Source organism: Punica granatum, chromosome 1 (assembly GCF_007655135.1).
Source record: "Punica granatum isolate Tunisia-2019 chromosome 1, ASM765513v2, whole genome shotgun sequence".
NCBI classification, from domain to species: domain Eukaryota; kingdom Viridiplantae; phylum Streptophyta; class Magnoliopsida; order Myrtales; family Lythraceae; genus Punica; species Punica granatum.
In genome coordinates, this window is record NC_045127.1 from 11,235,431 (window position 1) to 11,305,689 (window position 70,259).

The 70,259-nt window shown below is 38.6% G+C and overlaps 7 protein-coding genes across 12 annotated transcripts; 3 read left to right on the forward strand and 4 right to left on the reverse strand.

Moving 5' to 3' along the window:
* The first annotated feature begins 5,062 nt into the window (after window positions 1-5,062).
* LOC116215733 lies at window positions 5,063-7,740 on the forward strand. Of its 3 annotated transcripts, XR_004158549.1 has the most exons (3): window positions 5,063-6,407; window positions 7,027-7,297; window positions 7,592-7,740. XR_004158549.1 is itself a non-coding variant. In XM_031551581.1 (2 exons), exon 1 carries the CDS (start codon window positions 5,189-5,191, stop codon window positions 6,305-6,307), a length of 1,119 nt encoding a protein of 372 aa, XP_031407441.1. In that variant the 5' UTR covers window positions 5,063-5,188; the 3' UTR covers window positions 6,308-6,312; window positions 7,027-7,477. The 3 variants fall into 3 exon arrangements, 1 of the variants encoding a protein (XP_031407441.1); XR_004158548.1 differs by lacking the exon at window positions 7,592-7,740 and having other exon boundaries at window positions 7,027-7,477; XM_031551581.1 differs by lacking the exon at window positions 7,592-7,740 and having other exon boundaries at window positions 5,063-6,312; window positions 7,027-7,477.
* A 124-nt stretch (window positions 7,741-7,864) lies between these two features.
* On the forward strand, window positions 7,865-9,631 carry LOC116215749 (60S ribosomal protein L22-2-like). The gene is made up of 3 exons (XM_031551589.1): window positions 7,865-8,004; window positions 8,098-8,353; window positions 9,278-9,631. Exons 2-3 carry the CDS (start codon window positions 8,121-8,123, stop codon window positions 9,420-9,422), a joined length of 378 nt encoding a protein of 125 aa, XP_031407449.1. The 5' UTR covers window positions 7,865-8,004; window positions 8,098-8,120; the 3' UTR covers window positions 9,423-9,631.
* Window positions 9,632-14,689: 5,058 nt separating this feature from the next.
* On the reverse strand, window positions 14,690-18,492 carry LOC116195366. The gene is made up of 3 exons (XM_031524510.1): window positions 18,357-18,492; window positions 17,326-17,402; window positions 14,690-16,443 (listed from the first exon to the last, which is right to left on the reverse strand). Exon 3 carries the CDS (start codon window positions 16,427-16,429, stop codon window positions 15,278-15,280), a length of 1,152 nt encoding a protein of 383 aa, XP_031380370.1. The 5' UTR covers window positions 16,430-16,443; window positions 17,326-17,402; window positions 18,357-18,492; the 3' UTR covers window positions 14,690-15,277.
* Window positions 18,493-31,957: 13,465 nt separating this feature from the next.
* LOC116195387 (late embryogenesis abundant protein Lea5-like) lies at window positions 31,958-33,227 on the forward strand. Its single transcript, XM_031524552.1, has 2 exons — window positions 31,958-32,307; window positions 32,687-33,227. Exons 1-2 carry the CDS (start codon window positions 32,234-32,236, stop codon window positions 32,925-32,927), a joined length of 315 nt encoding a protein of 104 aa, XP_031380412.1. The 5' UTR covers window positions 31,958-32,233; the 3' UTR covers window positions 32,928-33,227.
* Window positions 33,228-33,504: 277 nt separating this feature from the next.
* On the reverse strand, window positions 33,505-35,906 carry LOC116195372 (uncharacterized protein DDB_G0271670-like). 3 transcript variants are annotated; one of them, XM_031524541.1, is made up of 3 exons: window positions 35,183-35,906; window positions 34,027-34,707; window positions 33,505-33,923 (listed from the first exon to the last, which is right to left on the reverse strand). In XM_031524541.1, exons 1-3 carry the CDS (start codon window positions 35,678-35,680, stop codon window positions 33,915-33,917), a joined length of 1,188 nt encoding a protein of 395 aa, XP_031380401.1. In that variant the 5' UTR covers window positions 35,681-35,906; the 3' UTR covers window positions 33,505-33,914. The 3 variants fall into 3 exon arrangements, with proteins under 3 accessions (XP_031380401.1, XP_031380383.1, XP_031380390.1); XM_031524523.1 differs by having other exon boundaries at window positions 33,505-34,707; window positions 35,183-35,904; XM_031524530.1 differs by having other exon boundaries at window positions 33,505-34,707; window positions 35,186-35,889.
* Window positions 35,907-52,486: 16,580 nt separating this feature from the next.
* LOC116210867 (bidirectional sugar transporter SWEET16-like) lies at window positions 52,487-57,635 on the reverse strand. The gene is made up of 6 exons (XM_031545015.1): window positions 57,484-57,635; window positions 57,324-57,360; window positions 54,841-55,051; window positions 54,107-54,268; window positions 53,284-53,403; window positions 52,487-52,926 (listed from the first exon to the last, which is right to left on the reverse strand). The coding sequence occupies exons 1-6, from the start codon at window positions 57,515-57,517 to the stop codon at window positions 52,738-52,740; spliced, it is 753 nt and encodes a 250-aa protein (XP_031400875.1). The 5' UTR covers window positions 57,518-57,635; the 3' UTR covers window positions 52,487-52,737.
* A 4,013-nt stretch (window positions 57,636-61,648) lies between these two features.
* Window positions 61,649-69,197, reverse strand: LOC116199962 (peroxisomal fatty acid beta-oxidation multifunctional protein MFP2-like). Of its 2 annotated transcripts, none has more exons than XM_031530570.1 (18): window positions 68,901-69,197; window positions 67,914-67,985; window positions 67,762-67,818; window positions 67,611-67,667; window positions 67,447-67,514; window positions 67,259-67,340; window positions 66,958-67,013; window positions 66,544-66,846; window positions 66,207-66,293; window positions 65,957-66,131; window positions 65,704-65,825; window positions 65,453-65,616; window positions 64,906-65,160; window positions 64,516-64,637; window positions 64,279-64,400; window positions 64,021-64,169; window positions 63,793-63,931; window positions 61,649-61,986 (listed from the first exon to the last, which is right to left on the reverse strand). In XM_031530570.1, the coding sequence occupies exons 1-18, from the start codon at window positions 69,001-69,003 to the stop codon at window positions 61,915-61,917; spliced, it is 2,205 nt and encodes a 734-aa protein (XP_031386430.1). In that variant the 5' UTR covers window positions 69,004-69,197; the 3' UTR covers window positions 61,649-61,914. The 2 variants fall into 2 exon arrangements, with proteins under 2 accessions (XP_031386430.1, XP_031386440.1); XM_031530580.1 differs by lacking the exon at window positions 61,649-61,986 and adding an exon at window positions 62,634-63,007 and having other exon boundaries at window positions 68,901-69,196.
* Between the last annotated feature and the right edge of the window lie 1,062 nt (window positions 69,198-70,259).

Here is a 70,259-nt window from a genome sequence, read left to right on the forward strand (position 1 = left end):
CCTTCGATTTATTTTCCATCTTTTGGAAAACCGGAGCGGACAGGGCATCGGTTTTTTGCCATACAGGCATGCTAGTCCAGGTTTAAAGCCATGCGATTGAGCTGGCATGACTCTTGTGTTGGGAAAAATCCATGGACTTACTTGAGACTTGGGCCCATCCGCAACCCAAAAACTTAAGCCAATGGGTTGCTAGACCATTATCTCTTATAAACCTATGGATTTCCTCTCAATTTTTCCATGTGGGATTACTTCCATCACCCGCCCTCATCATTCTCCATATAGGAGAGAAACCGGCCCAACAATTCCCCCCCATTCTCGACTATATGGAGGACTTCGAGCCGGCCTTTTTACTTCCGGACTCGGATACCAATTGTTAGGTCACGGCCCAACAATTCCCCCCCATTCTGGACTATATGGAGGACTTCGAGCCGGGCTTTTTACTTCCGAACTCGGATACCAATTGTTAGGCCATTCACTAGCCACGAGTTCCACACTCGGGCCTTGGCGCGGTGTGGGTTTCCACGCATAGCGTGTGCATTTCTCCATGATCGTTACCTTGGGCTTTGATACCACTGTTGGGAAAAATCCATGGGCTTACTTGAGACTTGGGCCCATCCGCAACCCAAAAGCTTAAGCCAATGGGTTGCTAGACCATTATCTCTTATAAACCTATGGATTTCCTCTCAATTTTTCCATGTGGGATTACTTCCATCACCCGCCCTCATCATTCCCATATAGGAGAGAAACCGGCCCAACATCTTGTTACTGCCAAGTGATGATTTTTCAATGATATCATTGACTGCAAATTGCAAGTTTGTCATGCCAACGTGACTCCGTCAAAGATGGCAGAGTGAGGCTTATAGTGTCGGCCTTTGGTTTAATCTTTGCTAGTAAATCTTTATCCTCCTCACACATGCCAAATCGACAAATCCAATCTTATTGTTAAGCAATTTTTCACTCGCCAACGTGATTAAGTAATTATCTTAAGAAAATGAATCCAATTAATTACCTGCTTAAATAAAAGTTGGGGATATTTTTGTCCACCAACTGATAATGATGGTAGAACTTGGACGATAATTTGTGTGAGTTTGTTCCTCTCATAGATTATTGTACGAGAGGTCTTCATTGTTTCTCCTCCACCCGGCCAAATCAAATGGTTTGCGGTGTATTTCTAAATGGGCAATGGTCTTGTCCGAGAAGTCGAGATCCTCATGCCTAGACTATTCAAGATGTTGCTTCTGTTATGAATTCTGCAGGTCAGTAGTAGCTGTTATGGAACCTAAAACCTGTCTTCACTATTTCAACTACTTGGAAAATCATCAGATCAGCGGGGCAGAGAGTTCAATGGCAAAAATTACTTTGGTTTTCAGGGTATATCCCGAGGGTATCCTTCATTTGTTGGTTGGAAATTCTCGATAGATTATCCACAAAAGTTAGAATTAAAGGCTTAGGGCTATTCGATTCAAGACAGTAACTGTGTTTTCTGTAGCATGAAGTGTTGAAGAAGAGGGTTGGAGAGTAGATCGGAAAAGTGCGGTCAAAGGCGTAAAGATCACTTTCCTTAAGGTGATTATCGCCTCCACTATGAAGAGTTTGTCGCCGGAACCTTAATTGCAATATCACTTATAGGATACAACATGACCGCTGAGATCTTCGTGTGACAAGAACGGAGATCTCTCATTGAGACTTCTCTTAAGAGTACCGAGGGAAAGAAGAGCAGAGAGAATGAGGGGAGAAAATGTGTTTGATGTGGCGTTATTATGTTTGTTCATTCCTTAGAAGTTTATTTATAATAGGAGTAGCATTGTTCTTTTGAACGGTTATGTCCTTGCAGTCAACATTCACAATTTTTAAATGGTAACTGTCGTTGTGCTGCAGCATCGGTTTCGATGCTGAAGCGTTGACTGAACTGAAACATGATAACCGCCACCGTGCTGCAGTATGGGTTTCGATGCTGTGGTATCGGGTGATCTGGAAATCAATAGCAATTTCGGTGCTGCAACATTGGAACTATAGTGTTGCGGCACCAAGTCATATATTAGCTGCGCAATAAATTTTGACCGATTATTATTCTTTCATACGAATTTCAATTCGTATCCCGTTTGAAGCATTGGACTCCTGATTCAAAGCACTTTTCATTGAGAATTAATTTCACATTTTTTTTGAGTCACTCCATGCATGTTTCCTTTCACAAGTCACAGTCTATCTTTATAAATTTACAGGAGGAATCCCGTGATCACCTATTTTTCTCTTGCCAATTCACAAAACAAATTTGGGCCAAGATGCTGGAACTTGATCTCCGAATTGATAGGGACAGTGGAGACTGGGAGGTCAAGTTCTCAGCTGGAACTCCATGAATTATATTGGATTAGATAATTTTAACTTTGATGACATTTTATTTAATTTTGAGGACATTTTATTTAATTTTTTTCAAGAGAAATAATTGTTGAGTTATGAATAAATAATTATTAAAATGAATGGAATAATGGGAAAAAAAAAATATGGTGGCGGGGGTAGCTATTGTAGAAGAGGGAAATAGAGGGTGGGGATGGTTATATTGGCAGAAGAAGGAAACTAGGAGGAGTTTTGGAAGTATTTTTAGGGTATTTAATAAGAGAGAGTGGTGAGAAAATTTGAATGGACAATTTTGTCCTTCTATTTTTTTTCTTTTTTTTAATTGGCTAAAGAAATTTTAATAGGGACAAAATTGAAAACATAAAGACGGAAACTTTCATCTCTTGCTTTATTTTAGTATAGATAAGCAAATAAAACATCATTCACAATTCTTTAGACATTTATAGTTATCAGAGAATCCAATTACAAAGAGTAGGCTGAGTAGCATGTGATGATCAATATAAATTTCATTTTTAAAAGATCATGATATTTGGCATAATTTTATGCTTATATACTTTACGTTCATATCAATTAGTGTGTATATATATATATATATTTTTTTTATTTATTTAACTATTTTAGAGTGAAGTAACAAGCTTAACTTAATAAAAATAATTGTCTTAGAGTGAATTGATTTCTACAAAGATTCAAAACGATTTAGCAAATTTAAGAAAATTTTAATTTTCATATTAAAAATAAGTACTCTTAGAAATTATTTTTTACACTTAAAAATTATTAAAAATAATTTTCTGTTGATATGGGTTAATAAAAATTATTACTGAAAGAAAATTATTTTTAAAATAATTTTATAGTTATATATTTAAATATTTATATAAGATATATAAATTGTTTTGGCTTAATTAGAATCTTGAATAAACTAACGGACGTCGATAAAAATTTAAAAAGAACTATTTTTGAACAAAACACGTAATTTTATAATATATATATATATATATGTATGTATATGTGGGCTTAAACCTAAATTAGTTTGGACATATCCGGCTTCCAAATACTAGGTGGCCCACATTAAAAAAAATGTGACAATTTATTTAAGTCTGAATAATCTTGAATTTGATTATGCAAGTACATTTTGTCAAAGAATATATTTCATAGGTCATAAACTACATGTAAAATCTAATTTGCAAAATAGAGTAAAATTTTCAAATAAATAATATAATATCCATAACTCGTATGTTGTTTGCACTAAGAATATGGCAAAAGAATTGGTAAATAAAAAAATATTGCAAATTAATTTACAAATAAAAATATGGATACAAGTTTCAAAACAAAATGCATGAATAAAAATGTTAAGTAAATCGCTTAATTCATGCGATAAATCTATATTACTCATGAGCTTGACATTAAATAAAACTCAAGGTAATATATGTAGGCATGATTATTGTCGAGGACTGGCGGAGGATTCAACTAAGGGGAGGCAAGATCCTTTAAAGGTGAATAAAATGATAAATTCTTAAATTAGTGAGGGCGGATATAAGAAATTTTATCAAAATTTGAGATAGACATCCCCGAGCTCCCCCAATCCATCCCTTATTGTTGTTAATTCCATTATCTATGTCTTTGAGTCTTTTGACTCATTAACAAAAGGTCCATCCTGATTCATTAAAAAGAATTGAAGAATGTAACCAGACAATGAGAGGGAGAAGGGAGGGGGGCACCACTACCCCCTATTGGAGTCACTACTAGTGAGGCCACCGGCCAGAGCTCTAATGTCCCATTTAGTACGGCGGAGTTGAATAAAAATGAACGTTATGGAAATCCAATCTTCTACTCCATTTCCTTATATGGAGATATTAGTATGAATTGAAAAAATCATTTCATTTGGAGGAAAATTTCTTTGTAACATGATGGAATGGTCATTGCTTCAAAAAACTTAAAGAATACTCATTCCATCGATTCTACTAGATTTTACATACATCTTATATTGTCTTTTAGTTTTATATATCTACATATATAAAATAGAGAATGACTTCACCAAAAATAAGTTTATCTAATAAAATTGAATCATTCATATTCTCTAGTTCAATATAAAAATCATCAATTTTCTTTTAATGAATTACATTCACTGTACAAAAATCCATTTCATTCCATTCAATTTCGGCATACCAAATGGGACCTAAAATCCAAACTAAAAAGTAAAAAGAAAAGGAAATTGCGAGAGGAGGGCCGATCGTGACCCCCTAGCGGCCAAAATGGCCCAGACAAGGTCACTGTTGACCTCACGGTCCCTCCTCTCGCTGTTCTAGTCCGTGCTTCCTTCATTCTCTCCGATTCTTTTTTTTTTTAATTTTAAAATTTTTGGCATAGAATTATTATTAAAAATTGTTTTTGAACAGATAAAGTTACTATTATTATTTTTTAAGGGAAGAAACAAATGTTTAGGATGAAAATTTCAAAAACGTTAATGGTGCGTTTAGTTTCAGAGTTAAAATAACTTTGATTTTGATTGTGAAAAAATAAAGACAAATGATTATATAGTGTGTTGAGTTAAAGTTAAAGTTAAAATTTTTTACTTGAAAAATATGTATTTTTGTTGTGTAGTGTATTGAGTTAAAGTTAAAGTTAAAATTTTTGTAATTTTAATTACGAAATCAAATGCATCATAAATGTTGGGTACCAAAACCTTTTTATTTAAAAAAAATGAGAAAGAAAAAGAGAGAGAGTGAGTTCGGTCGTCTCGTCTTCTCTTCTTCGTCTCCATCCATTCCACCGTCTGCTGAGTCAGTGTGCCCGCCAGCTCTAATTTCTTGATTGACGCGCGCCATAGAGCAGAGCAATGATCGTCAGTTCACTGAGGAGATGCTCACTTTGCCTGAGTTCTCATTCAACGATCCCCATACACTCTCCCCTCCCATATCCGCCATTGCTGCTACTGATTCCGCTGAGATTCTTGTCGGTTAATCCAAATGAAGAAGACTCTCCCACATTGTCACTCCTCGTCGAAACTCTCGGATTTACGCCGGAGGCTGCCCTGTCAGTTTGCGGGAAGCTCCGGACAAACAACTCTGAGAATGTGGGTTCCGTGATTAGCTTCTTCAAGGGCCGCGGTTTCACGGCGGATCAAATCCGCTCGATGGTTAGGAGGTTTCCCGAGATACTACGGCAGCATCCTGAGAGGAACCTTCTGCCCAAACTCGAGTTCTTGGGATCCAAAGGGTTGCTGGGACCTGATCTCGGGGAGTTCATATCTTCACATCCAGTCATCTTGAAGAGGAGCTTAGAGAGGTTCATAATCCCTAATTTCAACTTCTACCGGACCATACTTGAGTCTGACAAGAGGGCTGCATCCCCTAACATTGCAATCGCTCCTAATATGAGGTATCTTTTAGACAACGGAGTGTCCAAATCGAATATTGCCGCTCTATTACACCGCGACGACACTGTGCTCCATTCTAGTCGGGCTAGGTTGAGGGAGGCGATGCGGGTTCTGAAAGAAATGGGCCTTGATCCCAAAAAGTCGACGTTTCAGCATGCTTTAATGGCGGTACTCAGGATGTCCAAATCCAGTTGGGAGAGTAAGGCGAGACTTTATCGGAATTGGGGTTGGAGCGAGGCAGAGCTTCTTTCTGCTTTTCGGAAATACCCGCTCTGTATGGCCGTGTCTGAGGATAAAATCAATCGGGTTATGAGCTTTTTCGTGGACAGGATGGGATGGAGGCCTTCCCTGATTGCTGAGCATCCCATCCTTTTGACGCAGAGCTTGGAGAAGAAAACCATCCCGAGGGCTTTGGTTCTCCAGTTCCTGCATTCTAAAGATATGTTCGAGAAACATTATAGCTTGGCCCACTTTTTCAAGATGTCTGAGAAGGCCTTCTTGGAGAGGATTGCTAGATACCAAGAGGCAGCTCCTCATATCTTGGCGATCTATAAAGATGAGATGAACAAACCGAGATGAGAAGGGTATGATTGCATGATGAAAATATTCGAGGAGCTTGTTCTGTTTTGTGATAGGAAGTTGTTGCTCCATCAAAGTTGTTGCATAAAGCAAAATGGAGGTATTCCCTCATGTCTCCTGGCTTGTTATGAGGACGATGATATCTCGGTGCTTGGTGTAAATTGTATGTCGTACCTTTTGAACTAACAAAAGAGAAGGAATTAGTAATTCTTATTAAGCATTGACTAGGTAATGCATTACCGGGAATAGTCTAGTTGTAGCAGATTGCAATTTCTATGCTTCTCAATCTCTGTTTGTGTGGTTCATTTTTGTACAGTAATTCCCCGTGATACTCTTTCGCCTGCGTGGTACTCTTTTCGCTTTAGTCTTTCTTCTCTGTTAAATAGCAACTCTATCTGTGTTACTTTCCCCTTATGATTAGTGAGGACAGTCTTAGGCAGTTAGATGCATGTGCACTCGCATGCTTACTGTAGGCAGTAACTTGCTGGTTCCCTTTTGGTTATTCTCTCCTTGACACTTTACTGTCCCTACTATGTGGATTGTTCAATGACATTTGATTCGTTCTTTGTGCGTATAATGAAGTTGTTCATACCTACTGACAGATGTGCTGCTCTTGGTTTAGTTCGTGTTAAATCTCAGGATATGTCAGCTCCATTAATTTCTATACCGAGTGAATGCTGTAGTTATAATCATCTAGGTTGGATGATATTCGGTTGCAGGCTGCAGGATATTCTTTTTGTGTAATCTTCATTGGTGTAGGCGAGGTTTTCAATGAAGAGTTGGCGCACAATTGGATAATCTGACCAAGATAATCAGAAATTAGAGATATAGTCGAGGAACCTTGTGTAGCTCAGTGGAGCTGAAGATAGGCCCTCAGAGAGAGCTCGGGGAAATTGCCAAGAGGGAAGGCTGTTCTGCCGTTGAAGCCTTTGTCAAGAGAAATCGGATCGGTTACAAGATCTGCTGTTAAAATTCACAATGATGCATAAGGTAAGATAATGAAGATTAGATTTTGGAATTTTTCCGAATGCTTCATTGTTTGCTTTACATATTTGAACGAAAATGTATCAATTACAAAAGGGATATTTGGGAAGTTATTGACTGAAGATCTCAGCATAATGGAATGGTTCCACCCTCGTGCTGATATAATCCCTAAAGTTTCAGCTTTCATCACTTTTCCTGAATGCCAAAGTCGGGTTCTGCGATTTACTGTTGATTGGGTTGCTCGGGGTGCTTGTACGATCTCGGAATCAATCTAACATCTTGTAAAATGCAACCTCTTAGCAAATGGCCATCGGGAATAAAGAACTTGCAGTTCTTTTCATATCAACTCGATACCAAGAGTCATCTCATTTCGGATCCGAGAGGCAGTCCTCTGTCCATGGACAAGTGATCAATATGGAGCCCACCATCGAATGTTCATTCCATGGTCCTCAAGAAGCTCGTGAATGGTTCGGATGCTGAACCAGCGCTCTTGCCCAGTCTATACATACATGTCGCTAAATCTCATTGATAAATTGAAAGGATTAGAAAGGAACTCAATTGGGCCTGAGCCCAAATTGAGGCCCACTAACAAAATGATCCAGCTCGGCCCATCACAAATTATGCCTGCTTAAATGCGCGCACAAACCCTAGCCTTACCCGCTTTATCCCTCCCACTGCCGCGCGCCCCAAAACCCTAACTCCCACTCGCACAGGTACCTCTCCTTCTCTCCATCTTTCTGCCGGAGTGTCGGTGGCATATCTCTCTGTGCGGCTTACATTGGCGTTCTTGGACTTGTCCGTTGCAGGAGCAAAGAATCGGCGGAAGGAGATGTCAAGGATGAGGAAGGCCGGGAGCGTGGCGGGGAAGAAGAAGGGGGTGGCCTTCGTGATCGACTGCGCGAAGCCGGTGGAGGACAAGATCATGGACGTCGCCTCCCTGGAGAAGTTCCTCCAGGAACGCATCAAGGTCGAAGGCAAGGCCGGCGCTCTCGGCGACGTCGTGGCCGTCACCCGTGACAAGTCTAAGATCACCGTCACCTCCGACTCCAACTTCTCCAAGCGGTAATCATCAGCAACCCCATCAACCTTTCGTTACCTTACTGTTTGCCAACGGAACAATAACTTAAAGCCAATCAAATGGGAATGAATTTGATCGCAGCATAGCTCTTATTTGCGTCGATATCACCGATACATGATTAACAGTGATAGCTCTTATCGTTTGCCGTTGCAATTCTCTGCCACTAATGATAGCAAAGGTCGCTAAAATCGTGCAATGCTTGGTTCATTTGGTAGTACAGAATCTGCGAATCGACTGGGAATGAAATCATTTGGCGCCAAAAGATGCTTTGTGTGTGTAATAGGTTCATTCGTGCCGTATTGATGATCTTATGATAAGCTGCGGTCGGTGTTTGTGCATAAGTTGCTTACAAGTTCATTTCTTTTCTTATCCTTGTTGCTTTCTGGACGTTGGTTTTAAATCGGAATACCTCCCTTTAATTTGCCGTGTGACGAGTAGAATCTTAGACTATAAATAATTGTCACATATAGAGCCATTACACTGTTTCATCCGTTGAACGTGGTAGCAGTCTCGTGAATGAAGTGGAACATTTCAAATTTTCATTCGTATTGTTTTTTGGATTCCGTCATTTTACATTTTAGTCAGGAGTCTGGTCTGGCTGAAAAATATGCTCTTGTTCGTCCTATGTTCTATTGGATAAATGTCGGGTGTATTCCATTGTTCCTATGTTTGGTTCCTTCATATTATGAGGTGAACAGCTACTGAATCTGTTATGAGCTTCTTTGTTCCTCCTCTTGACGTGCACAGGCGGAGGAATTACTGCTGCTCCTTTAGACCATGCCTTCCGATGAACTCTTTCTTCTCATTTTACTTTCAGTTTACTGCTTCGATAGTTCAATTTCATGAGTGCGGTTTCTCATGGTCTTTTTGTTAATGTTGCCTTATCTCTTTGTGGATGAACAACACAGGTACCTGAAGTACCTGACGAAGAAGTACCTGAAGAAGCATAATGTCCGCGATTGGCTCCGGGTGATTGCTTCCAACAAGGACCGCAGTGTCTATGAACTTAGGTACTTCAACATTGCCGAGAACGAGGGAGAGGAAGAAGATTAAGAAACTGAGTCAGTATATCCGCCCAATTTTTCTTTCCTGTTATGTGCGGTGAAAACATTTTTGGTATATGTTCCAGCTCTAGTAGTGTACGTCTCCAGGATCTGCTTATAAGAGAAATTTGCAGTTTTTTTTATCCGTGCCACTCTTGTTCTGTATTTTCAACTTTCAGGTTCTCGCCCTAGTTATATAGAAATGCCTCTTTTCTTCGATCGAATTGCGATTGAATGTAGTCTGGACTGCATTGTTCTAACCAGAGTGTGCAACTCGAAAGGATTTAGTCCATTATCGCGCCATATTATGAAGGAATGTGTATTGGGTTGATACAGAGTACGTTTGGTCGACCGGATATATAACCGTATAGGATTTCTCAAATCCGGGCGTTTGGTACTAGTTAGGGTAGGAAATCGAAGACGATTGGATAGGATAACTCCTTAAGGGCCAAATCCGGCCCAAAGGCTGGGTCGAGCCCGGATTAGGATTATAAAAAATATGAAAAAATGAAATTGCCCTTCATTCCCTTCTAGTTTTGGAAAATTGCCATGAACAATCCAATCACTGGTAAAAATCCATTAAAATCCATCGCCCCTCCTCACCCCGCCACCCCTTCGCTGCCTTTTACGCTACCCCCCACCTCCGGCGCCCACCGCCAGATTGGCGTTGCCATCAACCTCTCTCCGATGAGTCCGCCTTTGCCTTCGTAAGCACTTAATAGAATAAAATAAGTGCTTTTTCCAGCGCCCACTGCAAGATTGGCGTCGCCGTCGACCTCTCCGATGAGTCCGCCTTCGCCTTCGTAAGCACTTAATAGAATAAAATAAGCGTTTACGAAAATAAGTTAATTTTGTTTGTTTAAGGGGGAAAAGCGTAGATACTAAAAACCATATGATATTTTCTATTTCTGACGCAACTTCTGTTTTTTAACTTTGCCTCTGACATTAATATTATTTTAATTTTAACTTTATTGAGTTAAAAAAATTAAAAAAAGAAAAAAGAAAAAGAAAAAAAGAAAGGCAGATCGAATCTGACTGAGGAGGAGAAGAGGGGCGGGTTGCTGGTGGCCGGTGGCCTTGATTGGGCGGTGGTGGCCAGGATCGGGGCTACTACCGCCCCTAATCTCCTTCACTCTCTTCGAAGAGGAATCAAATCGAAGCCGGTGAGACCTTTAATGAAAATATGGAATAAAGAGTCTCCAGCTGAATGAGTCAGACAAAAAACAAATAGATCCTCACGTACTAAATCATTAAGCACTTTTTTGACTGAATCATTAAATTAATTCAATTTTTCTTTTGTGTTATCAAACAAGCTGAACTCAATTACGTGCTGAAAATTTAATTTCAGCACGTAATTTGAGTTATCAAACACAATCTAAGTGTTTGTTCGTGATCGTGAATTTCACCTTTTTCATCTTTCGCTCGTAATTTTTACTTAAAGTATGGGGCTTTGTCACTCTGAAGAAGGATTAAGCTGAGATTTATAAAACTTTTAGTAAGCAGCAGTGATAACATTCCTTGGAGAATCAGAAGTATTGTTGAAAAGTTAAGGCCAGAGCTTGAACAAGTGAGGCATGTTAAGATGAGATTGGTTGGAAGATCAGCTCATCATGTTGATTGGGTTTCAGCACGCCCATCTACTCTATTGTATCTGTTAAGATCTTATTGTCCAATGGGAAAGAGTAGAGAAGAAAATATACACAACTATGCTGTAATTGATACATTTTTTCTCTTTTTTTTTTCTCTATTTTGGGGTGAACGTATAGTTTTTCTTTTTATTTATATTTTCGAGTCATATGTGATGATTATTAAAAGAAAAATAAATTATCACGTGATGCGTGGGTATCGATTAATTGTATACGTAGAGCGGTTCTTATAATTTGTGAAATGGAAAAGAAAAATCTACATTGAAACCCACTAATATTTATATAATTTATTATTACAAATGCTTATATTTGATTGGTAATGATAATGATCATGATCATTGGATGTGAAAATTCTTCATGGCTAAGATGAGAAAAGGAAGTGCTCAAGCTTATCCAAGAAGCATAATTAAGAGTGAACATCAGTGCACGGTGCACTGAGCTATTAGTATTTAAAATAAAATGTCGTTTTCTCCTTGCATATTATATTGTCAGTGGGAAGATTATATATATATATATATACACACACTCGATTATACTTGTGGACGGGCCTGGTTGGGATATGGATCTCTCCATATTTTTAATAGGTAATGTAAAATTTCTTTCAAACTCATTACTTTTGTTATCTATTATCATGGCTACCAAATTACCTTTTCAAGCAAAAATTAGAATAAAATAAAACTATTATTATTATTATTATTATTTAAAAAAGTGTAGTAGTGCAACTTTTGTTATTGATTTTTGCGAAGCATGAATTTTCAAAATTATTTTCTTTAGGATCAATTATAAATTCCGTTAAATATTCTGTTAGAAAATATACATATTTTTATTTCAAAAAATTAAACAATAATTTTAGAAAATTCAAGATTAAGAAATTAAAGAAGAAAGGAGACGTAAAGGAAGAGAGGGTCGAAAAAATTCCTGGGGGATGAGGGATTCGAAGCTCTTTCTCCATTTTTACAGGGGAAGTGAAGGAAAAAAAAAATCCCTAGAATGAGGTTTTTTTGAAGCAGGGTTTCTCATCCAAGCGAGTTTGTCGATGCTCTCTAATGTTATTGGCGACCTCTTCTGAGCAATGTTGATCAGTCTTGAACCCCCTAGTGTTGGTAACTTCCTCCTCCCCTTCATTCATAAAGAGGGTGAGAGAGAATATACTCGATGCTGGGGGCCGAGGACTGTGCGTCGTCTTGCTCTTGTACGCATGCAAAAGACGATACAATCGTCTATAGCGCATGCAACCAACTATCTGCAGAGTTTGTGTTTCACAAATAACTGATATACGACGACACAAATGAATTCGAGTATGTGATATCATACTATCATAAAAGACGAGATATGGCTGGTGGTTTGATTGAATAATTTTTGGAGAAGTTAAATAGGTGTGACAAAAGAGAGTTGACATATCCTTCTCGAAATTAATCTCTAAATACTCCTAATCCAAAATTCCACTCACAAATGGTATGAATTATAATAACGCAATATCCAATGGCTATTCAATAGATGTGTGTGAGATTTTTTTTTGATAAATGGATTTGAGGGAGATTTTAAATTAGAAAGATATTTAGGCACTCGTATCATTGTAATAACACGATATCCAATGGCCATTTAATAGATGCGTGTGAGATTTTTTCGGTAAATGGATTTGAGGGAGATTATAAATTAAAAGTATATTTAGGCACACCAATTAAGAGGATGTATTATTTTTATGACAAAATTCTGTCTATTTCTACTACCGTCTCTCTATTCTCCATCTGTCTCTTCTTCTATCGCTTTCTCAACCGGTCATTCTCTCCCATTTCTCCTCCTTTCTTTCCTTCCTTAATTTATCAATTACTTAGTTATAAAAGAAAACGAAAAAACAATTCTTCTTCAATCTTTTATGTAATGACTCGCATAGTGTATTGATAGCCTAGTGGTTCCAAGGTTATTTCCATGTGACTTGGTAATTTCAAAGTCCCGGATTTGAATCCCCTCTATGCATTTGTATCAAAACATTTTCAAATGCCTGCGCTAAACATTGGTGAAACTAACTGCGATGACACATTAATTTCGACAGAAGAATAGCTGGGCAGTGAATAACATCTCAGTTGGATCATAATGTTTTATTAAGGTCTCATATCCAAAATAAAATAGGCCACCCACAGCAAAAGTGATGAAAATATAACCGATAAAAAAGGGGGCCGGTGGGATGTCGAGGGTAGTCCCTGCCTGGATCTGGCCCCAACCAATAAGCCGCCAGTGCTTCGATGCAGTCACACGGGCACCACCAGCAGACATTGACCCTATGTTAAGCATCGCGATTTCTCCCTTGACCAGCTTTCACACCTTTGCATTGCCTTTCCGATCCCTTCATCCTCAAACCAAGAAGCCGCTGAAGAAGAAAGAAAATTCAGCTATTGTAACAATAGCTAAGAAGCAAGGGCGAGTTGGCATTTCAATTTCTTGGGAGTGTTACATGAAGACATGTCTCAAAAAACTATTTCCCAAGGAGTTGCTTCCGGACACAGATAATACTTTTCCATCTCAACCAACAGCAACCAAATACAATTGGAAAACTATTAAGGGCCCTTTAATGTGTATTTTCAAAGGCCCGAAATGCAGAAATTTGCTAATGATGAGAAAATATTAATAATTAACACAGCAAAGTACAACAGAAGAATTCAAACAAACATGTTCAATAATGGAAATCCGACACCGCTTACTCAACTCAAACGAAAATCTCAGGTAAAGTACCGACCTCACCCAGAACCTGACCAACTAATCTATCAGCGTGAGTCAACCATGGGTCCATAGTTGTGCCAACCCCAGTGAGACCTCCAGGCACTGCAAATTGAAGTTCATTTTGCTTATTCAATGAGACAATCCTTGAATATATGGGTGTACATTTGATATTCCTGTTCTCGTCTTTTACAGCTATTCCAGGGCGAACTTCAATCTATTTGTTGATTCACCTTCAAAAACACCCCATAATATATATATATATATATATACCACAAAAAGGAAATAATGTGGTCAATTGAAAAAAAGAAGAAAACAACAGGCAAACTATGGAAATTAAAATAAAACTTTTCACCAACATACCCTTAGAATACTCCCACCGGCAACACCACCTCTTATGCCATCACCCTGAAATCCTGGCTTGTTCACGTCAAAAGATCGGATCGCAATCATATTTGGTGGTGACACAAAGTTCCACTCTGGGATAGGAATTAGTCCATCAGAAATGTGATTCCACACTACGAATTCAAACTTACTTGTAGCCGGAGCAAGTCACTAAGGTCAGTCAACGACAACATGACATCCATATACGTCAAGCTTCACTTCTAGCGTTTCCACACAACTTCCACAACATCCTATTAGCATGGCAACAAATGAAGAAAGAGCAGCATAGCTTTTGACAGCAACCATTGACCAAAAACAAAGATTCTGTAAACACTAGTTTTTAGTTATACCATTGACAAACAACAAATAGGAACGTAACTATATCGGTTAAATTAGACACACAGGTTGCAAAGGGAATGGGACTTAGGTGCAAGTGAAATGAAAACTGAAACTACAGGGACCATATCATCAACGCAGTATGAACTTCAGGGTACAAAATATCCCAACCATCTTGAAATCTTGACGCAGAAACTTCATCACTAATTTTGGTCTGTTGCATTCCAGTACGTTACCAGAACAATCTGATGCAGAAAAAGAGTCTCTACAATATGTAAATTAAATAATGAAATATCTCCTTAAAAAGTTTAAAAAATTTGATCTACATTATCTTCTCTTAAACATCAAAATGAACCTTTACAGCAGGATCGTAATCAATACGATAACTCTCGGTGAAAAAAACAGCTCTCACTATTGACAGTTTACAATTACGATTACCCCGAGTTCTCTTCGAGAACCTATCTGCTGCTCAACTGTGCTATTCAAGGTTCCTCCATAATGCATCACCAAGTCAATGTAAAATGAAAAACCCATTCCTCTGCAACCTCCTTAAATGGCATAAGATTTTCTTCAGCTCTATATTGTTAGTTTTAGAGTTGCAGCTGGCGACATATACCAAGCACCAAGACATAAATGCATCGGAATCTTCCTCGATGCAAGTCAGAGATATGATGGTATCCTACAATCTTCTTTGCACAACAACTCTGTCGTAGCATAGCAACAAGTCCCGTCGCAAAAACTGAACAAGCTACTGCAATATTTTATTCAAGCAGTCATGCCCTTCTCATCTCGGTTTGTTCAGTTCCTCTTCATAGATTGCCAAGATACGAGGAGCTACCTCTGGGAATTTAGCAATCCTCTTCATGAAGACCATCTCGGACATCTTGAAAAATTGGACCACGCTATAATTTTTCTTCAACAAACCTTCAGATAGCAGGAGCTGCAAAACCGCAGCCCTCGGAATGATTCTCTTCTCAAAGCTGTATGTCAGAAGTATAGGATGCTCAGCAATCAGGGACGGCTTCCATCCCATTCTGTCCACGAAGAAGCTCATGACCCGGTTGATTTTATCCTCAGATGCCATCATACACTGCGGGGATTTCCTAAAAGCAGAAAGACACTCTTCCTCGCTCCAACCCCAATTCCTGTAAACTCTCAACTTGCCCTCCCAACTGGATTTAGACATCCCGAGCACTGCTGCTAAAGCATGTAGAAAAGCAGATTTTTGTGGATCGAGTCCCATTCCCTTCAAAACCGACATTGCCTCGCTCAACCTAGCACGACTGACATAGAGCTTTTCGGGTTGATACCGTAATATGAAAGCGACATTCGATTCGGACACCCCATTGTCCCGAAGATACTTCAGATTAGGTACGACAGTGATCTTGTGAGCTCCAGCCCGATGCACGCGAATAATAACTTGCAGAGCCTTCACGTCAGAATTAAGCAGGTTCCTAAAGAAGTTAAAGTTAGGGATTATGCACCTCTCCAAGCTCCTCGACAAGACAAAAGGGTTTGGAGATAATAACTCCGCGAGGTCAGGTCTCAATAGCCCTTTCGACTGAAAGAACTCGAGCTTCGGCAAAAGTGTTCGCTCGGGCTTCAGCCGAAGGAGTTGGGGCCACCTCCGGACCATCTCGGAGATTTGAGCAGCAGAGAAATCGCGGCTCTTGAGTAACCTAATCACGGAGCCAGCATTCCTACGGTCCTTGTCCTGGTGCTTCCTGAAAACTGATGGGGCGGTTTCTGGCGGGGACCCGAGAGAATCGACGAGTGCCGAGACTGTAGGGGAGTCTTCTTCTTCACTTGCTTGGGCCGACAGGAACCGGAGGGCAATAAATGGCAGCAATGGCGGATTCGGGAAGGGAGAGGGGTTGGGGATCGTCGAATTAGAGCTCAGGAAGAGCAATCCTCTCCGCAGTGAATGGACGGGCATTGCTCTGCTCCGCTCTGCGTCACAAATGCAGAAATCAAATTAGTTGTTGAGGAAGAAGACGACCCCGCAGAGTTTACTTGAATCTCACTTAGGTCCCTATACTTATTTTTTTCTGATAATTAGGTCCCATACTCCGATTCCTTCTAAATTAAGTCACTAAACTTTCTATAAGGTTTTGGCTCCCTTTCCGTGGAGTTCATTGAGGGCTTTCATTTATAGAACAGAGGGTTAATGACATACAAAGCACGAACTTTGCTAGAATTCCTTATTTTATTATGATCTTTTGGAATTCTATTATGATCTTTTGAAAACTGCCCAAGAAGAGGCGACTTTTGGTTTTCGTTGCGTTTTTAGCACGTCAATACTTCAATTTATTTTAACGGAAACAGATAACGTGGACTTAACGGGGCACGTGGTGTGATCTAATTAGGCAGGGTGGATCCTACAAGATTTATTTAATAAAAAATATTTTTTAAAAATTTTAAAATAAATAGAAAGAAAAAAGAAAATATTCAACTAAACCGAGAGAAGAGGGGGAGGGGGCCGGCAGTGGTGGCTAGCCCGGCGGCCACCACAACCCCCACCAGCCCCTTCCCCCTTTTTCCTCCTATTGAATAATTGCCTTCTTTTTTATTTTTTAAAATTTTAAGAATAATTTTATTAAATAAAATCTTGTTGAGTCAATTCGTTCAATCAGGTAGCTCTTGACACTTATACAGTCCAGCTAACTCTGTTCTCCAAGTGTAACCCGTTGAAAAGAACAATATTAAGATCTCTTGACAGTGCATAACACAACATATATCGCCTGAAAAATCCAATGTTTCACAGCTAACCTGACTCGATTCTCCTGAAAAATCCAATGTTTAATGAACTAACCTGCAACAGAACAAGCTTACCGTATTTTTCATGAATCGGCCGGATCTCATAAGCTCTTGACACTTGACAGTCCTGGGTTCAATCCCGACTCTCTCCCCTGCTCGACCCATCACAAAGTGAAAATGTATTCTTTTGCAGTGGACAAAATGTGATACATCAAGTATAAAGAACTTCATGGATTGCCGATTTGAAAGAATTCTATAATTTGCCCCGTTTGGATTCAGAGTTAATTGATTTTAACTTTAACTTTAACTTTACCTCAACACACTACACAACAAAAATACACATTTCCCAATTCAAAAATTTTAACTTTAACTTTAACTCAATGCACTACACAACAAAAATACACGTTTTCCGAGTCAAATTTATAATCACATCTCATTTGCCCTTTTCCATAATCAAAATTAAAATCAAAATCAAAGTAACTTTAACTTTGAATCCAAACGGCCCCTTTTCGCAGTGCATATAGAATTACAAGGAGCAATTCAGTCATTAAGGTCACTCGACTACAATAGAAACTTCACTTCTCACCCAATAGTTCGCTTCCTTAGTTTTCACAGCTTCCGAATCATCCCATTAGCATGGACAACAAATGAAGAAAGAACAACGTAGCTGTTGAGCAATCTGATGCAGAAAATTTGAGCCTAGAACATGTAAATAAAATAAGGGAATATCTCCTTAAAATTTAAAAATCTGATCTACAATATCTTCTTGTACACATCATAATGAACCTTTACAGCAGGAGTTGAAATCAATACGATATTTCTCAGCAAAAAAAAAAAAAAAAAAAGCTTTCACCCTTGACAGTTTACAATTATTCCCGAGTTCTATCCGAGGACCCATCCGCAACTCAAAGGTTCTTCCATAATGCATCACCAATTAACGATAAAAAGAATAACGAGTTCCTCAGGAACCTCCTTAAATGGCATGAGATTTTCTTCACCTCTATATTGTTAGTTTCAAAAATTCAACTGACGATATATACCAAGCAACAAGACAGGCTAATTGGAATCTTCCTCAAAGCAAGTCAGGAGATAGGAGGGAATCCTACCATCTTCTTTGTGCAACAATTCCGATGTAGCACAGCAGCAAGTCCTGTCACAAAACTGAAAAGGCCACTGTAATACATTATTTGTGCAGCCATACCCTTCTCATCTCGGTTTGTTCAGCTCTTTGTTATAAATTGCCATGATACGAGGGGCTACCCCTGGGAACTTAGCAAGCCTTTTCATGAAGTCCTTCTCAGGCATCGTGAAAAATTGGACCAAGCTATGACGTTTGTCGATCAGACATTCAGATAGCAAAAACTGCAAAACCGAAGCCCTCGGGAGGATTCTTTTCTCGAAGCTCTTCGTGAGAAGGATAGGATTATTAGCAATCAGGGAAGGCTTCCATCCCATTCTGTCCACAAATAAGCTCATGATCCGGTTGATTTTATCCTCAGACGATAGCATACAGAGCGGGAATTTCCTAAAAGCGGAAAGAAACTCTTCCTCGCTCCAACCCCAATTCTGATAAACTCTCGCTTTACTCTCCCAACTGGATTTAGACATCCCGAGCACCGCCGATAAAGCATGTAGAAAAGTAGCTTTTCGAGGTTCGAACCCCATTTCCTTCAAAACACGCATTGCCTCACTCAACCTAGCACGTTTAGTAGAGAGCTTGTCGGTTTGATACTGTAATATGGAAGCAGCATTCGATTCAGAAACCCCATTATCTAGAAGATACTTCAAATTAGCAGCCGTCATCTCCTGAGATCCAGACCAATACAAGCGTCTAATAACTATTCGCAGTGCCTTCAAATCGGACTTGAGCAAGCTCCTAAGGAAGTTAAAATTAGGGATTACGGACCTCTCTAAGCTTCTGCACAGGATGCGCGGGTGTGATGATAACAACTCCGCCAGCTCAGGCCTCGACAACCCCTTGGATTGGAAGAACTCGAGCTTAGGCAAAAGCGTGCGCTCGGGCTTCACCTGAAGGAGTCCAGGGTATCTCCGGACTATCTCGGAGATTTGAGCAGCAGAGAAATCGCGGCCCTTGAGGAAGCTAATGACGGAGCCTGCATTCCTAGGGTTCTCGTTCCGGAGCTTCCTGAAAACTGATAGGGCGGTTTCCGGCGGGAACCCAAGAGACTCAATGAGGAGCGTGATTGTGGGGGAGTCTCCGGTTGGAGTAACCGACAGGAATCTGAATGGCAGCAATGGCGGAGTTGGGAGGGGAGAGAGGTTGGGGATAGTTGAATTGGAGCTCAGGCAAAGCAAGCTTCTTCGCAGTGAAGCGACGAACATGGCGCAGCTACATGAAAAAATATAGGCTACGGCAGGGATGGCGTTTGAGGAGGCGAGACGAGAGAGCCCAAGCTGAAGCACAGGACAACAGGGAAGGAGGAGGAAGGACGACACAGCTCAAATATTTAGTTATTCTCACTCAGGTCCCTGTACTTTTAATTTCATCATTTTGCCCGCTAAACTTATCGAAGGTTTACAAGATTAGCAATTCTTCATTAGGAAAACCTGTTGTGTGAGTGTGATGAGGGGACTTTATGGGCCATACGGAAGGTGACATCCTTTTATAGTGCAAACATAGCCTCAGCAACCAGCTACATCCTTTTCAGGAGACCATTGATGATGAAACTCGTGCACGGTGCACTCGTCCTAGTGAGATAGCGATCGAGCTCGAATTCAGCTCTAGAGCTGACTCCTAACCTCATGAGCTATAAAAAGGACTCATCGACCTTTGATCACACCCAGGCCAAGGGCTTGTCACCGAACTCATCATAATTTTCTATTTTGGTTTCAGTTTCACACTGGCAAGTTGGCCTTTCGGGTACCGAAAGTACATTTGGAAGCATTTCGATGTTTAGAGTTAGACAGTAACATTTCTCGAAAGCACCAAGGCAGTGAAGAAGATGTGTAAGCTTCCTTCCAGAACCTGCTATCTCCAGACAAAGGCTTCGAGAGCTGAACAGCTCCTCTTGTAACAATTCCAGAACATCGCTTTGATCCCGCCAAGCATCTACACAGTTTCCTGAACTAGATCTCCCATCTCCGCATATACAATTATATCCCTTCACTTGCTGGCAATGCTTCTTGAAGCGTTGAACCTCTGAAAGAGCCGCATCAGCACTGTACCCATCAGAACTCAGCTAGCAATGTCCTCAAAGGGTAAACCTGTCGGGAAGAGCAATGTCAAGATCTCTGAACGGCACACAACCCATGATCGCCTCAAGATTCAATGTTTCACAGCTATGCTGAAACGCACTCAACCACAATGCAGTAACAAACTAACAAGTAACAGAACGAGGAGCAGCTTCCCCTACTTTTTCATGACGAGGGGGATGGGTCAGCCCGGTCTCATAAGCTCCTGACACTTGATAGTCCCGGGTTCAATCTGGACTTTGTCCCTGCTCGATCCATCACCAAGGAAAACGTATTCTTTTGCAACAGGAACACTAAATGTGGTACATCCGTTTTCACAGTTCATAAAGGATTATAAGGAGGAGTATTCAGTCACTAAGGTCACTCAATGCCTCAGCGATACAACATCTATATACTTCACACCATACGTCGAAATTTGCTTCTTCAGTTTCCACACGACTTCCTCGACAACCTATTATTAGCGTGGCCAACAAATGAAGAAAGAGTAACAAAGCTGTTGACAACCACCATAGACCAGAAACAAAGATTCTGTAAACAAAAATTATCCTGTATCCCTCTATTTACCCTTCCTCTATTTCTTACCAGGCAGGCAGGCATCTTTTGAAACTCAGAAATAAAGATTTGTTCGAAACCTTTCATTATGTGGGCATCTGCAGTGTGTTCTTCTCGACTTCTATTCCCTGAAAGTAACAGGAGCAGCAGAAATCTCCGAGATGTCACAACCGTTCAAATAGCAAGTCGGAGCTCCCAACCAAAAGGTCTCAACATTCTTATTGAATTTCCATTGGGCTCATACGAGTTTGGGCTCTCTCCCGCTAAAAAGAGGGGAACTAACATGAGGTACTCTCTTGACTGCTCTCGGACATACTGGGCTTGGCGTGGTGTTGGCGCGCATGAGGGCGTTGGCATGCATACGCATAATTTGAGCTTTGTTGTCATATCGAATTTCCATTTGACTCATACAGGCTTAACACACTTCCACTTAAAAGTTCAAGCTTATAAGTGGTGGTACTCAATCCACATATAAGTACATCGTTATTCCTTTATTTTTTCCCAAGTGGGACTAACTTTTTCAACCATTCTGAACAAACTAAGGTGTTTCTCAACCAAACATTTTGATTTGGGACTATCTGACATCGTTTTTCCACCTTGGATTATATGGAACTCTATGGAGTTCAAGTTAGCCTCTCTTTCAAGAATTTACATTGCTTCCAAATTATAGAAGCAAACTACAAAATCCAGTTCAAAATCTGCGGAATCCGATATCTGCATGCAGGGAATGTAACCGTACAGTTAGATTAATGGGGACTTGGAATGAAAATTAAAACTACAGGGAGCATATCTTCAACATGGTATGAGCTTTAGGGTACAAAGTCTCATCAAATCTTCATTAACTTCATCACTACCTTCTCTTGTTGCATTCAATCTGATGCAGAAAATTTGTGTCTACAATATTATCTTCTCTTGCACCTCACAACGAACCTTTACAGCAGGATCTTGACAGTTACCCAAAGTTCTTTCTGAGAACCTCTATTTGCATCTCAACTGTGCTATTCAAGGTTCCTCCCTAATGCATCAACTACTCAATATTACAAAAAGAACAACGAATTCCCCCAGAAAACCTCCTTAAGTGGCGTGCGATTTTCTTCACCTCTACAACTGTTAGTTTCGAAGGTGCAACTGACAATTTATACCAGGAACCAAGCAATGGACACACATCACAGCCTTTTTCGAAGCAAGTCATCAGGACAGCTTAGTCAAGCTTCACTTATTTTCACTTTGGTCACTGTACTTTTTATTATTTTATTTACGGCCACGGCAATTTGACTTGCTATAAAATTATAAATTTAACGTCAGCAAATTCTAGAATAGAATGCTAATTTATGTTTCATGACGGAACGCTATTTTTTTTTTTTTAGTTCTTCAAATTTGGAAGACAACATTTTCGCCTGCAGAACTTTGAAGTTCGTCTCAAATACATCAGGCGACATGTATAGTCAAATAAATTTGGAGAGTTGCTTACGAGTCGAAATTAATGTTGATGACGTGGCCATATGGATGACATGTCGATGGTGTGGTCTGATTAAAGTGGATCGGTTTATCTTTAAAATTGATTTATACTGTTCGGTTTACTTTTGCAATATCCGGTTTTCATTTTGATTTACGATTTAATAGATTGGTTCATATAACCAGCTTAGTCATTTCGAGGTAAGACCACCAGAAAGAATAGTGGTGGCGGCAGCCACTGAGTTTCGCCCATAGATCTTTCCACCACACTTTTCACAACATTTGGTTTTCATTTCGATTTATGATTTAATCGATTGTTCATTTAACGGTTTAATCGTTTTCAAAGTACGATCGCCGCTAAGGCTAGTGGCAGTGGTGGCCATTGGGTTTCGCCCATAGATCATTTGATTTACTTTTGCAACATTCAGTTTTCATCTCAATTTACGATTTAATCCATTAGTCAATATAATCGGTTTAACCATTTTCAAGGTTATACCACCGGCAGGGCTATCAACGGCCACTATAATTGAAATTCGATGACGTAGGTGACGAAAATCTGAGTCCGACCGCTACCAGAGTCGTCCTTCCATCCCTCTCAGTGCCTTCGATTTTCTTTTTGGGTCTGATCATGACTTTCCATAATAAATTTTCGTAAATTAAGGAATTTTAACTTCCAATAATTAAACTTGAAACCGGCCATCCTAAAATTAGGAGATACCCGCAATTAGTTATTCTGATTTCGATTTATTTATAATTAACTGTATTATTTGAGCAAAGGATTTATTCTGACTTCCATTTATGAAAATCAGCCGTATTATTTAAGTGGAGGATTTTTTCTAATTTCATTTAGGAAAAATTAATCGTATCATTTAAGCAGAGGACATTCGTACGGCCTTAATAAAAAACAGGTTCCCACCAACCTATAAAATACATATTATCTTTTAGATTTAAGAGTGCGTTTGGATTTAGAGTTAAGTTGAGTTGAATTTTAGTTTTAATTGGTTTGTAATGATTGTATTGTTGAATTATGAGAAAAAGAGTGAAAAAGTAATAAATAATTGAGAGAAAATAATGATTAAGTAATGATTGTATTGTTGAATCGTGGAAAAGTAATAAATAGTTGAGAGAATTTAATATTAAAAATTGAATTGAATAATTAAAAAAAATTTAAAAATGAAAAAAAAAAAGTAATGATTGTGATGTTAAATTGAAAATAAGTGGAGTTGAGTTGAATTGAAAATTTTTTAAAAAATAAACACACCCTAAATGTTTGGTCGAACCAATTAATTTGTTAGTTCGAAATAACTACAAAACAGGGTATTCCAACCTATAAAGTACATATTATTTTCCAGGTTTACATGTATGGGCGAACCAATTCATTTTTTAGTTCCAACCAACAACAAAACAGAGTATTAAGTAACTTCTAACCAATATAAATGGTTTTAACGGGGAATCATCACATGTATATCAACATTGTTGTCCTAAATGCAATTTTTTCATTTTACATTTCAATTATAAAGATAAAGGCGATTGAAGTTCTAATATGTCAGCTTGTCATCTCTAAAATGATCATCTTTTAAATTTGTGACACATTACGAGATTTGGATCTAGTATTTAATGTGGAAGATGTTTCTATGTCCCGGTCCAACTTAGAATTTAGATTGGTTCGAAGCAGTCTGATGTTTAGAGATAATCCCTCATATTAGTTATTGGTTTGACTCGACAATCATGTTGGGCGGCACTAATCGGTCTAGCTTCGAGATATTGAGAAATATTAGATTTGGTTCTCCCACCTAAAAATATCGTACCCGTTACCATTGTTTGGAATTATTTGGTTACGGACATTGAAGCTTCTCTCCGACGACGAGGTTCCAATCGCTCCTTCAACGATCGCTTCCAACCGCTCGGCCTGATTTAATCTCGTCTCCGCAGTCAATTTCCCAGGGCTCCCGTAACTGTTCTTCCTATCATAATCCTAAATTTGTTTATGCTCAACTTGAGTCAGCGGCAGTCGAGAGTGATTCGATTTCCCATGGGCGGTGCTAGCAGGAGACTTGAGATGGGCAGTGCCAGCAGGGCTCATTAAAGTGAACAACTGATTGAGCAAACATAATATTGAAGCCAGTGACATCTCCAGAGCCATCACACGGCTCAGGATGGTTGGACCCAAGTCATTAGAACTCGGACAAAAGTGCTTGTCTGCTAGATAACTGACTGCATTATTACATTACAGGAAAGCAGAGGGAAGGAAAACAAATATTCAATTGACCAGAATAAATTTCGTCTCACCCTGGAACCTAGTGTACTCGGAGGAGGTCGGTGAGGAAACCCCCATTTCACGTCGGAGAGGGAGAGCTAGAGTTTCTCGATCTCTTTCCGGCCATTTCTACTGCCACATGGAGATAGATAGTGCAAAGGTGAGGTCGGTACTGTAATAGATACGATAAATATAAGGCAAGCAATGGATATCTCTTTCTGTAATAGCTCAAACCAACCAAAAAGGACCAATCAAAGCACAGGAAGCAAGCAATGGATATCTGTTTTTGTACGTTCAGATTAGAGGTGTGCACAGTTATCGGGTATAACCGAAATCAGTTAAAATCTACCCGTTAGGATAGGATTCGGGTAGCTCGTATTGAAAATATGGTAAGTTCCGGGTGTTAAAATTAGGAACTGGTGAAAATCGATTTCGGTTCCGGTTCCTGCCTACTAGGTACCCGGAACTGGTTATTTATTTAAAAAGAAAAGATGAATGAGTAAAGTTCATGTCTCCTCTAATGATCAGAACAGAGGCACTTTATTATGTGAGATCGTATTATGAATGTTTAATTTTGTCGATGGATTGATGAGACATATTATTTTATTGTTGTTGTTGTGGATTAATCTAACTTTTGTTGATATTCTATTTGGCATGATTACAGATTATGTATGTGACATTTTCAATTTTATTTAGCGAGAGAAAAAAAAATTAGAGGTTCCAACAGGGTACCCGAAACCTGTGGTATAATACAGGTTCTGGATAAGTTCCAATTCCAAGATTCAACATGGTAGGATTTGGTTCCAAAATCTTGGAACATGTCTCTTACAGGGTAGAGTCATGATATCGTGAAAAATACAATGTATTCGAAACCGATCACTTCTAGTTCAGACCAACAAACGAGATAGGCCATACCAACAGATGCACGAGAAGCAACAAATGGATATCTACTGTTTTTGGTTAGTACCAATAAGCACGATAGGTCGAACCAATTCATGCACAAGAAGTAAGCAATATCGGTAAAAATCACACGCATCACTAAAAGGTCCTATTCACATGCGTATTAAATAAAATTGTATGCGCTTCACGTTATCTCGAGCAAATCTATGCATAAATCCGATGAAGGACTCAATAAAAAGCTAATCAAGACAGTAGCTTGGCAATAGAGATACAAGAACCGAAATGCAGCCGAGAAAGTACATGCATCCGAAAAAGTCCTACGAAGGAATCAAGTGAAAGCTGCTCATGCTCCAGCCCTTAAATAGGAGATAATAAAACGAAGGACAAGCCGATGAACTAACATTCAGCCAGAAACAAAAAAATATATGTACATATATTGTTTGCTAGTACAACGGAAAAGTAAAACTCTAAAGACCAGCATTAGCTCAAAGTACGATGAAGGGCTCCAGTGAGGGCAACTCAAAACAGCTATGAGACAGAGATAATAAGCCATAAATGAAGCAAAAACCTAGCTGCAGCGACGTTAACCTCCATAAAAGAGAGTGCCTGCAAAACAATCGAACCCTAAAACACTAGAAACGAAGGGTATGCTTGGATCTTAAAATAGGAAATGATAGAAATCTTTAAGAATTTATATTTTCAAAACCTTGGAGGAAAAGTTATCGCGAAATGACTGTGATTTTAGGACCAAATACTGATAAATAAATCTTGGAGAATTTCCCAAAAAAAATACATATATTGGTTCGTCTCAATATGATAATTTGTCAGAGCAAATTATAAATCAAATCATGCCCAGTTTCAAACGTGGGAAGGGAAATTATTGCGAGATGGCTGTGATTACAAAAAACAATATTGATAAATAAATCTTAGAGAATTTACAGAAAATCACATATGTTTGTTAACTGGATAGGGCAAATTAGAAATTCCGCCAAGTTTCAAACAAAATAGATATTTATTTACTTATTAACGGGTGATAATTATGGAACCCATGTAATTTGCTTTGCAGATACTATGTTTCCTTGATTTGGGGAATAAAATTAGGTAAGCATATTCTGAAAAAAAATAAATATCTATGGAAGTGTAACCGGAAATTATTTTTTTTTTAAAAAAAAAGACATGGCCTCCAGCAACCATTAGTGGTCACGGCCATCGACAATCATTGGCTGCTGCATTGGGCATTAATGGAGCAAATGATAAATCCATTAACGGAAATAAAAATAAAAAAGGAAAAAAATATCGAGATGGACATGATTGTTCAAAATTGAATCGTCGAAAACAAGCACTGATCAAAAGTTGACATGTTGCCGGAGTTGGATATCATCATTCAAAACCTCATCATTGGAAGCCATTGTCGGCTACTTTTAAACGACAAAAAAAGAAAAGATCGAAGTGGACATGATTGTTCAAAATTGAACTGTCAGAAACCATCACTGATCAAACATTGACACGTTGTCAGAGTTGGGTATCATCATTGAAAACCTTATCATTAGAAGCCATTGTTGGCTGCTTCTAAACAGGCCAAAACCAATTTGCGGTTTAATCGATCATAATTGTAAACCATTTATATTTGTAAACCGAATATATTAGCAAACCGGTTTGAACCGGTTCCCTTATTAGTGTTGTTGACGTTTGCGGTTACATGGATGAGATATCCATGTGATGTGACAGAGCTGGTGATATGGTAATGATGGAAAACGTTGCTGGATGTGATTGGTACAAGGTAGTGGACAAAGTCGAGATCAGTGAAATAGTGTTTGAGCGAAAATTGTGAAATGAAACTATAAGGGATTAAAAATATTAGTGGCGAAATATGTAAATAATGAATGGATGAGATTAAAAGTTTATGGGATCTAATAACTGAAATTAATATTTTAGCATGAAACACAAGTCAGCGTTTCATTATAGAATCACCCAAGATATTTTCATTCTCAAAAGTTGTAAAAATTGTTTTCTCTCTCTTAAAATATCAAAATATTATGCATTTTGCAATTAGTTAATGTTCAAAACTTGATTAAAATTGATATTTTATCTATAGAAACCTGCTAAATCCTCTTAAGTGATGTGGTTAAAAATTCTCATAGATCAAAATTTCACTTACATATATTTAATAGTCCTTTAATATAATGTAAACTGAAACTCGCACCATTCTCAATGAGATATTGAATTAGCAAGATTTTTAAGTTGATTATCGAGCAGATTAACACTCTTATTTATATAATAACGCACCGGAAGAATCTAATGGGGATTGGAAAAGCAGACGAAGCATGCATTATCTATCGCAGGAAAAGAAAAGGAATTGTTTTTACAATTTTTTTTTCTGCAGAGATGTTTTCATTCTCTCAAAAGTTGTAAAAATGGTTTTACCTCTTTGTTTGTTCGCTCTTTTTCCTGAACCGATCTGTTTGAGCTTTGGTACAATTAATTCCTGGGACTCTTTGAATCTCGGGCAGTATCATATTGAATCTTCAATTGAGTTTATACATACTTGGCCACGTCCACTTAAAAGTCACGTCATTAAGTGGTGATGCTCAAATTATATATAAAATTCATAAATATTCATTCGTTATTTTTAATGTGAAATATTAGTCCATCTTGCCTCTATTTTTTTAAATGTTTTTTTGATAAAAAAGATACCTAGTGCCCATGATGCCAAAATCACTGGGTAGAATATATTGATCGACTCCAACAACATAGAGGGCTCGCCTATTTATAAGCTACAGAAAATTTTGAAATAAAATATTCATACATGCAGAGTAATATTTAAATCCAATCTAGAAAATCTCATGACTATTTAACTATGCATCCATGTGAACTTATTCTGAAAATATTATATTTCCTATACAATCAAATAATGTCTCTAATACACGGAGTTGGTAATAATGTAAAAAAATACTCCAATAGCTCTAAAGAGTTTCAAATTCAAAATCGGACGGATACATGAACTTCTCTTTAAGGGATTTTACTTCTCTTATAAATATAAAAAAAATATGCATTTAGTAATAAATTAGGTTTCATTTTAATTTTTGAGTGAAATATCTTATGCAATCCAATTTAACTTTATTATTTACTACATAATTATTATTTTTTAATTTAATAATAGGAAAAGCAGACGAAGCATGCGGTTATCAGGTCCAGTCCTTGTCCAGCAGATAAAGAGGGGGGAGCTGGCAGCATTTCCTAGACAGACAGAAAAACTACGTGTCGAATTGTTAGGAGTAGTAAGTGAGTAAGTAAGTAAAGAACTGACAGCTAAGCTACGCTTACTCCTACACCTACACCTACAAAGCCCTCGGCCTTTTTCTAATTGACTTTTCTCTCCCTCCGCCCGAATAAAAAAGAAAAAAGGTAACACGTCACTAATTAAATTAAATGACTTTTCCTTTCTTTTTATTATTTTGTTTTTTTTGGATAATGTGAAGGACTTTCTCATCTTTCCAGAAAGAACCACCCTTGGTTCCTTACCTTGGTCAGAGTAATTAAGAGTGCGTTTGGATTTAGAGTAGAGTTGGGTTGAGTTTTGATTTTAATTGGTTTGTAATGATTGTATTATTGAATTATGAGAAAAAGTGTGAAAAAGTAATAAATAATTGAGAGAAAGTAATGATTAAGTAATGATTGTGTTGTTGAATTGTGAAAAAGTAATGAATAGTTGAGAGAATTTAATATTAAAAATTGAATTAAATGGTTAAAAAATTTTTAAAAATAAAAAAATGTAATGATTGTGATGTTGAATTGAAGATAAGTGAAGTTGAGTTGAGTTGAGTTGAACATTGTTTGGAAAACAAACACACCCTAAAATATTAGCGAAGAATGGGGGAAGAGGACGAATATAGCTATGTGGAAAAAAAATTAAATTAAAATAATAATTATTCTAATTAATTATTGAAGAATTCTTAATTAATATTATGTTAGTGATTATTTCTGACCAATATCATTCTACATGATAAAACAATGGAAACTTTTCTCAAGAAAGAGCGTTTGATACACCACGGACTACGAGATGTAATGTTTTTCTTTTTTGAAGTCGGATCAGATGCAATGTTTTTTTTTTTGTCGGATGTCACGTTAGAAAATACTAATGGCGTTGGTCGTCAATTAATGTAATGTAATTGATTATAATATTTTGAAACGTTTTGTACTCAATTGTTATAAAAAAGGAATTCTTTAATAAAATGTAACATCCGAAAAATGTTTTGTACCACCCAAGCCTTTTACCCTAAATGATGGGCAGCAGTATTTGTAACTTTGCCTACCTCTCGTGACGTAATGCTCGGATCCTCATGTTTAACCACGATATCAAATGAACTACACAAGACCTTGCTAGTGTAATACCACTAAAGACGTAGTATAGTTCACACAAGCAGGTGTCTTCCAAGCCCAAGCAAAGAGTATAATTCTAGTAAATATTTCAACACAAATGTATAAATTTGATTCCAACCGGGACCTTAGGGTTATCATCCCATTTTTAGCATGAGGCCCTATATTCCTAAAAGCATCCAATGAAGTTTAAGTATTATGAGTATTACAAATTTACAATCAGAGATGGAGCCATAAATTACGTTAAGTGGGCAATCTACGGATACTAAAGAATATGTTTTTTTTTCTCGGTAAATAAATATGTTTTATTTAATTACTGATATAATTTAATCGAAAAAATTACAAATATATTGTTCTTCCGAATACAGAGAAGACTCCCAAATGTAAAAAATGAAATAAAAATTTTAATAATTAGTATTACAACAATTTAAGTTTTAAATTGTCAAAGATGTAATGTAATGACACACGCTCTCGCATAGTAACTAAGAGGTTTCAAGTTTAATACCGAGACGATTTGTGCTCCTTTAGCTATTAAAACTTCTATTTTATTGTACTAAGCTAATGAGTCTCCTTTTTTCGGTGAGTACTCAGGTATATAAAAGCCCCATAGGCTCCGACTAATCCAGTCAAACCAAGCCAATCTACTATAATATAAAGTTCTCTCAGCGTAGATTTTCTCCAGTCACGATAATCGAACTTGACACCCTACTAAGGGACAATAAACAAATCGATTGGATCAATCTATTTTTAGGAATTCTTAGGCAAAAGGTCAGATAGTAAAAGAATTTTTGGGGGACATTGACAATTATTTATCAAAACTTTTAGCTTGCATTTAGTTTTCGAGTTTGATAAATGATTTAACTCGGCTTGATTTTATGTAAGGATTGTAAATATTGATAAATATATTCATGAGTGAGAATATATATATATATATATATAGACGAGAAAGTAGATGGGAGAATTATTTATTAAAAAATTAATTATAAAAAAGGATAGAAAAATTTTTATTAAAAAATGATTAAAATGTATGCGAATGAGAAATTATTATTAAATGATAGTAAAAGATAAAATAATAATGATTATATTATTGAATTTGGAGAAAAAATAGAGTTGAGTTGAGTTGAATAAAATTATAATTTGAAAAATAAATAAAGCATTAATAATTTTTATGGGTATCATATTCAACAGTTTTAGACAACTTTTAAAAGGACTCAGCATTTTCTTCTTCTTTACATTTTCTCTGTTATCGATTCCTTGCCCACTCTAATATCGGGAAAATAAAAATATTTTTACATAAAATCGCACGAATAATCACAGCAGTATGCTCTGGAAGATTAATATTATTAATTATGCAGGTTCGATGTATTTGTTACCACTGCTTATCTAATCGAGTTGGTTTGTTAGGTTGAGACGAATAGCTTCTGGATTATGGATCTGCATTGACATGTTACTATGGTATAAAAAGGAATTTAATAGTGCGTTTAATTTTAGAGTTGAGTTGAGTTGAGTTTTGATTTTAATTTTAATTTGTTTGTAATGATTGTGATGTTGAATTATGAGAAAAAGTAGAAAAAGTAATGAATAGTTGAAAAAAAAAGTAATGATTATAATTTATATTGTTGAATTGTAGAAAAAGTAATGAATAGTTGAGAGAATTTATTATTAAAATTTGAATTGAATGGTTAAAAATTTGAAGAAAAATGAAAAAAAATAATAATGATATTGTTGATTTTTATTGTGTAATGAGTAGAGTTAATATTAGAGTGAAAATTTTAAAATTAGATTACAAAATCAAACAGGATGTAAATGTTCCAAACACATATCTATCGACGACCTTGCAGTAAGATCATCAAATATCTTCGGCCTGTCGATATACTAATTGGTGATGTTAGTTAGATTATAAAGTGCTTCATGTGAATTCCGTGTAAATGTTGCACGCTTCCTATATATGTCCCCTTTAACCCTAGCTGTTGGACCCCCGCGCCACCTTTAGAACCCGAGAGAGAGAGAGAGAGAGAGGAGTGAGAGCGGAGGCCTCCGTATTACGTCTCCTCTCCTCTCTCCGCCGCCGCTGCCATCGCCGCAGAAGCTCCGACGACGAGAGAGCCAGAGAGAAGAGAGCTTCTGCTGCTTGAACGCATACATAATCGATACATATACTATACGTATTAAAAAAATAAAGGAACTGCCGCGGCGGTTTTGATCATATCTAGAAACGTCCGTCTGCAAATGGCCCGCTCCGTCTCCACCGCCACGCTTCTCGCAGTCTCCGTTGCTGATAGCCTCTCCGCCGCCGTTTTCCGGTGAGCTCACTCTCTCTTCCTACATGAATTTAATTAGCCAGATCAGTATTCAATACGTATAAGATCACGTCTATATTATGTATGTACGTATAGCTGTATGTTCTTAATCAAAAGAAATCGAAGTTATCTACCCAAAAAGGAAAAAAAAAAAAAAAGAAATCGAAGTTGGTCTCACTCACTATGTGATCATTAATATCAATCGGTCAATTAGGTCATGTAAAGCTGGACCGCTCCATCTGATCTTTGCGATCATCAGTTTGCAGATCGGTTGAGTCGTGTTGTGATTTGGCTCGAACTCGAAGTCTATGTATGTTTCAATTTTACATGTAAAGTTGCCTCGATCGGTTGGTCTAATTAATGAGGATTTTCTTGTTAATAGGCGGGGTTACGCGGTAGCGGCTCATGGAACGGCCTCATCAGCAGGATTTGCTCGGGGAGGGTCTAGTGCCGGAATCATGGGGCCGATCGAGGGGAGGGCGGCTGCGGCCATGAGAGAAAACTCTGGGGCTGCCTCGACATGGGCCCCGGATCCCGTGACTGGCTACTATAGGCCCGCTAACAGTGCAGCCGAGATCGATGCGGCGGAGCTGCGGGCGATGCTCCTCAACCAGAAGAAGTAAGGCCATAGCAAGACGACGAAGAAGCGGAAGATCGCCCCGGTTGGCCATCGCGCGATCGATCAAGTGCTTGGAGCCCATTCTAGCATCATGTTTAGGGGGGTTGACTATGACCGACTGTCCGGTCAATCGGGAAATGAGCTTTGAGGTTATTGTGGTGGCGATATGTACTAATTATATAATTAATTAACTTAACAATAAGAAGAGATATATGTGTGTGTGTTTTTGTTCCCGGACGAGGTGGTGTTATTACGTTACTTATTTAAACTTTGTCCTTTCAATATAATCTCAATTTTCGGCTTCTCCCCACGTTTTCCTAAAGTACCCTACTTCTACTTGGACCACAAAGTAAAGCCGCATCAGACTCTTCCTATTCCTACTGCCAACTAACTTCGTACATAAAACCAATCAATTTGCATTTCTTACCCTAAAAGTTGAGAATAAATTTGCATCGTGTCACTGGTGAAGAAGATAGTCTGAAGATTTGATTTGATCGATGTCGAAGCCGTCGGGGCATGGAGAGCAAGAAAGAGGATTTTCTATACGACGATCCCACACGGTCATCGTATGGGACCGGAGATGACAATAAGGGATACTTCTCCATCATTCATTTTGATAGATGCACTTGACTCTTGAGGGAAGGCATCAAAACATGTGTTCCCATGTGGTTAGTAAAAACATTTTTTTCCTAGCACCATGAAATGAACACATGTTCTCCACATCACACTACACATTCCAATCCTTAACAACAAACAAACCATCCGAAAGAAAGGAAATGCGGATCCGACCCCCGATTTGAGACGACGATCCCTTGCTCTCTGTAAGTAAGAAGATATCAACCAATCCTTCCTATCCACGTGGCATGAGGGTTTGACAGAGAATAGTTTGACGATCGATCCTTCCACATTCGCGAACTACAGATCCAAACGGCCTCTCTCCTATTACAGCTTCTCTTGAGGTTCGAAGACAATTCTTGAGAGAAATAGATCACTATGATCCCTAATATGTCACATAGATCGAACAATTATCGACTGCAGATGACTAATGCGAACTAGATCTATCGAGTTTTCACATCTCCTTAATAACCTCTCTAGCCACTTACAGAGAGAATTGAAGGGATGGCATTCAGATTTGGGGCAGTCGTGCTGTTCTTCTTCATCCTGTTGATCTTCTCACCGGCCTTGGAAGAAGGTCTGCTGAAAGCTCTCATGGGGGAAGCAAAAGCCCATCCCCAGCTGCTGCTGCTTCCTCGGATTCTAACATTAGCGCCAGCTCCACCTCCTGACCTTCCGCAGTTACTGTTGCCGTTAGCCCCTCCATTGATTTCGTCGCACACCCAGTAGGACGAGGACGAAGATGATGAGGAAGATGATGTGGTCAGCATAAACCCGCCGAAGATCCCTCCACATCTGACCCTCTCCTTGATCGGTTCTTGCTTCTGGTTCCGGGCCTCCCTCTGCCTCCTCCCCTCCGATCTCGAGGTCTTCCCATTGCCTTCCCTCTGGGACTCCACCCTCCTGAGAGTGCAGTCCCCGAACCCGTTCGAGATCCTCTCAAAGAAGTCCCCTGAGAAGCTCCTGCTCCCACAGCCAACAGACCTCGACCTCGAGACCTTCCTCTGGCTCACTGCATCATCTTCCTCCCCTGTCGCTGCATGGGTGATGGTCAAGCCTCTGGTGCCTCTTTCGGTTTTCCCGGAATCCCCCGCCTTCGAGGAGGAAGATAGGTAGAAGATCGATGACCAGAAGCCGACTCTCCTGCTCCTGGGACTACTGTCCTCCACCTGATGAAGAAATCAAAAACATCAGGACACATAACAAATATCATCATTTCAAAACCAATACTCAATATACATCGCCTATACATCGGCGCACAATCTTTAGATTTCCGAGACAACCACTCGCTCAAGGCAATATCAGATTACATATTCAAGTTCGGGTCCCTCAAGCGCACTTCCATTCCATCAATTCCAAGTTCTATCTGCATGTACCGAGCTCATCTCACCAGCGCGAAGAGGCACTTAGACCGTGTTTAACACACCACAACTATAATGGCCGTTCAGTACGGCCGGGACGGAAAGGAATCACCTTTCTTCGACACTAAGATTTATCCCTAACATTCCATTCAACATCGTTGTCGGTCTAGTCATACCAAAATGGGCCAACAACAAACTACATTGAGCAGCACTCATCATCATCGGGAAGACATAGACGCGAGGCGGTAGCTTGCAGGAAATGTAGTTCCGGGATTCTACGGAATACCTGGTGAGCACTTAGCAGGGGTCCTCTCCTGGGGCCGCTGGTGGTGGACTTGCTCCTCTTGAAGGACGAAGGAACATCGGAGGGGCTCTTCTTCTTCTTCTTCGCCGCGGCCGAGACGAAAGGAATCATCCTGCTCCTGCTCCTGCTCCTCTGCCCGCTGAACTGAGCCTCAGCCCTCTTCCCGGCGGAAGAAGAGGAGGAGGAAGCGACGGCGGAGTTACAGAACCCCCCGTAGACGCCATTGATGTCAGATCTGAAGGACGGGGAGGGAGAAGACGAGGAGGAGGGGATGATGGGCTGTGAAGGGAAGCTGGAGGAGACGAGCTTCCCGAGCTTCTCTTGCAGGCAGAAGGCGCAGATCCCTCCGGGGTTGCTGCTGCTGCTGTTCTTGAAACGGTGCTGGCTGCACTGAACCGTCCCGTCTCCTGCTTCTTGCTCCCCTCCTCCTGGTGGGGGTGGCGGTGCTGCTGCTGCTGCCTTCACGGCATTCTCCATTGACGTCTGAGGAATGGGTTTGGAGAGTTTAAGGATTAGTGTTCTTTGCCTCTCTTTCTTCTTGTGACTGGAATGTGACTGATTCTCTCTCACAGTGCATGAGATGAGAAGGAAGGATGGAAGAGGGAGGTGGAGGCAGGGTAAGGAGAAATGGAGACAGAGGGATCAGAGAACAGAGGATATACAATGTCATGTAATAAATTACAGTGTGGGAGAGATTGCTCCTATTTACCTTGACACACAATAAAATAAAGAGTGAACTACTGCCCTCCACTTATTTATTAATAATCGTTTTTATCCTGATATATTTTTATCATTAATTAGTTTTAAACGTTGACATTTCGTCTAACATTTATACCCTTCTGTTAATATCCGTGAGGAAAATATATGGACGGCATTATGTTTTTCGTCACAGAATAGTACAAATGTTAGATGAAATGCCAATGTTTAGGGCTAATTGGTGGCAAAATTATGTCAGGGGTAAAAACGATTGCTAATGAATAAATGAAGAGCGACAATGATAATCTACTTTAAAATAAAATAATTTTGTTTTTAGAGTCGAGTGGGACGGTATTACATTGCCCTAAATATTCTAATATCGATAATAAGTTTTGTGTGCAACTCGTGCAGTTGCGAGTGTGTTGTGAATAACTATCATTTGTCGCTGTCCATGACGACGGACTGGCATCTTGTGAACAATAGCTACATTGCACTTGTGAGTAGTGATTGCACCAACTACAACTGGCACAACAAACATACATCGAGTTCTTTTTTTTGATTGAATATACATATGGAAGACGTTTTATGTTTTGGTTACGACTTTTGTGAACTATATGTGTAAATTAAGTTTTTCTTTTCCGGTGTACAATTAAGTTTGTATTTTTACATGGAGAACTCACATAATTTTATGTGACAGGCAATGGTTTAGTCCTTTAGATCAAGTTGAAAAAAATGATTATTTATAAGTTTTTCATTTTTGATTATATTACATGGTATCCATAGATTTGATAGGTCCTGATCAATTTAAAGTCAAGCTGAACCAGCTCACTAAAGAGTGAATTTTTTTTCATTAACCAAGCTCGAAAAGGGAAACATTAAGCGACGTCAATCAACTCAGGAAGTTGATCTTTTAGAAGGTTTTCATTTTAGGGGAGCGCAACAAGAAGTGAAGAAATAGTATTTTACATGAATGAAAGCAAGCAAATCGTAAAAAATAACAATGAATGCAAAATAAATATATAATATATATATAAATAGATATATATAGTACCGGGGAGCACGTGGACTGCTGACTTATTTAGCAGATCTGATTTGCATTTAAAAAGTGCGATAAAAAGACAAGCAAAAGAGTGACCCATTTATGGTCCCAAGCCCCGGCTTTGAAGCTTCTCTGGGCTATATCCCAAAACCTATATACATATATATATATATATATATATAATGAAATTAGAAGAATACTCAACCCTAATTAATTAGTTATTTACAGTAAATATAAAGATTAAAAATACTATAGCAATAATTTACCAAAACTGAAAAATAATCAACAAAATGAAGCATCTAACTTTCTTCTTTTTTTTCCCTTGAAAAGCATCTAACTTGCTTAAGTACTAAGAAAAAGAAACAGAAAATAGAAAGTATTTCTTTCGGTGGATGGTCTTTTTTTCGATAAATAATATGGTGAGCAGCAATAGTGACGACGACCTTACTATCCTCCACTACACAATGTCTGAACTCTTATATTTAATCACGAATATATTAGACCAATTGAACAAACAACACAAATACTTATCTCGTCAGCGTAACATCACAAAGGCCTAATATAGTTTACAGAAACCGTTATTCCCCAAGCCCGAGTCAAAGAGCACACAACTGGTAATTATTTTTGACAATGCACTAAAGGGGATTTGAACTTGGAACTTTAGGGTTACAAAAATCACATGAGAGTAAATTTATTAGCCACTAGACCATTACCTTTGGGGTTTTTTTTAGATGACATTGTTCGGCTTAAAAAGCATCTAACTTGCTTAAGTACTCGGAAAAAGAAACAGAAAATAGAGAGTATTTCTTTTCTGGTAATAAGGGAACATAGCCTAGTACAAAGAAAGAAAATAAAGCTAAATAAATGGACACATAAGTCCCACTGATGAGAATCAAATCCAAGATCTTTTGATTTCAGGCGGCGTTTTGTGCCACTGCATCAAGACCTCTTCTTCTAGAAAGTATTTCTTTTTGTAAATGACATTGTTTGGCTTGAGAGGCTTCAAATAAGATAATTTTGTTTTTTCATTTAAAAAAAGAAAGGGCTATTGTAGATTTCCCCCCCCCCTCAGAAAACAACTATTGTGTAGTTGATCAAACTTAAACGTTGTACTGTAGATGACTCAACATTATAGGTAAAAAAAATGCAATTAACCAATAAGACATAGACTACGGATTTTCGTAGAAACTGCAAGAATTCAAGAAATTCTGGTATATTCTAAAATGATTTTTCCTTAGAATCTGAAATGCAAAGCAAGTTCAAAACAAAAATTAAAAAACTTTTTTCATTTTTTTTATCAATATATGTGTATATGTCCGCTGGTCTAACTTGGAAGATAAGTATTATCATAAGCTTAGAAATTGTACACACACTTTGCCGGAAGCTTCTCCAACAAATGTCAATCCCAATAGCTTGAGTTTGTATATGTTATCCTTACACTGTTGTACTGATGAGGTTTCAAAGTGCTCCCAAACGTTAATTGTTGAACTTTATACGCGGTCATTTTGGACGTTTTAGTATTCATAAATCGAAAAAGTTTCGATTAATTTAATTCGATCAATCTATCGAAAAAATTTAATTCGAGCCAGTTTGACCCAATATAGGGTTCATGGATTTTTCTCCTTCATAGGACTTAAATTCTATATTTTGTTTAAGAGGGACAAGATGCTATGTCTTTACTTTCAATTATTCAGTTTGTTTCTATAACCATCAATATCCATATGTTGAGTTAAATCAATCCTTCGTGCTATACAAGCTGCTGCAACGACTTTACGTGATCATGCTAGTTCGGTTTATTTTCTTTGTCAGTGCTACAAAATAAACTAAAATAGTTCGAATCAAGTAAAGTTACATGTGAGAGTGTTGAGAGTTGAGTCTCTCTTATTATCGAAATCTCAAAGGTTGTTTTTATATGTACGCCCTCATATTCAAAAATTCAATGGACTTCCAACTAATCTAATCGAAACAGATTTGACACTAAAGAAAAATCTCAAAGCTTATTGGAGAGACTTCTTTTAGCCTCAACATTAATTTGCTTATATAAAAAAACCCTCATTATTAGTCGAAGTGAATCTCCAATGATGCTATTCATAATGATATACCTTTTGTTTTCTTTCTTGCATAAGTTTCTTTTTTGTTTTCAATACATTAAATTCACATGTGAATTTTTTTTTTATGTATTCTCATATCCAGAATTTTAATGAGTCTCGACTAATCCAATTTGGGCTAGATTGACCTCTACTAAGGGAGTAAAGCTTTCCTAGTATGAATTTTCTCCATTCACAATATTTGAACACGAGATCTTATTTAAGAGGAACAAGTCTTAAATCGCTTGAACCAATTGATGTTAGTATGTGCAGATTTTTCATGCTTATGCATTCTAACCTTTATGTGTTGGTACATTCATAAATGTATATTCATGATATACAAACTATGTCTCGAAGAATTGATATGCAAAAATGATAATTACATTTGGTTTTATCAGCAATACCGTGCCACAATTTAATTAATAATGTGAGATAATCAATGAGGTGTAACTTAGTTGGTAACGCGCTAATGTTAGGTTGGGAGTTTAAGGAGACTTGAGAGCAAATAAGGGGGAAAGATTCCCTTATTTGTTATCATACTCGCTTGCAGTAGTATTACTTTGACTATAGACTTGTGGATGAGAAATGTTCCTCTGATACCTCACTGGGGTCGCGGTAGTCCTGGTGTTGCTATGGCTCATATAGTTACGACATGTGGGATTACTATGCCGATCACCCCTAGCCCCTTTTTATTTATATAAAAAATATAACGCAAGACTTTTGTGCATCTTGCATCCTATGGAGTGTTTACAGTGGGCCACTATTGCAATTTATCAGATGATTGTCGGTAGATAAATAATAAAAAACTTGTTAAATGGTAAAAAAATGATTATTCAACAAGAAATTTATTGTTTTTGATATAATAAGATACCTGTTAAATAGTAAGAAACTTATTACTTTGTAAGAAATTTATTATTTTGAATACAATAAGTCTCTTATTAAACAGTAAATTTTCTTAGAGAGAATTAGAAAAAATAACATCGAGAGATGAAAATTACCATCGACCCATTTTGTACATCAAACTGAATCATGATAGTTAAAAATTACATCGGAGAGGACTTTTCGTCCATGTTTCGTGAAACAACAGATGGAAATCTCTGGCCTGGCTTATAATCTTATTTTCCCACATGACGTGGCTTTTTAAAAATTTCAAAACGATCCAAATTTTTAAAATTTTTTAAAATCTTCCCCAATCTCTCTCTCCCCCCTTCTCTACTCTTTCTCGGGACAACTTTCCCTTCGTGACAATTTTCGCTCCCCCCTCTGTCTCTCTCTCTATCTTCTACAACGTTGTGTCAGAGTCGGAACTCCACGTCTTTCTCTCTCTCTGTGCAATTTCAGTGAGCTCATCGGAGCTCCGATCACCGGAGGAGCAGCGGGGAACTGTCTCCGATGGAGGAGGCATTAGAGCTCCTGCGCTCAAAGGGTGCCCACGACAGGATGGCTGGGAGGGAGCGCCTCCTCGAGCTCCCGAAGGCCTCGCGAAGGAGCCTCTCCACCTCCGAGACGACGTCGCTCGTCGACTGCTGCCTGGACCTCCTTAGAGACGCCAACTTCAGGGTCTCCCGGGGCGCGCTCTAGGCCCTGGCCTCCGCAGCCGTGCTCTCCGCCAAGCACCTTCAACTCCACCTCAGCGCCCTCATCTCGGCCATCGTGGAGCGCCTCGGCGACTCCAAGCAGCCCGTCAAGGACTTCTCTAGGAGGCTCCTCCTTACTCTCATAGTAGTAGTTCCATCCCTTTTCGCGAGGATGGTTCTGTCAGCACACACAATGTGCTTCACATTTCGATGATGCTTTAGATAGATAGAGAGAGAGAGAGAGAGAGAGAGGTGTGGGGCGTTAATGGAGAAGAAAGAGGAAGTGGAGAAGGGAGAAAGAGAGAGAGAGAGAGAGAGTGTGTGGGGAAGATTTTGAAAATTCTAAAAATTAGGGTCGTTTTGAAATTTTTAAAAAGTCACGCCAGATGGAAAAATAATGTTATAAGCCACGTCAAAGGTTTCCGTCTGTTTATTCACGGAACGTGGACGGAATGTCATCTCTAATGTAATTTTTAATTGTCAGGATTCAGTTTGATATAAAAAATGAATTGAGGGGAATTTGAGCCAATTTTCATTTCTCAAGGTTATTTTTATTTATTCTCTCGCTTTCTTACTATATAATAAGAAAGTTATCTTTTTTTTAAACATTTTTTAAAAGAGTACTTTTGAAAAGACTTACTATATTAGCAACACTCATATGTAAAAGGTCCATCGATCAATTTGTTGGAAGATTAATAGAAAGTCCCACATCAGTTGACCGGAGACCGATGTGTCACCTTTTGGCCGGATTGGGATTATTTATTAGGTAGGGTTATAGACATGACCTGACAATGGCTAGAATTAGTGTCCCATTTAGTAAGATTCAGACAGATGCTTCTCTTTTTTCATTTTCCTTCTTATTTTTTCATAAACATATTTTTCATTTTTTAATAAATGCTTTGCTCTCACCATATGTATGTACATATCCAGGTCATTAACCAGGGCCATTCTCCATTGGATGAATGTTGGCCAATCCTTCTCAGATTTGACAAGACTTGTTTGAGCCCTAGCATGTGTACTTTTTTGTTCTTTCCTCACTCCCTCTTCAAAATATCTTCATGAAGAATTACATCTCATGCTTCCCCTAGCTAGGAGGATAAATGTTCATGGTGGAAGAACAGAACTTACTCGCTCCAACAATACATTCTTCCAAATCGAGGTTTTCGGTCTTCATCAGAGCCCTCGAGGCGCCATTTCGCCATTCATCATCACAGTTTGCGAATTGCTTTCTCTCATCAGATTCACGTACCTTGTTCCTTGTTCCATTTCGATTCCCAAATATCTAGCTTGGTATTCTATACGTGCCTACCGTAATATTTGAATTCTAAGGTGATTTTTTTTTTCATTTTAAAAACAAATCCATGTTAATGCATGTACCCTATACATTTCAACATTCACATCAATAATATAAACATACGACGTCCAGACTAATCTTAAAATTGACGGTATGTAGAATGAAGTCAAGTTTACCTAGAATTATGCAACCGCCCTCATCGTTTTGCAATGTACGCAGTAGATCTATTTATGTAAATTGTCGGACGATGTTGTCATCTGAACGACCCTTAAGTCTTAATGTCACGATTTAGCCGTCATGATAGAATTAGATGTATAAGTACGTATAATCCGATTATTTTCTTTTTCCTTTTCTCCTCATAATTGATATATCCAACCATTGGGATATGAAATTAGGGTAACCCCCAATTTTATAAGTTTGTGCGTGCTTCTTTGTCTGGAAGCGATCCGTGAAGGTTACAGCTAAAGTCCATTTGGAACGGGTAGGGGGGGTTCACATTTCTTGTCAATTAATAATGCGTTATTTTGTATTGCAAGGTAGAAACAACCATGTGTTTTAGCAGTTGCAGGTGAACAAACGTGGACTTGTGAAGTCACCATTAAGGGGTCGCCATCCATGCCCGATCATATTCATCTTCTTCTTATCTTTCTCTTTCTCGTGCCCACATCAGGTATATCTCGGGATGGACCGAGGAGGCAATGATACCAATTGGTCCATCTACTCGGTGGATGCATGTTTTTTAAGGAACTCCTAATTCGGACAATTTACTTCCGTCCGTCCCAATCAGGTATATTATATGTCATGATGCTCGTGCATGGTCCGAGTTTGTTTTTCGAACAGTCTTAAGATTGCAGGCGATCCATGCGATGAATACACACAGTCGTATTAATTTAGAGCTGCTGTATGATTTTGAGTATTATTTTCTGCGCTCCTTCTGCATAAGAAACGTTATAACTTGCGCCCTTCGCTATCTGTTCATGCACTGCACTTTAGCTAGAACGGTCAAATGGAAATAAGAAGTGGGGACAACACAGGGAAATATTATGGTCATTGAATTAAAAAACAAAATCGTAAAATTTCAAGCATATGTATTTATATAAGGAATGCCTCTTTAGACATCTCTCTATTTTAAAATGCATCTTCAAGCATCTCTATATCGGAAATCCTCTTCAGACATCTTATCCCATGCACATTATTCTTAATTTCAATAAACCTTTACTATTCACCAATATATATATATATATATATATATGAAGAAAAGAAAGAAACACCTAAGGACAAAATTTGACAAAAGGATTTTATGCTATTGGCAAAGGGCCTTTTTGTTATGTTCATCGTTGTCTTCCTCGGTCCAATTGGACGTCATACACACCTAAGACTATATGAAATTTTACCGGTTGGTGCATCATCCTTGTCCAGTTGATTAAATGTAGAAATTTTTTGGGTGAATAAATGTAGTGAAATTTAACCATGAAAATATTTCTCAATAGTAAATCGAGTTCTTAGTGGACAGACTTTAATTATAATACATAGCTCGAAATCCATTAAATTTATCTCGTAACCAAGACTTGATTACTAAGCTGACACCTGAACGAAATTAATAGTTAATAAATAGGTTTTCGTGATTTCACTTAAAACAAAATAAAAAAGAAAACCAATTTTCTTCGGAATAATGACCAGTTTTCAATCACCACCACTATTCAAGGAAAACGGATTATTAAAGCCTCCTAACAAATTTTCTAAAAAGCTTCTTTTCCTCCGTTTAATTTCGCAGTCAAAATCACAAAAATTTTAACTTTAACTTTAACTCAACACACTATACAATCATTTGTCATTTTCTACAATCAAAATGAAAGTTATTTTAACTTTGAAACCAAACGCACCATTAAAATCTTACCTAAATGAGTTATAATTTTATAAACAGGACGATTTTTACCACGCTTTAGAATTTGATTCATGTAATTATGTTAAACACAGTAAATATTTTTTAAAATATACATTTTACTAAAATATTTTCGCCGATTCTGATATAATCAAAAGGGTGTTTTTTTTTCCTTCTTTTAACGACTTCAATAAAATTAGTTGGGACTCATATTGCATTTTCGGATACAAAAATACACAAAAAAAAAAGTCCTTCGCTTTTTCGGTGGAAATTTTTCGGTGGAAAAGTCCTTCGTTTTTCATAAGGGATATTATTGTTGATTGGAAATGTTAGGAAAGCAATACTATTATTCTCTAATTTGACAGGTGTCCCAAGACTTGCAATTAATGTGCTACAGTAGAGGTTCCCTACCCGATCCAATAAAATAATTTGTAGTAGGAATTAAAATTAAGGATTAAGATCCACTAGTAGTAAAACATGAACACATGAACACGAATTTAAATTATTCGCATGGACAGGCAAGCGCACATCAAATTAAAACACGTATCCACATGGCCCCTCCTGCTCTGCTTCACTTGTAATTTCCATTTAACTAATCGTTCTCTCTCCCTTCCCGGAATCCAGCAATTAAATTACTACTTCCTTTCATTAGGCTAATGATGACTATGTAATTGTTAACACTTTGGGATGTCTTTTTTTCGATGTGAACCGTGGAATTTTGGGAGGTCTTTATTTGCCATAATCCCAGGTTAAACTGACATATCAGTCAAATAAATCTATGCAATTAGTCCTCTTCATCAGATTGCGGTCGGAGTCTAAAATTTTCTAGGAAATAAGAATGAAACTGCCGGATTTTGGATTATCGAACAAGGTAGGTGTGTATTATGAGGAACATGTGGACTCTTTTTCTCGACTCTAGTTCATTACGGGTTGCTTGGACTCAAAAATTTCTGACTAAAGAGAAATGTTTATGAACTTTAAAAATTCCTACCGAATGTTCATGAAATTGGAGAAAAGATTTGCAAGTAAGGCCTCTTATTCAGCCATATATAATAAGACAAGAGGTGGGGACCGGTGAAAATTGCTTGAAACTTTTATCTTTCTCTGTAAAGTTTTTTTTTACAGTTTGTCAACGATGTTTCTTGGATAAGTGTGTATGTACTCTTTTCACTAATGAATAGACTTAAAGCTTATCAATTTTTTTTAAAAAAAACACAATAAAAGAAAGATACTGCCACCCGGGCTTCCGAATTACTTGTGTGTAAAATTTATGACCCGGACCATGCTGATGGCAAAAGAGTATATCCATTTGGGAGTGGGATCGACCGTGTCGTCTTATGCGGATGTACGATCGGGGCATTATGAGTTAGCTCTGTTTATTAGGGCCCGAATTCTGAATTCATGACCCGTCCGTCCTTGGGAATCAATTATATCAATAAGTGCGTTTCGAATTGATCAGGGAAATGGAAAGAGTATATTTGCTGTTGCAGATGAAGAAAGCCCTATCCATTTTCCATGGTTACCAGGTGGTCCAGGCCCACTCTGTTGAGGTAACATGGGGCTTGCAGAAAAAATTTGTGCTCTGCAAAAACAATCACTCACAATATGATTAAATTTAAATTAGGTCGGACCCTGCGCTTTGCTGCGGGTCCAAACTCGTCATTAGGCCAGGCTTAAAGTTTTTTTATTCGACTTTTGGAGAAAGGATGAAATCCAAGAACATCGATTTTACGTAATCGTGAATGTAATAATGTTACTTTGTAGAACATGATCCATGGAGATTTGTCGAAGATATTAACAACATAATCTATTATAAAGAGAAAATCTTATTATATGTTAAGACATATACGGGTCTCCTTAAAGTTGCGGTCAAGACTATACATACAATAAAGCAAGAACTGTCGTTTTATAAATTCATATGAGATCCTTTAATTTAACCCGCATTACCGTCCTTCAACCATTTCTTGTACCTTTTTAAGTTGCCCAACGTGTCTAATTTGGTGAGAGTAAGAGAAACGATATATTATAAGAGTTATCAGGTTATTTTATTTTAAACGCTAAAGATTTGTTGATAATATTGTCATACGAAATATATATAATTTATAATTTATATTATGATTTATATATTAGTACTGTTTGTAAAAGAAAAATATAAGGATAAATGTATGATTACCTAAGAGGTATTAAGAAAGAAAGATAATCGGGAAGCTCTGGGTTTATACCTAAAGAAAAGATCAACGCTCAAACCAATACCGTAAAAAAAGATAGTTGATAAAAACGACGTCAGTTTATTTATTTTTTAAATGTTAACAAGGATAAAAAACCGAATGAAATCCTCGCGCGTCTAGAGCCTGACCTAGAACTATATATATTAACAATGAAAGAAACTAACTGTTGAAAGTAAGGATTCCAAACGGAAAATTTAAGAAGAATTTAATGGATTTATAAGAGATTGGGTACTACAACTTACGAGTTTGAATATTTGAGATGAAGATTGGCCCAATTGCTTATTGACTGCCTCTGCTGATGAATCCTATCGCTCTAAACTTTTGGGGCACATTCCTGGTACCTTCGAGGAGTTCTTCGGCTTGGAGCAAGCCATAGAGGATCTTGACTCCGACAACGATGTGGCTTATGGTATGGACTCCGACTCTGAAAATGAGCTCGGAATACTCCTCACCAGAGCAGAAAAAGAAGCTATCCGAGCTCCCTGGAGGTCTTCCCTCATCGTGAAGTTCTTCGGCAAACCGATGGAGCTCCACTATTTCTCCCACAGACTCAGATTCCTATGGAGACCCAAAGGCTCGATGGATTGCGTTGACATCGGAAATGGGTTCTTTCACAGTCTCTTTCAGTCTTCGTGATAACCATCAGGCTGTTGGAACCATGCTTCAAACCTTCTAAAGCTACCTTCAACGCAGTAAGCCCTTTGGGTCCGGCTCCCCCAACTCCCATCGTAATTTTACTTTGAAAAGATTTTGCATAAGGTGGGCAACCAAATTGGCCCGGTGTTGAGGGTAGACAGCAGAACCATCTTAGGCCAACGTGGTTGGTTTGCCTGTTTCTGTGTTCATGTCAATTTCACTAAACCACCCCCAAAGCTGTATGGATCGGAGAACATAAGCAAATCATCCCATACGAAGGTATCGACCCCCTCCCCAGCAGCAGCCTTTTCGCGTCACCATCGATCCTATGCAGTGTACGACCTCTTCCACAGACAAATTACAGCCCTCCAATGCCACCCCCACTCCCATGCAGTGTACGTCCATTACTAAAAGCTCCGAGGCTACACAGGTAACCAGCCTCTTAAATCCTACTCAAAACATTTCCTTGCCACCCTCTGCTTAGATTAGGACGAAGCTAGGAGCGGAAGGAGGGACTTGAACCCTCAATTTCAGGCTGGCCGTCTTATGTTCATTGGTACTAAAGTACTAAGGCTCCTCCAGTGGAGGGTAATATCCTAGCCTGTGAAAAAGGAGAGACGAGGAAACAACAGAGTGAATTTGTGGGAAAGAATCCTCAACAACATGAGTCAACATTGGTGGATCGAAAGACGAGGAGAGCTTCTCCTGCTCAAAGAAACTATACTCGAGGTTCGTCCATGGGTTCCCCCACAAACCTCAGGTCAAGTTGATTGCGATCTGCAGGAAGCAAGAATGACTATTCACCATCTCCGCCCAGAAAAAACCGAAGCCGATCACCTGCAGCCGGTTGATGAACTTCTAGTCCAAATAACAGCCCCAACAGAAACATTGATGCATTGGAACGCACCAAACTTCTGGATACCAGAAATCACCAACCAAATCAATTGGGGTATAGCGCTGCAAAGGGAAAATCTGTCAAGGTGTTTCCTGCAATCATATCAATAAGCTGTGAACCAAACATTGCTGCCCTCGATCAGGCGTCTTATGTGGAACCCAATTTCAATGTCAACACTCAACATAGAGGACAACTTGACTCTGCTACTGCCAAGCATCCAAGTGGAGCGTCTCCACGTCTTCACCACATCCTGGCAGATGCGAGAGAACAAGGTGGCGACGTCCATTCAAATAACCTCGTTCCCTAGTCAAGCAGAGAACAATCTTCTCCCAGTTGATCAACAATTTATGGATTGGGAAGAGAATCAAGCTACAAACATCACTGGTCCTGCGATGTTTCATATGAATATCCTTGTATGGAACTATCGCAGTGCCGGCAACAACAACTTTAGAAGGAACCTCTTGGACCTTGTTCATAATCATCAACCTGATGTGGTGATCTTAACCGAAACTCAAGTCTCAGGTGATAGAGCCAACCAGATAGCCCATCCTCTTCCTTTTGATGGTTCTGTTCCTCTACTACAAGGGGACACTTCGGCGAGATTTGGATCTTATGGCGCCATGAGTGTGTGGAGTTGGATCTTGCAGGCTCAACTGAACAGGAAATACATGCTACCCTCTAGGTGCGAAACTCCTCCTTCTCCTATTGTCTGCCATTTACGCTAGTCCTCGATATAATGAACATACTGTCCTATGGAGCAATATGCAGGTTGTGGCTTCATGGAATTCTCTACTTTGGGTTCTATCAGAGGATTTTATTGAACTCTCTGCCCACAACGAAAAATTTGGGGGAAACATCACTCCATCCTTCAGAATAAATGACTTCAACGAGGTGATCGACGAATGTGGTCTCTCGGATTTGGGAATTGTCGGTCCTTGATTCACTCTGTCCAATCTTCGAAACTCTTCTTCCTTAATACAAGAAAGGTTTGACTGAGTTTTGGCTAACCCTTCCTGGAGACTCCAATTCCCCGAAGCATTGGTCACACATCTTTCCCGATCCCATTCCGACCACTGCCCAATCCTATTGTCCCTAAACCCCAAAACACAGTTAAGCTGGACCGTCCATTTCATTTTGAGACAATTTGGATTTCTCATTGGAGTTTCAAGGATTTGGTGATGGATTCTTGGGAGGCTGCAAAACACGTGCATCCGGTAGCTATACAAGTCTTTTCCGAAAAAGCCAAAGTCTGGAACAAAAATACATTTGGCAACATTTTCTCTAAGAAAAGAAAGTGCCTAGCCCGTTTGGCTGGGATTCAACGGGCTCAGGAAAGTGTGCCACGACCCTATTTATCTGATCTTGAAAAACAACTCAGACATGAATTCTCCGAGTTACTTGGCCAAAAGGAGGAATTTTGTGCCTTAAAAGCACTTATAAATCATCTTACAGTGGGAGCTCAGAACACCCAATTGTTTTCATGTCTCTACCTTTATCAACAGAAGGAAGATCAATATTTCAGCCCTTCGCAACAGTGTAGGGGAGTGTATTTTCGATGCTCATTCTATCAAAGATCTGGTGCACGACCATTTAATGCGTTTGTTTGGCACTGAGATGGAAAGTTCCAGACGAGCTGTCTTGCAAGGTCCCTTTTGGAGAAGACCACTTAACCATGATATGGTTGAGTCTTTGATCGGGCAGTGCACTATGGAGGAAATTCGCCGGGCTACCTTCTCAGTTCCAGGTTGTAAGTCACAACGACCAGATGGACTTCACCCCTGCTTTTACCAACATTGTTGGGACATAGTTGGACCTTCAGTGATCACATTGGTTCAAGGGTTTTTCAATACTGCCACTCTTCCCGAGGGTGTCAATCACACAGTCCTTGCGCTCATCCCGAAAGGACCGGTCCCCGAAACCATAGGTCAATACCGACTGATTAGCTTGTGCAATTCTATCTATAAGATAATCTCAAAGATAATGGTGGCTAGACTTCGCCCTTTCTTGAAGGACCTCATCACACCATTCTAATGCAGCTTCTTCAGGAGAAGGAGGGCTGCCGACAATGTGACCATTCTTAGAGAAATCCTTCATTCTTTCAAGACCAACAAAGGTAATGTGGGAAGCTTTGCCCTCAAGCTTGATTTAGAGAAAGATTATGATATATTGGAATGGAGCTTTCTACGTCGAGTACTGGTCTATTTTGGATTTCCTGAGGCATGGACTAAGCTCATCATGAAATGTACGACTTCAATAACAATTTCTGTCCTATTTAATGGCGGCTGCCTCACCAAATTCAAACCATCTTGAGGAATCCGACTAGGAGATCCACTCTCCCCTTGCATGTTTATACTATGCATGGAGTACCTCTCCAATATGATTGAAGATGCAGTACGAGAAAAGAAATGGTCGGATATCCAACTTTCGCGAGGCTGCTTTGGATGTTCCCAACTACTTTCGCGGACTATATAACCCTCCTAGGAGAAGCTGATACCAAAACCCAAACTTCAGTCTTGAATGTGCTAACAAACTTCTATAAGGCATCGGGAATAAAGGTCAGTACTAAAAAATCGAAGATCATTTTTTCACGGAATACTCCACTAGAAGTTCGAAACCAAATGGCCAAAAGCCTCGAGATTAATCAAACCGAGCAACTGAGAAAATATTTGGGATTCCTAGTTGGTTTAAAAGCCAATAAAGCCAAGGACTTTCTTCATATAGTGGATAAAGTGCATCATCGCCTCGCGGGCTGGAAATCACAGCTCTTGTTCCAAGTAGGTCGAGTTGTCCCAATCAAATCTATTATGACATCCATTCCCTCATATACGATGCAGTGTTCCAAGCTTCCTTCATCCATCACACCGACCTTGGATAAGTTAAATCGTGATTTTCTTTGGGGTTCAACTTTGGAAAAAAGGAAATTTCATCTTGTTAATTGGGAAACCATTACTTTACCTATTGAATCGAGGTGCCTAGACATTCCAAGATTGGAGCTTCGTAACAAAGCCATGCTAGGAAGGCTCGTGGAAAGGGCAGTGTCAAAAGATTCGTCTTAGGCAAAACTAATCAGATACAAATCTAAAAATCAAAGGCCAGACTGACTAGAAGGGTTCTGCAAATTGGAAAGCTTTGAGAGCTGGTCTTCAAGTTTGGGACAGATGATCAAAATGGGTCATCGGGAATGGTACGAGAGTGAACTTCTGGAACGACACATGGGTCGGACAGTGTCCATTAAAGAGCTATGTTCAGGGACCATTACCCCTGTTGGAAGATTCTTGATCAGTGGACTCGATCATTACGGACACTAAGGGATGGGATTTTCATAACATCCCTCTCCTTGTACCCTCTGAACTCTGGGCAACTATTAGTGGCATCCCTATATGCTCCTTCAACGATTGTGAAGATTGTTTGGTTTGGGGCCACTCAATGAATGAATTTTTCTCAGCAAAATCTTCCTATAAGCTTCTCCTTAGCGGCTCGAACTCTCCACCTCCAAAGAACTAGTCTTGGATATGGAAATGCTTAGCAATCCCAAAAATACGACACTTCATCTGGTTATGCTATCATGGAAAATTGGCAACCCGTGCCTATCTTGCTGCCATAGGCATACCGGTCGATCCAAGTTGCCTTATATGTCATTGTTAGGAAGAGATAATCCAACACATTCTGAAAGAGTGTCTTCTAGCACGTGATTTCTGGGAAAACGCCAACATGCCTTCATCCAAGCGAGCTACCTTCTTCATTCCATTCATGAAATAGCTTACGTTTAATTGTTCATTGTCCCATTTATCTACCCTGGGCATTCCCTGGAAAGTAATTTTCCCAATTGCCATTTGGAAGCTATGGAAAAACCGAAACAGCTTGATATTCTCGCAATAGGCTCTTCGTAGGGACCTCCATTCTCTCTTTAATGACCTTGCTGCGAAATTCAAGGGCTCAGTAACTGATAAAACCCCTGTTCCAACTAAGAACATCATGAACAAATGGAACCCCCACCTGAGGGTTTTTGCACTCTGACCACGGATGGGTCAGTGGAACTGTGGAAGGCAGTCCCGAGAGAGCAGGAGGAGGTGGTTTACTGAGAGACTACTATGTCACCTGGATGAAAGGTTTCATAATGAACCTTGGTCACACTTCCACTCCCGTTGCCGAACTAAGTGCGCTTAAATGGGGACTTCATATGCCTGTCTCTAGTGGTGTTCGAAAACTATGTGTGCAATTAGATGCTCAGCTGATTTGTGACTGGGTTTGGGGTAATAAAGTGTCTAATTTATTCCTTCAACTTATCATAAATGACTGCAGGAAACTTTGCAATCAACTGTATGAAGTTTGCCCTTTGCATATCTACAGGTAGGCCAACTCATGTGCCGATGCCTTCGCCAAGATGGGAAGAGATCAGCATGAGTCTTTAGTGGTTTTAGACCTCGCTCCCATTTCTATGTCCGAGTTGTTAATTTTGGATGCGAGAGGGACTTGTTATCCTTATACTGTAGCTGATTGTATCGACAAAACTGTTTTAAGTTTCTTAAATGAATCCTTCAGTTACCAAAGAAAAATGTAAAATAGATAAATTTTTGGGATTCTTTTAGGATTGACACCAAGTTTTAACCCTTCTTACATATGAAACAGAAATTGAAGAATAGAGTGGGTTCATTTTTTACTTGACACCACAAATTTTTTGATAGTTTCTCAAAAACCAATTGGACTAAGATAAAAAAATTTCTACAGCAATAAGTGCTCTAATAAAACTTGACAAAGTTTAGTAGGGTCAGTTGACCCCACTATCCAAAGAGTGGATCCCCGTGACTGTAATGAACTTTATTACCGAAGTATATGTGTGTGTGTATATAATAGTAGTAAACTTGATATTTTCCCAATTATAAAGAAAAAGTCCGCGGAGTTTGCGTAGGGAATAGATTAAAGGAAAATAAATAGGTACGCATGATAAATGAAAATCGAATTGAAAACCTCTTACCTTCATATTAAGGGTATTTCACTACTCGTTGAAACTCCTCTCTCTACAAAGAAATCAATTTGCTTCTTTCGGTACATATACACACCATCCCAAAAAATATATGTCCAAGAACCATACGGGCAAAATAATGGAGATAATCCTGGACCTCTCGACTCGATGTAACTTTATATGTTGGAATTATAATGCATTTTAGGCAAAGCAAATATTTGAGCTTCACAAAAAAAGTTAATTATCATTTTGTTCCCTGCGATGGCTGTCGATATTATTCGAGGGCGAGTCGATGAGTCTCTGGTTCTCCCAGCCATCTTCCAGCAAAGTAGTAGGGTCATTTTTGTTTTGCTGGTCAGTTTTTCTGTATATGGCATAGAGCACCAACTGAGCTACTCCGAGTAGAAATCCTATCCCGTTTGGTACCTGAGGTGTAGGAAAAAAAAAAAACCCAATCAAATTTAATCAACTCGCATCTACTTGTAAAGAAAAAAGAAGTAAATCCTTAATTGTTACTCACGTAAATTCCACGCGCACCCTTAAAATTTCGTAAGAGTATATTATTATTAACAATTTTCCTTTCAAAATAGGAGATTTACCGTCGCCTACGTACTACATAATATAACAGTTGATAGGAACCCGGGTGTACTTTCTACTAATGTGACACTCGTAATGACTATTGCTTGTTATTAGTTTCTTCCTTGTGCTTAATTGTTCACCCGATTTAATGAATTGGATCTAGTACAGAAGTGCTCAACTACCAAGAGAGAAAATTGAGCTTACCCCAAGGAATAAATCACGAACGAGTGTAGCGTATAAGGTCCAAACTCCGCCGTTCAAGAAGAAGAAGAACGAGAGGAAGAACGGCATGTACTCTACGCTCTTAGTCGTCACCACCGTTTTCTGATCGGAAAGAAATCATTTTCACAGATAGACTGCTACATCAGAAATATACAGTAATTTATGAGGGCAACGACCTGTTTTGAAGATTCATATCAGTCATGATCAAAGATCAATTGTAGCCGAGAAATGGGGTGTAGTGCAGTGGCTAACACCCTCGCCTGGTAACTTAGAGGTTTCAGATTCGATTCTCATCAGTTGGACTACCCGTGTCCCTTTATTTAAATTTCATTTTCATTTCCTTGTACTAGGCCACGAACCTCCTATTATAACCGAAAAAAAAAAAGATCAATTGTAGACATCACTAGAGAGTATAGTGCAGAGGCGCACCTCTCGCCTAGTGACCAAGAGGTCCCACATTCGTTACTCAGTAAGACTACCCATGCCCTTTTATTTATATTTAGAATTTATATTTCAATGTTTTAGGTCCATATACCTCCCTTTTAACCGAAAGTTGTAGACACATTAAATAGAAGGTCAAAATGACGGATATCTTAAAATAACGAGTTAAAATCAGCCTTAATGTTGAAGCAAAAATGGTAACTATAAATTTAATTAACTAATGACTATTTTACGATATGTGCTGAAAGTGACATTACTGAATAACACTCCTGTTCTAGCGATGTTACGTTAATTAGTGAAATACGGAAATAAGATAACGCGGTAACAGTAGTAATCGGGCATGATCAAAATATATAGATCGTACCATTGCTGATAGAGGAGAACCGTACATGATGATGTTTAGGCCAGAAGCCAAGAACCCGACCACGTCGATCCGGGCGTCTCCGTGCATTATCCAGAACGTGACTGCCATGGCAACTCCCAGGAAGCCCACATCTAATGTCCCCACTAGAGCTGCTGTTTTGAGCTGAAAAATTTTGGGAAAAAAAAAATCGAATCACCCTTTCTTATATATGACAACATGGACTTTCTATGATACTGGGAGGCACCACGTCGGGCCTCACAGGCGAATAGATCTGTCGGTACACAATCGGGTTGGTAGATAGATTGAATTTTACCGCTTAATAGATTGAATGTTTTGAAAATGTGATCAAACTACGAGTACCCAATGAACTTCTTAATATGGTGCAAAATCTAAGTTTACGCTCCCATAGGGAATATTCACACCTTTGCCAGACCCAAAGCCGACAGCCCCCAACATGAGGACGGGTTTGAGATTCAGAAAAAAAGGCTATTATCCCAGGCCGACCGAACAAGGAGGGATACTTTAATTTATATCTGGCTTGAGTTTTACCATATAACATATTAAGTTTCTAGGGTTGGAGATGAATTTAAACTCCTCTAGGTGCGATAGTATTTGTTTCCAAAGAATTTTGACATTATTGCTGATAAATAAAAAGTTTGATAGTATATCATTCCGAATTGACGGAACTTTAAACTGTATCAATGCAATATATATCCCAAGAAAAATTAGTTTACCTTAATCTTGAGGGGAGCAAATATGAGGAAGATAGCAATGTAGATGATCTCTGCGATGATGCCGAAACCGTTGACGGTCGAGACGAGGTAGCTCCCGGGCTTAATGATGCCATAGTAAGTCCATAGTGAAGAGTTGAGCAATGTGCATACGTAAGGAATGCTGGAGAAGTCCTCCGTCGACCTTTGCTTCACTATTCTCCAAAAGGTTGGCCTGCAAATTAAATTAAAATATTATTTTCAATATAATCTTTATAATATCATCTGGAGCAGATTAGTTACTAGTTAGTAGTTACGCCCAATTAATTGATCAATAGCTAATAATATTTTCTTAAATTTTTGTTTCATGAGTGAGATTATCTCGCGTAATAAGTTTATCATAACCAAAATATAATTATCATGAAGAGCCAGATTTACGATCTATATATAGACCGATGGGTTTCTTTCATGGACTGTCAAACTTTCCACAGAGCGATATTGTCAGATATATGTGGGTTAATCACCTAAAAAATCCAAAATTTTCACATTTTATCAATTCTAAGAGGGAAGAGATATTTTTGGTCCTATAAGTTTTGCATCGGTCAATTTTGATCTTATAAGATTTAAAACTACTGAATCAGTCATATACGTTTACGCCGTAAAATAATTTCGGTTTATAAGTTTTTAAAAAGATATTTTTGGTCCTATAAGTTGGTTTCAATTAAAATGAGGTTTTATAAGTTTGGAAAAAAAGATATTTTTGGTCTTATAAGTCACGAAATTGACCAAAATTGCCTTACGAAGTAAATATATAAGACTAATTCGGCACTTTTAAAACTTAGAGGATCAAAATTGATCGAAGGCTAAACTTATAAAACCAAAAATGTCTACTTCCCAAATTCTAACACAAACCTTTTTTCTTACTAAAAAATACAAATTTCTTTTTACCTAAAAATACACAAACTATTAGTTTGATATCAATATTAGCACGTGTTCAACCTTTCCATTAATTTAAATGGGAATTACTCGCCACACCCCCGATCGGGGTAGTCGATAACCTCAGTGGTTGCCAGAATCCTACAAGGGTGGTGGTGGCCTCCTATGAGGTCCTCACTGACCTTTTTTTTTTTTAAGTGAATTCGAGAAATGAAGGAAGAGGGGGGTCGGCGGTGGGAGCCTCATCTCCCCTTAAATCAGGGTTGCTAGCAACTTTTGTCGCCACAGGGTCCACCGATCGAAAAAGTTGACGCCGTGCTATTATTGATATCAAATTTATAGTTTGTGTCTTTCTAAAAACATTTATATTAAAATTAATAAAATGTGAATAGTTTGAATTTTTTTTTTAAGTAATTAGCCCAATATATGTTTCGCATATATTCCGGCTCTGCATTATTAAGGGGGTAGGTAGATGAGATATCATGAAGTTCGGTGTTAGATATGAATATTGTTTATAATATTGTTTGTCATACACGTGTTGTATTATTCAAATTTTTATTGGATAACGTTAGTGAATAATTAATGCAGGAAAATGTCTTCAATAATTTAAGTTATGTTAAAATCAAATTGTAAATGTATGTATGTATGTGTGTGTATATATATATATATATATCGCCTTTAAACTCCAAGGTCGTGGGATTAATGATTAGTACAATTACAATTGGGGAATTGGTACAGAAAAAGGCGTTTTACCTACTCCTTAATATGAAACTTTTTCTTATAAGTAATATGAAATTTTAGAAATTAAATTGTATCATTTTCGTGTTTGTATATTATGGTTAAATTGTAAAAAAACGTTGTTTCTCTTTTTCTTAGATTGTGAAAAATCACTACCTCTTCAAATTCTCTCTGTTTTTTTTTTCCTTTGCTGTAAGAAATTCTCCTAATTTTAAATTTGAATGATTTTTAGATGATGAAAACAGTTTCCAGGAAAACAGCAAAAGATTTTCAAATCTTCCCCGGAAAACACTTTTCTTTTCTGAATATTTTGAGAAATAAAGACCCCTATTTTCCACCAATACACCGCGGGCCTCATCTAGCTCTAGCTGATACATTATACCGCTAAACCTTACAATGCAAACTCCGGCCACCATTTGGCATTTCCCGATCGTCACCACGGGGCATCGTTCGCTTGCGACGATCAACCAGGGCATTTATTCATCGCGATTGATTCTTAGAAACTACTCCCCGGAGAAAAATATTGTCAAATGTTCGATCCACACATCAATGAAATATCTGAAACATTTTTCGGGAGACAAGTGAAAATGGAAGGGAATTCCCATCCCGCCCCAAGGCTTCTACATGCACTGTGTGTCCCCTTATGAACAAACCGTTTACCTAATCGACTGCTCGACGACACTGCCAAGCCAGTTCTCTCATGGTGGCTGGCACCATGAGGTAGCGAATTGTACATTTTGATCAGCAAGCCTATATTACTTCGATAACTATGAACTTGATTCAGTACCACGATAATGTACACAAGCTTTCAAGGGCATTGAAAGGGAGCTTACACTGGGGAGAGAAACATCAGCACCGAAATGATGTTGCCTGCGAGAATGATCATACGATACATTGGATCACACTGGAAGCTAACTATCGACGAAACACGCGATGAAATGAGAGATAACAAATTGGAAATTAAAAAGAAAGAAAATGAATGTCTTTACAAACCTATTACTCCAACCACGAAACTCAAGCTTCTCATGTTTCTTGGGGGGGTTTTGATAGGAAAGTTTGGGAGAGATCAAAGGAAATGAGGGATGAGAAAGATTTTAAATGCACTTATGAAAATGTGTGTTGTATGATGAAAGTTGGGAAAACTTTTTAAAAAGTTGTCCAAAATAACAAAAAGAAAAAAAAAACAAAAATATAAATAATTTAAGATTGGATATGTCTCTTCCTCCAACTACTAGCCAGCACAGGTTTTTGGGAAAAAAAAAATCCCACGTTGCTTCTGTTATGGAAAAACTCCACGTTGTTTGGGTCGTCCTTTTCGACCCGAAAGAGAAATATTTTTTTTCTTTTATGAGTGGGTCCGTCCTCGAGGAAAATTAATCGGGGCAGGAAATAACGAGAGCGACTTTATAATATATAAGTTGGAGTGCAATACGTGCGTGAAGGAGATACCACCATTTTTTAAACTGATAATATAAGGTGGCACCCCAATGATTTCACCTACAGGAACTTACAAAAATAATCATATAGTATATAGTTATAATTATTCTTAGAATGTTGAAGATTTCAAGATTCAATGCAGTATGAAAATTTTCGATTACAATACACTAATATGTAAAGGGAACGGAAAATATAAAATGGCAAGAAAGGTCAATTGTGAAATATTCAGCTTAGATCCTTTTTATTTCAACTGAGAATGCGTGACAGTGCAGTGCAACCCAACCCTCAATGTAACATCAATGTAAAACTTTTGTTATCATAGCATGTGTTATTATTTCCCTCGTAAGAAGGAGAAGATAGTCATTGACTTCCAATGGTTTATGGTTATTAATTTTTCGCGTGGAATCGTGACATGCCATTGTCTTGCAATTGTTTATGATTATTTTATTTATTTATTTGCCTATTTAATTATGAGATCTAAAACCCCTTTAATTGATTGAAAAGGTGAGATCTCAGATACCACACATTAAGATGATCTAAGTCATATATAAAAGTATATCTTTTTTCTGGATAATATCTAAAATTTATGGGGAAAATTGCCTAAAAAATCAGGAATTTTGCATATTTTTCAAATCCAACATGAATTTTTTTTTCTCTCACAAAGACACATCAACTTTGGTTTTTGTCCCATATCTATCATTGGTCCATAATTCCGTCCATTTTGATGATGTAGCAAGCTAACGGCATCCAACGTGGCAGACAAAATCCTACGTGGCAGTTAACGAAGCTTTGCCTTTCAACTTGTGGGTCCCACAAGATCAAAATCTCTATTGTGCCTCTCCACATTGTTCACCCCCAACTCTATAGAGGCAAAACTAGAAAAGCAAATCCTCTTATACACGTCACTTTCCTCCGTGGCTGCTCCCTTATTTCCTCCTTCCGCTTCACGCCACCCACCCTTGCATACGACTTCCTTGTGGCTAGGGACGTTCATGGGCATAGTTTAAGACAGCTGAATCCTTCCCAAATTCAAACTCTTTAGAAAGGGTCGGCTTCCAAACCCTTCCCAAACCCATTAAGAATTTAGAAAAAAATTCTCAAACCCTTCCCACTAAGTTAATGGGTTCCCATCGGAGACACGCAATTTACCCGTAAATACACTCTTAGACATTAAAAAAAAAATGAATAACAGCGACAGCAGAGCAAATATTATATCAAACGAGTTTCAAGAATAAAAATATCGATTAAATTAATATCACTTTAGAAAGATTTCAACAACATCGAGTTTTACCAATACAATGAGGAGGAAACAATAGATTTTGATGGAATTGTGTGATAGCTGGAGAAGATCGTACTTGACCGATGAGGAGAGGCTGGAACAACGGAGAGCGTGAAGAAGGGATGACAAGCACGAGTAGAAGATGTCAAAGGGTGAGGGTGATGGGTGAACCCTAATTGAAGGTTGTTTTGTAAAATTAACAAATGAATGAGGGGATTTTGGTAATTATACCTTAATGGGTTTAGGAAGGCTTATGATGCAAAATACCAAAACCTCTAAGGTTTCGACCAAGAATCCCTAAACCCTTCCTGTAACCTAACGGGCAAACCCCTTTAACTATCTATGAGGGATTGAAAAGGGTCAAAATCCGTTTACAAAAACCCATGAATGTCCCTTCTTGCAGCCATGGCAGCAACCTCCTCCCACCTCCACTAAAACCCTCGGCTCCCTCCTTAGCTCAGGGGGTTCATTTTCCCAAAATCTCTCCTTTGTCCTTGCCTCAACAGCCGAGCAGAACCAACCTGCTCCGCCTAATTCCTCCTCCATTGCTCTTGTTGCTGCCCTACTTCCTGCCCCTCCTCCTCTATTGCTTTTGTTGTTGTCGTGCTTTTTGCCTCTCCTCCTCCATTGCTCTGTTGTCGCTATTGCTCCTCCGGTGATAGTTATTGCTCCCCCTGTGGGACGAAAACCAAAGTTGATGTATTTTTGTGAGGAAAAAATTCTATGCTAGATTTGGGAAAACATGTAAAGTTTGTGATTTTGAGGCAATTTTCCCAAATTTATACTACAACAGTGAACTACATGCATGCAGTTAATTGAATGTCTCAAGTTTTTCCCTAATTTCTTCTCAAGAAACTTCGTGTGTTTATTTAGATTTAAAATTAAGTTCTAAAATCTTAATCACTTAATAGAATATATACTTAATTTATTAAGTCAAAACTTTTTAATAAAATAAATAGGCAAAAATCAAATATTTTCAAGCACATATTTATTTGGTAGCCCAATATCTTGCTTATTGTATTATGACCCAATATTTTATATTTTATTAATTTTATAAATTCAAAAAACAAAAGATGAATTTTTTTTAAAAAAATGAGGAGATCGAATTTATGATCTAATGTAGAGGGAGGGAGGGCGTTGCAGTGGCCAGGATCACAACCCCCACCACCTGAAATCTCCTGCCTTTAAAGCGTGAGAGATGAGATTTCGGGCAATGGGACTCCGATCTCAACCACCATCGCCAAAAATCTCCTCTCTCTGATCGAAAAGGGAATGCAGAGATTTCGGATAATGAGGACTCCGATTTCAGCCACCACCGCCCTAAACGAGGTCACTGGCGACTCTTAAGATCGCCAGGGCCCCTGTATGGGGCGGTGGTGGTCAAAGTCAGAGTCACCACTACCTCCTCAACCCTGTCTGGGGCGGTGGTGGCCCTAAACTATCTCTCTCTCCCCTCTGTTGTGGGCGCTCCAAAATGGGACCAATTTAGAATTAGGAAAAGTTCAGGGACATCGCTGCAAATTCATCAAATAACTTGACTTGCTGAGCAATTTAGTAGAAAAATAAAGTAGGTCTTGAATTATTAAGTGATTTTTTTATATTTAATATCCATCAAATTGAGTCAATTTTTTTACACTTAAATTTAATCAAAATAAGTGTTAAAATTTTTAAGTTTAGCAATTAATTTGAGTAATCAAATACATGCCTAATTTGTAGTAGAGTTCAAACTATAAAATCGGTGCGGTTATGAAGGCAACAAAAATAATTCGACAAATTCCGGCGCACAAAATGCAATCCGGACAACTAAATTTGGTTGGTTTCGTGGTAGAACAAGGCCTACTCTCTGTAACAACTAAATTGTCGCCCTCCATTTATTCATTAGCAACCGTTTTTACCAATGACATATTTTTGCTACCAATTAGTCACAAATATTGGCATTTCGTCTAATATTTATAACATTCCGTTAATCTCTATGACGGAAAATTCATAGACGGCGTTATATTTTTCGTCACTTTTCTATCATAGAAGGGTATAAATGTTAGACGGAATGCCAATATTTGAGGCTAATTGGTGACAAAAATATATTATGGACAAAAACAGTTGCTAATAAATAAGTTGAGGGCGACACTGATATTCTATTCAATTATTAGAAGCCGCTGAGACATCACTTGCATAGGATCCCTAACCATACATGTTTGTCTCCCGATGATCAAATATCTTCTCCGTGGGGTTCAGACTCATGTCTGAATTCAATTATTGTTCAGTGGATATTATTTTGGAAGTCACATCTAATTCCTGGTTGTAGTTTTTCTTCTTCAATTTTTATTTTATTTGCTTGTAATTTAAAATTCCCACAAGCAAAATGCGCAACAATTATTTAATCAATATAGGTCCAGCCCAGCATATTGTAGACCCCACCATTAAAATATGGGACGTACCCCAATAGCACATCACAAGACACTTTCCTAAATAATTTTTACAATTTCTCGGGGTCAAACAATATACGATCTGTTTCTGTTCAGCCCATTTTCGCAATTGTTATTCGTGTCGATCTGAAATGTCGTTTCCATCATCATCTTAAGTAATTTAGATATCAAGCAACTACGTACACACTGTATCTTCATTTTTCATCCTGGAGCGTGAGAACCATGTCGGTCGATTCAGAGACCTCCCGAGACCCCGTGGATCCCAAATATGAACCAGCTAATTCATAAACATCCACGATTATATTGCCCCCATGTTTTAAGCGCATCATATGGACATGACGCTGTATCGGCATCCTGCAAATACAACCAACATGACAAATTAAATGGAGATCGTTATGGCTAATGCCGTTCTTTTTTTGGGTAAAAGAGAGGAGGGCTAACGAGTCTGATATAAGAAAATTTAAAACTAAATAAAGAGATATAGGTAATCCCATCCCAACGACGACAATCAAATTTTAAACATCTTGATTCCTATCCGAAGACGTGCTGGCACTATACTCCCTTCTGTTTCAGAGGCTTGGATGCATAGATAGAGACAGAGACCAACCAGACCTCGGCTCAACTAAACTCGTGAATTGAGTTAATTACAAGCTCTGTCGGCAGTGACTTAACACCATTTAATATTCGAGGGCTAGTGCAAGTGGTCCATCAGTCTCCCTCAACTGTACATCCAGACAGGCCACTAGTCTAATAACCACTTGACGCGGGAATGGCCGCGCGGACGGATGATTTTCCCAGTTATTTTGCTATGCCATCCCCAGATGTTGATAGTTCACGGCTGCGAATAGGAACACTTCACCATCTGATGCATAGGACTGATCAGCGCAGGCCTGAGAGGTAGGGTAAGGGACACTGGACGACCGGTCGAATTTCTCCGTTTTTGATTTCAGACCCATAGTTGTGTCATACCATCCGAGGCAAACTTATTGCTACTCCATTAATTCATTTACAACATGTATGTGGCTGGCTATTCATTTCGAATCTCTAAGAATTGAAGGATACTGTCTGTACCATTCGTTTCAATTATCTGTAACAGAACGTAACATGATTATGATAACAGCCCAACCGCGATGAGGCGGATATCGGTCTAGCTTGTAATGGTAAGTGAAGAGGGACTTTGACTTTCATTTTTAGCAGAGGCCTTCAGGCTCTTGCTATCTAATAACACTTAATTCTACATTGGTTTGATGGTGACAAGTTGATGACCCAAGTTCCAATTTTAAGGGAAGAATGCACTGAAGAACTATTCCACACATCAAGCTGCAACCAGAAAATGATCTCATAGTCGAGGCTTCGCTTGATCTGCCGGTGAACTCTGGAATGAAAAGAAAAACCGTAAAGCAGCAGTAAATGTGTATACACACACACACACACACACACACATATGTATGCAAAAGAAAGTGAAAGAATTCTAAGCGAATGTGATATCGATGGCTTGGATCTCGCTGAGGAGGGCCCGAGAAGATATGGGACATCTGGCCTAGATTGAATAGGATACGTAACAAGGAACAGTCAAAATGACTGGAAGAAGATTGAATTGTTTCTTTTGTTAGATATCTCAACAACTACTCAGCCCAATCTTATCGTTACGCCTGGGCATGGACTTTGCCGAGGGACAGAGGCCCCAAGGCCTGTTCCTCCTTGGAGTCATTGGAGTCCACGAACAGACCATAGGCCTCCCAAGACACTTACTGAGGCAAGACGGGAACTAGCTCACTTGCATTCGTACCTACTGCGGTTCGGTACAGTTGTAACAGTGCAATGGACCGTGAAAGAATTGTTATCTAAAGCAATTCGGTCTCATCCCGCGCCAACTGCACGGAGGGACACTTTAACTTTTAAGACTATCCTAGCATATTGTTCCAATGAGCGGTTTCATGGTTGCGGCATGAGTAAATAGTTTCACTTTCTTTCCCTGATAGAAAGATATGGCCTAAATTGATTCATCAACTAATGGCATTCTATACTTCCAACCAATGTCCTACTAGTGTGTTTTTTTTCTTTTTACGCTGATACCATTTCAAGTAAACTCAGTAGTTTGGAACCACAGAGGCATAGAGTAGTCACGGTTTATCTTTATGACGGTTTCAGGTTACATACCAGAGGGATTCCTTGGGCAGCTCTTTGAGCCAAGTAATTGCATGGGTTGAAGAAACCTCCATAGTCCTTTGACCACTCCTCCAACCTCGAACAGACGTACTTGGTCCCGAGAGAATCAGCCCAGAACATGATTCCTCCTCTGATAAAAGACACCATGAAGGCAAAGCTTGTAGAGTGGGAATTAGCAAAAAGAATACGGATTGATGTCTTAATAGAAATGATATGTACCTGTAAGCTGGGAAGCTCATGCCCAAGACCGAGGCTATGTCGAGGTCTGAGGCTTTCACTGCAATGCCTTCGGAGAGGACACGACATGCCTCATTAACAACGGGGAAGAAAATCATCTCGATTATGTCCTTCTCTGGCAAGTTCTGTATCTGTTTACGAATAAAAAGCATGAAGATGGAAAAAGAAAGGAAGTGCTCAATGGCAACAATTATCTCCTGTAAACTCAATATATTATAAGATAACAGAGGAGAGGCCAACCTTGGGATCAACAGCAATGCCAGAAATACTCCTTGCCTTCTCAATATATTTATTGAGCTCAGGATCTGGACTAGCTCTGCGTTTTTCATCATAGAGATAAAATCCTTTGCGGGTGGATTCACCTGTTTGAAGCATAAAAGAAAGGTAATACTAATGATAAGCTGTAAAAGCAAATATATAGTAAAATGCCAGGTGAAAATGGAAATGGTTGCTGTTTTGCTAGTAAAAGTATCTTACCGGCTCTCTTATCCTCTTGCATGATTGAAATGAGCATTGAACGATGGGTTCTGTCAGGGAATTCATTTATGAATTGTTTAGCAGTTGCAATAGCTACCCCAAACCCAACCAGATCAGCCAATCTGCACGAAAACTAGAAAGACGTGAGACAATTCAGCCAACAAAAATTCTGTCAGGTAGTGACTAACTAGCCTTCCACGCCCCCCCCCCCCAAAAGGAAACAAATAGGCAAACAGTTGCTGTCTATAATCAAACGTTTTCCTCCATCGTAACATCTGAACAATGAACAATATATTCTGGATTATACGGATAAGAATATCTGCTCCATGATTCAGCATGACAGCAGAAAAATAGCACTTCATTATATAGCGAAAGCAGCCTACACAGGACCTGAAAGGACCCATTGGCATCCCAAACTTTGTAACCACTTGATCTATCTTGTAGGGATGGGCCCCACGCTCAACGAGCATCGTAGCAGCTTGTGTGTAGGGGAAGAAGATCCTATTCACAGCAAAGCCAGTGCAATTCCCAACCAAGACTGGGGTTTTCTTAATCTTCTTCGCAAGACTGATAAGGTTGAGAATAACTTGCGGAGAAGTCTGTGGAGTTTGAACTATTTCCAACAGAGGCATGATATGAGCTGGACTGCACCAGAAGCGACATACAAAAAATGAGCCCAAGAAAATAACTATAAATATAAAAACGGCCTTTCATTCCAGAAGACTCATTGTCATTTTCCAGTTTACATTTCATAAGGAGAAGAGTATAATTTTGTACTCTGTGAGGCACTTCATGTTACGTGTATCGTCACGATCCAGCATATTATTAGCATCCTTGTTCTGGGTGATCGTTCTCTTACTCATTCTTTTAAAGGGGAAATTCTCTAGGTTTCTTCAGAACCCAATGTAACTTAACAATGATAAGTATTTCACATTACCTAAAGAAATGGGCTCCAACAATGCGATCATGAGACTGGGTTTTCGCACCAATCAGGGTCAAATCTATGGTTGAAGTATTGCTGGCAAGTATGCAGTGGGGTCCACAGTACTTTTCAAGGTCAGTGAAGATTTGTTGCTTCACCACGATATTCTCTACAACCGCCTGTTACGAATCAACACTTCAACAGAAAGCATTGGGAAAGGGAGATGGAAGATGATACGGGAAAAGTTATTCCCACGGTGAAATTACCTCAATAACCAAATCCACTTCCTTGAAGCTTTCATAGTTGAGAACACCCTTTAGAAGGGATACCGTCTTGTCAAACTTCTCTAGGGGGATTGTCCCTTTAGCCATTTGCCTCTTAAGGTTAGCTGCATAGAAAAAATTCATCTTACAAGTTTATCAGATGAAGAAAAAGAAAAATAGTACGAACTATAATAATAAACATTAATTAGTACGATAAATAAACCAAAATATTGAGTACTGAGTGTCCAGGTCTTGCCTTTGACTCGATTGATGCCTGTTTGCAAAAGATTCTCATTCATTTCTTTCAGGATAACTGGAAAGTTGTTAAGAATCAATGCTGTTACTATTCCTGAGCCCATCAATCCTCCACCGACAACAGCAACCTTGTTCACTTGCCGAGGCATCATACCCCTATCAGTTATACCCGGAATCTGCTCAAAGTCCAAAATGAAGGATAATGAGAAACAGCACAAGTAAGATTGAATCAAATGAATCTCTATGCAGACCTTTGAAGTTGCACGTTGAGCAAAGAAGACATGGACCAAGCTCTTGGATGTGTCAGATTGTGAAAGCACTTGAGAAGCTTCAGCCTCCTGCAACCGTTTTAAGGTGATTAGTTTCATTGTTTGCTCAGAATGGTGGAAAACATAACCAGAACTGGGTCTGACAGATTATCTTTTAGACCAACTCAACCACAACGGTTCTTTGTCGTATACCTCGTATAGATTGCTAATTATATTCAAGTGGAATATCAGCAATCAGATCTTATGATTGACCTGACCTAGCTAAAGGAATTCAATAAACTCGATTTTGAAGGAAAAAATTCACTGTAAGTACACCCACCTTCCTCAATCCTACCCGAGGGCCTGAGATTATTCCTTCCTCAATAACATCAATGCATATGAGCGGGTGTTTGACATTGGGGGCCTCTTTTTGAACCTGAGCCCTAGCAAATTTGCATATTTCCCTAACTTCCTTGAGAGGCTCTAATTTGCTCGTCTTGTAAAGGCTCAAAACCCAAGGTCTTCTGTACTCCGAAATATCTAGGGCCCACCTTCTAGCAGTCTTTATCAATTCAGCAGGCAACACAATTGCGTCCACAAGGCCCAGAGCATGTGCTTCCTCACCTTTAATGGGCTTTGAAGTCTAAACATGAACAGTAAGGAGATGAAACAATAAATAAGATTAATGTAATGTATTAGCAAGTCCACAGAAAGATGGACAGGTTAATGTGTATTAAAACGACAAGATACGAACCAGCATCATATCAAGTGATTTTGAGAGACCAATGAGACGGGGAAGGCGCTGTGTTCCTGAACCAATTCAGACTGCATGAAACTTCTATATGTATGGCCTGCCTGTCTAAGAACAATATCCTCATAGGAGCTTTCTGTAGGCTATATAAACAGGTTCTCCATTCTTGTTGGCACTCACAAACTGATGATATTTTAGTTATGTTTTGATAGACAAGGAAAGTAGGCAATTATAGGTTTAGAGTTTCTGATTGGCTTCTCCAGAAATATCAAGATATTCTCCTGTTTGAACTGCAAAGTGTTACCTCCAAGCCCGGGAATTATCCCTAGCTGAAGTTCGGGAAGCCCCAATTGAGCGCTTGAAGTTGATATTCTTGCATGGCAGGCCTACATAAGTGTCAGGGGGGGAAAAAGAAAAAGAGGGAAAAAGAAAAAAATTGAGTGATGCTGTCTGGAAGAAACATTGTAGTCCATAGAAAAACAGATTACCCACCATAGCGAGCTCTAGTCCCCCACCCAAAGCAAGCCCATCAACCGCAGCAACAGAAGGCTTTTTTGCCCCTAAAGAAGCATAAGACATGAATTATTAAAAAAAAGTTCAAAAGACGTCCATGCTAAGGCTGCAAACAATAATGAGAAATAAAGCTTGGGACTCACCTTCAACTACATCACTAAGAAAGTCCACTGACATGGAATCAGGCTTTGGTTTTCTTTCTGGAAAACAAAGAAAATGAACAACGAGTAAATTCAATATTTAGTTGCAAGTTTCGTCCAGTACAAGAGGCAAAAAGGAAGGGATTTTCCTCACCTTGACTTCCACCAAGTCCCGTAATGTCAAAGCCACCAGAAAATTTTCCCTTTTCACCTGCTCAAGTAAGAGAACATCCGATAACATCATAATCCTTTCAAATATCTGCTTTTGATAAACAAACTAATTGTTATTAATTTCTGCATTGATACCAGTAATAACAATTGCTTTCACATCATTTCTTCGTAAAGCCTCCTCATAGTTTTCACTCAAGCTGTACAGCACTGCAAAAGTCCAAAATAGGTTTTGATTAGTTATACATTATTACTATCATAAATACAGATAACAATTCTTGATCATGGTATTACTCAAATCTCAAAGACTCAAACACATCCAAGAACGATCATGCCCTGCGTTAGCCAATGCTTTACTAACAAACTAGTCAACATCTAGCCCAAAGCTGAGGAAATGAATGATTAAAGTTTTTGTTCAGAAGGGCATGTCGATGATATATATCATAAGGTAAACCTCTTCGATTAGCAAACAACAAAGCGCTTTGAAATGCCATGAAGAAATAGACGACTACGAGTATATAAACACTATGTTTCCACATATTCACCTGGCAAGCTTACGCCTTTTAGAAAACCGGTAGTGGCCCCTCCATAATTCATATGGTATGAAAGCCAAGGTTTCGCAACGAAACATTTGCCTCCCGTTGCAATGAATTGGTCTTTGTGAGAATCGAGTGCTCATAATGAATTACATTCCCCTGGTTTATCTAACAATCAGAAAACTTTTACAATAGCTAGCAGCGGTTTCTGAACTCTCACAGTTACATCATTCATAAAATCAAGACTCGAGGCCACCTCAGGTATCCCGATACCGTGCTAAGCATGCTGCTTTCTAATAGAGATGTCAAAGATTCTGGACAGTTCGAAGTGACATTGACATGACAAATCACAATTACCGGCAGAGGCGTCTGATAAAGCAAGAAGATAGGCCCCCCAATAAGACTGGCAGAACAGAGCTTGTGCAGCACAGAGTTTCGAGGAATATAATGAAGAAACAGACCAGCAGATAAAGTGGAGCACACAATCTCCGCAGGAAAAGATCGAATTTTTTTAGCAATGAAGAGACAGGCACTGCTGAAATGAGAAGAAGAAGCTCGAGAACCAGAGGAATATAGAAGGGATCAGTACCGTCGAACGAGAGAGAGTTGACGGGAGGGTTGATGATGGTGATGAGAGCGACCCCGTCAGCTCCAACTTCCACGGCTGTCCTTCCCTTTGAGCGGCTGTCCATGTCGTTCCTTCTTCCTCAACCGTCTTCTCTGCAATCGATTTGGGAGCTCGAGGTTCGTGGATGCGGCGAAGAGGAACTGGGATTGGTGGGTCTTTTGAGTTTCTACTCCGCCATTGAAGACATCGACGGAGAGCTTCAGTGCTTCGTGGAGTTGCAGAATATGCTGTCCGGGATTCATATGTTAAACGTGTAAGTAATACGATGTCATCGAAAACGTGTAATAGGAGACAGAGAAGAGAGTCCAAGAGTCAACTCAATTTTCAATGCAGTAATTATTTTTTCCTACCCAAAAAAAAAAAATAGATATATATTTTTTCCTTTCTTTTTCTTTTTTTCTCGGTATATATATTTTTTCTTTCATTTTTGAAAAAATTTTATTTTGTTGATGTTTGGTAAGAGCCCCAACTCTTTTATTATTATTATTATTTAAACAAAGGTCATTTACTCGAAAATCAATGAATTAGTCGAGGTCTAGGGAAATTATTCTCTACCAGTGTAAAAAAGATTTCGTAGGTCACAACGATCACACTACCTTACTCCTTTCGTCTATGTGGGAATTGCAATTTATCCCTATGATGATCGCGTTTGAGTCTAGAATTTACCTGGCTTCAATTGATGTATTCTCCTTAAAAAAAAAAAAAAAAGGCCCGTCCTCATGACATTGGTCAGACCTAACATAATAAGATTGGAATCGGCCAAAATTCAAGTGCTAATTTGGTCACCATTTAATCAGCTAGATTCTAGAGTCAAAAGTTGGCTTGCAATTTCAAACTAGCTTGCTAATTGGCTTATCTTGTTTTGACCTTTTGTTCTGGCTATAATGGATGACATGGGTACATCTATTATAAATTTATAATATATAAAAGCCTACAGGTAGAAAGAGAACGGCCATGCAACCCAAATATGACATTATACGGACCTAGAGAATTCTCCATACTAGTGTTAAAAATTCTTAACTCGACGTTAAATTGACTTTTCAATTTCAATTCAAGAAAATATTTATAATATTTTATTTATGAATACTCAATATATTGAATTGACTTTTCAATTTCAATTCAATAAATATTTATAATATTTTATTTATGAATACTCAATATACTTTGACTATTTGTTCATATTATACGTATGCAATAATATGTTATTAAATTTTAAAAAAATTAAAATTTTTTCGATAATTGAAAAGATTTCCTCAAAATATGTGATATTTTTTAAGTTCAACTTGCTAAATGTCATATAAATACAAGACTTGGAAGTTT

Bases quoted from the DNA above. Each gene is read 5' to 3' on its own strand.
- LOC116215733 (XM_031551581.1), top strand. From the start codon at position 5,189: ATGATCGTCAGTTCACTGAGGAGATGCTCACTTTGCCTGAGTTCTCAT.
- LOC116215749 (XM_031551589.1), top strand. From the start codon at position 8,121: ATGTCAAGGATGAGGAAGGCCGGGAGCGTGGCGGGGAAGAAGAAGGGG. The intron at 8,354-9,277 runs GTAATCATCAGC...TGAACAACACAG, and splicing joins GACTCCAACTTCTCCAAGCG to GTACCTGAAGTACCTGACGA.
- LOC116195366 (XM_031524510.1), bottom strand. From the start codon at position 16,429: ATGCCCGTCCATTCACTGCGGAGAGGATTGCTCTTCCTGAGCTCTAAT.
- LOC116195387 (XM_031524552.1), top strand. From the start codon at position 32,234: ATGGCCCGCTCCGTCTCCACCGCCACGCTTCTCGCAGTCTCCGTTGCT. The intron at 32,308-32,686 runs GTGAGCTCACTC...TCTTGTTAATAG, and splicing joins CTCTCCGCCGCCGTTTTCCG to GCGGGGTTACGCGGTAGCGG.
- LOC116195372 (XM_031524523.1), bottom strand. From the start codon at position 35,680: ATGGAGAATGCCGTGAAGGCAGCAGCAGCAGCACCGCCACCCCCACCA. The intron at 34,708-35,182 runs TTCCGTAGAATC...TTTCTTCATCAG, and splicing joins TGCTAAGTGCTCACCAGGTA to GTGGAGGACAGTAGTCCCAG.
- LOC116210867 (XM_031545015.1), bottom strand. From the start codon at position 57,517: ATGAGAAGCTTGAGTTTCGTGGTTGGAGTAATAG. The intron at 54,269-54,840 runs GTAAACTAATTT...AAAATTTTTCAG, and splicing joins TTGCTCCCCTCAAGATTAAG to CTCAAAACAGCAGCTCTAGT. The intron at 52,927-53,283 runs GTAAGCTCAATT...CCTACACCTCAG, and splicing joins TTCGTGATTTATTCCTTGGG to GTACCAAACGGGATAGGATT.
- LOC116199962 (XM_031530570.1), bottom strand. From the start codon at position 69,003: ATGGACAGCCGCTCAAAGGGAAGGACAGCCGTGGAAGTTGGAGCTGAC. The intron at 67,341-67,446 runs GTGGGTAATCTG...ACACTTATGTAG, and splicing joins GGGGACTAGAGCTCGCTATG to GCCTGCCATGCAAGAATATC. The intron at 61,987-63,792 runs GTATGTAACCTG...TTGTATTTGCAG, and splicing joins CTGCCCAAGGAATCCCTCTG to GATGCCGATACAGCGTCATG.